General features: G+C 43.1%; 2 protein-coding genes across 2 annotated transcripts; both read left to right on the forward strand.

Annotated features, from left to right (window-relative positions):
* Positions 1–1,890: 1,890 nt before the first annotated feature.
* Positions 1,891–41,224, forward strand: LOC117350659 (alpha-2-macroglobulin-like protein 1). Its single transcript, XM_033925114.1, has 36 exons — positions 1,891–2,147; positions 4,982–5,165; positions 7,104–7,266; positions 8,827–8,879; positions 10,159–10,179; positions 11,063–11,222; positions 11,496–11,580; positions 12,173–12,281; positions 12,446–12,560; positions 12,705–12,814; positions 13,563–13,730; positions 15,407–15,634; positions 16,886–16,949; positions 17,114–17,259; positions 18,873–19,022; positions 19,646–19,837; positions 21,136–21,223; positions 22,722–22,839; positions 23,292–23,517; positions 25,706–25,832; positions 26,681–26,802; positions 26,893–26,944; positions 27,759–27,842; positions 28,792–28,968; positions 29,751–29,832; positions 30,401–30,557; positions 32,468–32,542; positions 33,124–33,286; positions 34,683–34,894; positions 35,150–35,365; positions 35,789–35,907; positions 37,323–37,413; positions 37,576–37,644; positions 37,967–38,069; positions 38,157–38,201; positions 39,807–41,224. Exons 1-35 carry the CDS (start codon positions 2,089–2,091, stop codon positions 38,192–38,194), a joined length of 4,326 nt encoding a protein of 1,441 aa, XP_033781005.1. The 5' UTR covers positions 1,891–2,088; the 3' UTR covers positions 38,195–38,201; positions 39,807–41,224.
* An 11,500-nt stretch (positions 41,225–52,724) lies between these two features.
* LOC117350653 (killer cell lectin-like receptor subfamily B member 1B allele C) lies at positions 52,725–71,654 on the forward strand. Its single transcript, XM_033925102.1, has 6 exons — positions 52,725–52,843; positions 57,647–57,736; positions 61,683–61,754; positions 64,834–65,027; positions 67,768–67,880; positions 70,849–71,654. The coding sequence occupies exons 1-6, from the start codon at positions 52,759–52,761 to the stop codon at positions 70,994–70,996; spliced, it is 702 nt and encodes a 233-aa protein (XP_033780993.1). The 5' UTR covers positions 52,725–52,758; the 3' UTR covers positions 70,997–71,654.
* The last annotated feature ends 85 nt before the right edge of the window (positions 71,655–71,739 follow it).

Consider the following 71,739-nt stretch of genomic DNA (forward strand, 5'->3'; position numbering starts at 1 on the left):
GCTAGTCGGGAGGGTGGAATCATAAATGTCCAACATGTTTCGCCCGTCTGTCTACCAGGGCTTTGTCAAGGCTCCCACTCCCGTTAAGTAACCACATTCACCAACCTGTGCGTCACCTGTGGGTGGCCCTCTGAGGATCTATAAATTACAAGAATATTGAACAAAGGATCTTGAAATGGAGTTTGGCAGACTTGTAAGATAACTTCTTGCAGGGACGGACTGATTATGCGAATAGCCTCCATTTAAGAAAATTAGGTGCTGAGATTCACATTGTATGATAAACTAAAATTTGATCATGTTACACCATTTTTAAAGAGTTCCATTGGCTCCCAGTAGAAATGTGGGTTGTATTTAAGACTTCGTATGAGATACTCCTGATATGTAGTTTCCCAGATGTACTGAATTACTATGTAGATTGTAACTCTGTTCATTTAATTTCATGTTTTCCTTCTCTGAATGGTGTAAAATTTTAGAACTCCCTGCAAATCATTTCAATATCAAACTACAAGTTTCAAGAGTTTGGCATTTACTTTCATATTAACTCCTAAGTGGGTTCTGTTTTGCAAAAATCTGAAAACACGGTTCTTTCAGAAGTCGGTTAGGAGCTTAGTTTAGTTTGACCTAAACTTTGCACTATATGGGGCTCATTTTCAAAAACACAGACACTCAAAGTACCATTGTAACCTATAGAATTTTGTGTGTCTAAGTGTTTTGAAAATATGCCTCCAAATGTTTAATTCTGGGTATTGAAAATGCTGTTTGAATCCGCTGTTTCAGAAGACTTTCCTCCCCTTTTACTAAACCGTGATATTGTTTTTTAGCACATGGAGCCACACTGAATGCCCCGCGCTGCTCCCGATGAGCGTTGGAAGCAGCACGGGGCATTCAGCGTGGCTCCCTGCCCTAATAACCGTTATCGCGGCTTAGTGAAAGGGGGGGGTTTGTTAGAAGTTTGTCTGATTTTCAGTTTGCATTGTAGCCGCTTCAAACTCCACATTGGGAGGATTTGGCTGGATGGGAAGATTGCACACATTGGCTAGAACAATGGCTGTTTCTATAGCAGGAGTTTGGTAGAACAATTAAGACTGATTGATAAATACAAAGATTAAACAAATTGTTGAAAACGTCTCTTTTTGTCGAAGCTTTTTATGTGTGAGTAACGAGCCATGACCATGAGAATGAAGCAGATGTAGGATATTTGCTGACTGTAATGTGTTGTTGTATTTTATATCTAGAATTTATTTAAGTTATAAATTTAGGTGTGTTTTCGAACCTGCTTAAGCAGGCTATATGTGTTGGGGTTGCTTTTGTTAAAAAAAATATATATATAACTTTTTTTTAAACTAGTTTTTGAATGCTTCTACTTTTCACTGATTAGATGTATGAAACTGGGTCTCCAAAGCTCAGAAAGAAAACAATCATGTGTTTATAAATTTAATTTGCAATGCATGTAAAATGTAATTTAAGGTATCTCTTCACTACAAGACCAGAAGACCTGCTCCTCAGTACTGCCCGTTGCCAGTGGTTTTAATGCCGACTGGCTATGAATGTGTTACTCGCACACTTGATAAATAAAATATGTTTTATGGTGCCTTGGAATGGTAGCTAATTGTTCACTGGTGTTCCCATAAAATCAAATAAAGCAATTGTTAACCTAATGTTTTTTGCTTTTCCTGTCTGGTCACAACATGGGTCACTGATTTGGGCTTCATCCATCCTAGAGAACAAAGGTAAAGAGCTGCCTAGAGCAGACAGGTGAGCAGGACCCGCAGAACTGGCAAGTGGCACTTGGGTGAAGGGCCAACTTTGCTCTCCGGCACTGACGTGTCATCGAGGGTTGGGCCCTAGCTTCTGGAGATTTGGCTGATGGCATTTTCCCGAACAGAAAAGGCCCTGCACTGGGTATAAAAATAGGGTATCTGACAGCTAGAGGAGAGAAGCAGAGAAGTGATGTTGAGGAAAGGAAGCCTAGTGTTTTCAGCATCTCCTCTCAACTTAAGGATAGGTACAGGAAGAGTTGAGCTCTTAAAGGCACTTGCAAGACTGGTAAAAACCATAGTGGTGAGGCAGATCCACTGAAGGAGAATCATGTGGAAACTGAGCATCCTTCTGAGCTGCCTCCCTTTCATCTCTGTCGGATACATGGGGTCAGTATGTGAATTTTAATTGCAGCCTTTTTCCTGCTATCATTTCTATTCTCTGTGTCCTCTGCCTCTTCTTATCTCACCCCTGAGGGGAGCGGGAACAGGAGTCACATTCTGTTTTTGGCACTGTTTATCCTTTTCTGTCTCTTTCCCCTTCCAACGTATGAACTGATAAAGTCCTTTTTTGAGAGATTCCTGCAGCATGTGCCTCTAATGAAAAGGAAGCTGGAGGGGGCAGCCGTCTTAATTCACCCAAAAGGGAAGCAAAGCCGAATTTTGGGACAGGAGGAAAGCAGCAGGAAGAAGTGTTAAAAGTGAATGGGAAGGGAAGAGGGGATGCCAAAAAATAAACCAAGAGACCCATTTTAAATTCTGCAGGGGGGCTGTAGAATGAGGAAATTCTCTTCAGTAACTAGCTCTAATTATTCCTGTGACTATTTGGCTGTTGCATCCTTTTTTGGGTCTTATTCCTGGATCTCCTCTCTTCTTTGCTCTAATGTACAGATATAAAATATGTTTTTCCACTTTTTGGTGTGGAAATCCAGAGGCATCTATCTGAATACAGCTAATGAGTACAGCGGTGTGTGTGACAATCAGTACAGCAGGCCCTGAACCCTCCCTCACGCTGTCGCCCCCTAGAAACCCATTCCCCACATATATAGATAATGGCAGGACCAATTAAGCAGGAAAAGTTTTACTAAATTTTACAAGCAGTGGTTGCTCCATGGAGATTAAACTTAAACCGGCTCTGACACTCACTTTCTCTCTTGGCCAACTGAAGGTACCTCCTATTAAAAGCCCCATTTATTAAGCTGGTTTTAAAAATATAAAGGCCAAATGGCCCATCCTCTCTGCCCATCTGCAGTTAATGTGGAGTGGACAGGGACTACCCCCCCCCCCCCCCCCCAAGTTACATATATGATGCCCAAAATTGGATTGTGAGATTTGGGTGCCAATCCAAGATGTGCTCTAAATTGGTTAATGAGCCACTTCGTGGCAATAATTGGGTGCTAATTGGTACCAGTTTTGATTTGGTTGCACACCTTGGTATACACTAGTCTCCAACAATTGGCACCTAGAGATCTCAGTGTGTAACCCATAAGGGGGCGTGGCCATGGAAGGTGCACACGCAGGTGAGGGGCATTCCTAAAATTTTGTGCGCACTGATATAGAATACCAGGATTATGTATCCAAATTGTGCATTGAGCACAGATTTATTTTTTATTTTTGCCCACCTTTTAAGGGCCATTTACTGAATCTGGCCCTAAATGGAGTGGAGGCATGGCCTAGTGGTTAGGGTTGCGGCCTTGGCACCCTGAGGTGGCAGGTTCAAGCCCAGCGCTGCTCCTTGTGACCCTGGCAAGTCACTAACACTCCATTGCACCAAGTACATTGGTCAGATTGTGAGCCCACCAGGACGGATATAACAGCCAATATGGAGCTCTTCAAGCCACTTATAGAGGTGTAGCTAACTACTTCCCTTATGGCACAGTAACAACATTATCTCGGCATTAAGGGGATGCACCCAAGAATTAACACGTGGGTTTTGTAGTAACTGCAGAAGCTGTGCATAGATAAATAAAGATGGGCCTGATGTTTTATGAATATGTAGACTATAAATAGTTCAAAGAAATACATTTTGTTCCAACACCTGGAATTTTCAAAATGCATTGCAAATTATTACACGGCAGAGGGATAGCAGTTGAAAGGGGTAAATGTTCTGCAGATTAAAAGTAGGGAGATGGTAACAAAAAAAAAAAAAATACCTCTTGAAATCATTAATGCAAAAGCAGCCATGTAGAAAGCCAAGTCCTTGGTCTATTGTTTTCAGCAAAGTCGCCAAGCTTCACCTGCTCCGTGTGACGGTTTGGATAGGTGTGTACTTCAGAGCTAGGAGAACACATCCAACCCAATTGTAAAAGAGACTCTCCTCTTAGACTGGGGGGCTCAGGGATGCAAACAGGGATATAGAACCCTTCACCTCTTGGACTGGAGGGCCAGGGGATGAACACAAGAAAACAGAGCCTTTCATCAGGAGGACTGGGGGCTCAGGGGATGGACACAGGGATACAGAGCCTGTCACTTCTAGGACTATAGGGTTCAAGGGGTGGACAGAGGGATATATGTAGAACCTGTCACTTCTAGGACTATAGGGCTCAGAGGATGGACACAGAGCCTGTCACTTCTAGGACTAGTGGGCTCAAGGGATGGACGAGGGATATACGTAGAGCCTGTCATCTCTAGGACTGGAGGGCTCAGAGGATGGATACAGAGATACAGAGCTTGTCACTTCTAGGCCTATAGGGCTCAAGGGATAGACAGAGGGATATATGTAGAGCCTGTCACTTCTAGGACTATAGGGCTCAAGGGATGGATGAGGGATATACGTAGAGCCTGTCATCTCTAGGACTGGAGGGCTCAAAGGATGGATACAGAGATACAGAGCCTGTCACTTCTAGGACTATAGGGTTCAAGGGGTGGACAGAGGGATATATGTAGAGCCTGTCACTTCTAGGACTATAGGGTTCAAGGGATAGACAGAGGGATATATGTAGAGCCTGTCACTTCTAGGACTATAGGGTTCAAGGGATAGACAGAGGGATATATGTAGAGCCTGTCACTTCTAGGACTATAGGGTTCAAGGGGTGGACAGAGGGATATATTTAGAGCCTGTCACTTCTAGGACTATAGGGCTCAAGGGATGGATGAGGGATATAAGTAGAGCCTGTCATCTCTAGGAGTGGTGGGCTCAAGGAATTGGTACAGGGATACAAAGCCTGTTACCTCTAGGTCTGGAGAGCTTGTATGAACATACGGGATGTTATTTTATTCTGCAGAGACTATGTGGTGCTGATCCCAGCAGAGCTTCACTACCCCTTCTCAGAGCGAGTCTGTTACATGCTCAGCGGTTCAACCAGGAACATTCGACTGACTGTCAAGTTGGAGCACCATGATGGAAATCTCTTCCTAGTCGAAGCAGATATGTATCCAGGGACTCCACTGGAATGTGCCTCCTTTAAAGTGAGTTTCTTCAGCTGGGCCTCCAACCAATTCCATTTCTTCTGGACAGACTAAAGCTAGGTTCCCTCCCATTCCTTCTCAAGTTCTCCAAGAGAGGCAAGACTGTCGAAAGCGCAAACTAACCTCAATTTTCTTTTTAGAAAACCATAAACTTGGAGGCTTTCTCCTTTTTTTTTTTTTTTTTAATAATTCTTTATTGATTTTCAAACATTAATAGTGCAATACAAATAATTTAAATATAAACACTAGAGAAAATGCACTTTAAATACACAAACAATTCAGAATACAATAATTTCCTTCCCCCCTTCCCCCATATCTAATACAAGAAGAAGTACATATTAATTTCAAAAATATAGATAATTAAATATAACACAATAATTGCAGTCACAAGAAAACCACACTATCCCTCCCCACTCCTATCTCTCCACCTTGAATGTGCATATTTAAGGGGAAAAATGATTTTCAATCTTTACAGTACCTTGTTAATGGCTCCCAAACATCCATAAATTTCTTAAAATACCCCTGCTGTATGGCTATTACTCTCTCCATTTTAAATATATGACACAATGAATTCTACCAAAAGCTATAGTTTAGCCTATCCCAATTTTTCCAATTATTCGTAATCTGTCATATGGCAACCCCTGTCATAATAAGTAGAAGCTTATTATTATTGGAGGAAATTTGGCTCTTAGCCCTCATTGACATGCCAAACAAACCGGTATCATAAGATAATGCCACTGGATTATCTAATAAATTATTTATTTGACCCCATATTGATTTCCAAAAAGCAAGAATCAATGGACAATAGAATAACAATTGATCTAATGTCCCAGCTTCAAGATGACAGTGCCAACATCTATTAGACTTAGATCTATCTAACTTCTATAAACGAACCGGGGTCCAGAATGCTCTATGTAACAGAAAAAAACAAGTTTGTCTCATAGATGCAGACACTATACATCTCATCCTCCAAGCCCAAATACGTGGCCATTGAGATGCAGTAATTTGATGCTTGATCTCAATGCTCCATATGTCCCGAAGACCAGTTTTTGGTTTCTTATTCAAAAATCCAAATATTAATTTATACCACTGAGCAGCCTGGTGTCCCAGGAAGTCCACCTGAAAACATAAGAGCGGCATACTATACTGATTACTAAGATTTTTCCATTTAGGGAACCCCACCTGAATGGCCTGCTTCAACTGCAACCATCTATAATTTTGTGATTTATTAAGACCAAATTTGTGTTGCAATTGTGAAAATAACATCATTCAAACTACGTATACCAGCCTTCATCCAATACTTCCAGATGACCTTAAATCCGCCAATTTGAATCTTGGAGTTCAGCCATAGAGTCTGATGAGTTGATTTATGAACCGAAATAGGTGCTAAGTTATTCACACATTTTAAGATTTTCCATGTATCTACTAGAATTCTATTCTTATATAATCTAGGCATCTTAATACTTAACACATGACTCAACCTCAATGGTGACATGAGTTGCCATTCCAACCTTAGCCAATCTGGGAGATGTTCCATGAGCTCTGGGAGGATCCAATACATACCCTGATGCATAATATAGGATTGATGATACCTATAAAAGTTAGGAAAATTTACCCCACCCTCCATAATTGGCTTTTGTAGAGATACTAGAGCAATTCTTGGAATTTTACCTAGCCAAATAATTTTGTAAGAATACTATTTCATTTTTTATAAAAGGACCCCAGGAAATAAACTGGCAACATACCCATTTGGTAACAAACCACAGGCAAAATCATCATTTTAATAGCACTCTTCCCCACCAAGACAGATGTAATGGATTCCAATGCTCACACATTTCTGTGACCTTCTGCAATAAAGATTTTTCATTTACTTTCATTGTCTCGTCCAGCCCCAACCTGGCTTTGCAAGCTCCGAGTTGACATTTTATATCTTTTCAGGTTCCGGCCCCTTTTGACAGTGCGGAAGAAGTGGCAAATGTCACTGTTCATGGCTCTGGGCCTGGCATTGAATTTAGAGACATGAAAAAAGTGCTTATTCGGGGGATTAAGAATGGAACTTTTATCCAGACAGACAAGCCCATCTACAAACCGGGACAAAAAGGTGCGTGTCCGTGTGCATCTCTGGTGCCAGTCAGACTATAACAGGCCCAGCTTGGAAGCTGGTGAGCTCTCTCTATGGGTGGGGCTGTTTAATACAGGTTAATGATTCTCCATCTGAAGTTACTATAAACTGACGTGTTTTAGTCAAGAGAATACTGAATTCGTCTATGGTACACTGTTGTTTTAATTATGTGATTTAAACCATTGACACTGATGACTGAAGAGGACATTTTAAGGCAGGGGTGTCAAAGACCCTCCTTGAGGGCCGCAATCCAGTCGGGTTTTCAGGATTTCCCCATTGCATATGCCTGAGATCTATTAGCATACAATGAAAGCAGTGCATGTAAATAGATCTCATGCACATTCATTGGGGAAATCCTGAAAACCCGACTGGATTGCGGCCCTCGAGGAGGGACTTTGACACTCCTGTTTTAAGGGTTTCTATCATTTAGGGACTATGTTATGCTTTATATTTTATTGTGTTGCTATTTGTAATGTTTTTATTAATTTTGTAATATTGTTTGTCCTTGGAAATAAGCTGTGGGAAATACGTAGATTACTGTTCAAAATCTACCAGGTACCTGTTGCCCTTCCTGGGCGCCATCAGAGACTGACTGCTGAGTTCAATGGTCCTTCGAATGACTTGGCATGACTTTTCTTTAGTTCTTCTGTCTCTTGTCTATTGATGATAGAACAGTGTAGCCAAAACACAATAGACCAACAACATTTTTTGGTGTTTGTTTTTTTAATTGTTTTGCACCGTTTCCTCTAGTTGGTATTTGTTTAATGCAGGGCTGCCCAAGTCCGGTCCTCGAGATCTACTGGCAGGCCAGGTTTTCTGGATATCCACAATGAATATGCATGAGAAAGATGTGCCTGCACTGCCTTCTTTCTATGCAAATCTCTCTCATGCATGTTCATTGTGGATATCCAGAAAACCTGGCCTGCCAGTAGATCTCGAGGACCAGACTTGGGCAGCCCCGGTTTAATGTTATTTCTCTTGTATCCTTTGACTGATGAGGTTATTGCTTTTGCTCAGAATTTACTTACAATTCCGTCCATACGGGAATTATTCTACAACCCGACCCACAAAACCATATTCTGCGTCCCAGCTCCCTCATTATGAAGCAAACTCCCATCAGATATCAGACTTTAAACATCTCTGGATAAATTCAAGTCCAAATTAAAAACCTTCCTACTTAGAGACGCCTACCGCACTTGAGAAGAGACCCTGTACTTAGCTAACCTGATCTGCACTGGCAAAGAATATGAACCACTTCCCTGAAGCGACCTCCCCCAATTATTCTCCCCTCTACCTCTTACCTCCCTTTTTTCTTTTTTTATCCTCCAGACCCCCAGCTCCCCCTATTTGTCAGTAAGTATCTCAGTTTCGTCTACATCCCTCTTATTTTAACTATGAAACCTTCCTCTCTTTTTTTTGTCTTCTAAACTAGTATTGTAAACCAAGTATACTTTGATAGACGGAATATCAAGTACAGAATAAACTTGGAAACTTGGGCATGAATCAAGTATTAAAGTTGATGTTTAATTCTTTTTCTAGTGCATTTACGGATTGTGACTTTGAGGGAGGATTTTGTGCCAGTGAATGACGTGGTAAGAGCCATTGGGGGGGGGGGGGAGGGAATGGTTTCTGATTATGGCCCTGCAATGATAGAATGAAATTCCTCTAAGATGAAGAGCAGAATGCAAAAATGTTTACGAAGTTAGACCTGGCTATTCCATACAGCGCCAATATCAGTTTAGAAATAAGGAAATAGCAGGGCAGTAAATTCGTAGCATGGAGAAGAGAAGTTGGACAGATACTGTATTTCTAAGACTGTTGGTGTTTTTCTTATATTCTGTCCATTTTATAAGCTTCGCTAAGGGTGGTACATGTTATTTAATTTTTTAAAAACCATCTTCAACCAGTTCTGCTATCAGCAGCCTAACCTGAACGGGATGGTGGTGCAAACTGGATTACACAAAAAGCAAGCAGTTTTAAAATAATTTGCTGGGCACTCACCACCAATCAGCTGAAGAACATCCCCCGGCTGAAAACTGCTGTTTCATCATTATTGGTGCTGGGGAGAAGGAGGAGAAGAACATAAGAACAGCCATACTGGGTCCCAAGGCAGAAACCCAAAGAGTAGCAACATTCCAGAGCTGAGATTGTGATGTCATAATGCCTCATTCCACCAATGCCTAAGAACCAACTTCATCAGTGATGTCACAATGGCTTCATTGTCCTAGACTTGGCTCACTTAATTGCCATACTGGGACAGACCAAAGGTCCATCAAGCAAAACAGCCTGTTTCCAATAGTGGCCAACCTAGGTCCTAACTACCTGGCAGAAACCCAAAGAGTAGCAACATTCCAGAGCTGAGATTGTGATGTCATAATGCCTCATTCCACCAGTGCCTAAGAGCCATCTTCATCAGTGATGTCACAATGCCTCGATTGTCCTATACTTGGCTCACATAAGATTATAAGAACAGTCATACTGGGTCAGACTAATGGTCCATCTAGCCCAGTCCCCTGTTTCCATAGTGGCCAAACCAGGTCACAAGTACTTGGGCAGGATTATAGTAGCCTGTACTTTGTTACTTGGGTAGAGAAAGTGATTTCCCAAGGTTCTTACATTGGGAGTCAGTGCTACAGCTGGGGATTAGAACTCAGAAGTTTAGTGAATCTCCTTGTCTCTAGTTTAGTTTATATCTTTCAATGTCAGAAGCATAGTTCATTTCTTTTCATGGTAAGATTCTAGAGCCACATTTCTCTTTCTCCATCCTGGTTTTTCTCCCTGCCTGACACTCATTTCATATCAATTCTGTTGTTTTGACAAATTAATAAACTTTATTAGACTTGTCTTCTCTCTTTTCTGCTTCTTTTGCAGTATGATGTAATTGAGCTGCAGGTAAGTGAGAGAACAAAGCCAGGTTTGGTTTTCTTTCCATCACAATGCTGGGCCGTATTGAGTAGAGAGGACTTTGCGAAGAGAACCTTTACCTTTCTCTGTCCCATCTAGTTTGTTTTATAATGTTAGTTATCATAAACTTCTGTGATGGTATATGAAGTTTCAAATTGTAAACTGTGGAAGGTTTCACTACACTTCTCTCTGCACATTGGACCTGGCAAGAAATACCATGCCCAGTTTTCTTTGTTGTGCCCTGTGTCCAGAACCAAAATACCGCTCCATTTTCCTAAGCAGAATCAGGAGTAGCTCTGGCATAACATGAGAGTTCTCTAGTCGCTCTTTGATGACATCATCAATCACTCTTCTGCTGCTGTCTGCACAAAATGGCTGCTTCTGGGCACAGAAGGAAAAAAAAAAGCTTACAATCCCTCATGTTAAATCTTCTTCCCCTGCCTCAGCTCCCTAGCGGTGAACTGGAGGGGAAGGTAAAAAAGAATCATTTTGCCTTCCTCTGGAGATGATAAAGTCTACATCGCAATCTCCTTTTACCTTGTCAACTACATGGTGGGTACAATCCTTTAGTGAATATGTGTTTTCATCATTAAACCATACTGAGTTTTGAGCTTGATAATTCTCTTCCTAGAATCCCTAACAAATACAGTGCTCTCCCCTTCCCCCGCAAAAAAAATTATCATTTGGCATTGTATAAAAATCTGGATCTCCACATTATTTTGATTCCCAAGAACTCCAGAAAGGATAAACACAAATAACATTTCAGCTTCCAAGACTAGAAACATGACCAAACCACCATGTCTAGAGCTGTTTGTAAGCAGGAGGCATCTGGGGATGCTAAGGTGAACATAAATTTCCATTCTGTGTCAAGGATCCCAATGGCAACCGGATTGGCCAGTGGCTGAACGTGGTTCCCCAACAGGGCATCGTGGATCTCTCCTATCCACTTGCATCTGAGCCTCCTCTGGGGACTTACATCATCAACGTAGACGCTGGAAAAGCCAAGCAGGGCTTTGATGTAGAAGAATACGGTAGGTCAAATCAACTTGCTCCTGTTTAGCTTCTTCTACTGCTGTTGGGTTGGAAGTGCTTGGGTACATTTCCCAATAAAGATGTCCAAAATCTGCTCCTTTGAGAAGCCTAGAAGTCTGTTTCTACATGGAGTTTTGGAAGTCCTGTTTTCAGATTGGATGAATGCTCATACGGTGGTATAATGGATTTTAAAGTGTGTTGTGAAAAGGGACCTGGGATGCCGATTTGTTTGAATTCTTTTCACTGGAATTCTCTCTTCCATTTTATTTCAGTCCTTCCTAAATTTGAAGTGAGGTTTGTAGCTCCTGTCCAGATCTATATTTTGGATGTGTCCTTTGAGGTGCAAGTCTGTGGCAGGTGAGCAGGAATGAAGAAAGAAAGTGGGTGAGATAGAATAAGGTGAATGGGATCCTGAGCTCTATGGGTAACTCTTTTATCACTTTACAACTCTAAATCTTCTCATTCACTTGGTTAAAAATTAGTAACTGTATGAGAAAAATGGATTACAATGACTGAGACATGATCTTCACAACATGTACCACAATAATTCATTTTTGGTTCCTGGAGGTTGACTGGCTCCCAGGAGCAATTTTTTGGGATCCTGTCAAGAGGACATCTATATCATGGGCTGGGCTCTGGCAGATAAAGTGCAAATTCCTAGTTGAAGATATTTCCTCTCACAAAAGAGCTGGTTTCATGGGAGCCCTCAGGTATCTCAGTATCTCCTGGTATTATATCACCTTGTGGGACTATGGTTTGAGAGGTTCCACGTGAACCCAGAAACTAAAACCACTTTTCCATAGCCCATGAAGCTCAGCCTGCTCTTCTTCCCTTCTTGTCATCACTTCCTCCCTCTCCATTTGCCTATGAACCTCCAGAAGCTACTATTCTCCTCACAAGGAGCTGATGCAAGTAACCCATGGATTCATTTTCACTTTTTCACCACCAGGTACACCTATGGGAAGCTGGTTGACGGCACCTTCACAGTCACTCTTTGCCGGAAAGCCTGGTACTGGCAGGAGGATACCCCTGATCTTTGTCAGACTTACAAGGGCTGGGTGAGTGGCCTGAGCTGATGGGAAATGTGTCTGTGTGTGGAAGGGGGAGGGGGACAAAGCTGCTAGCGGGGGGCGCTCTTGCTAAAACATCAGCAGGGACATGGTACTGCGCTGGGGCTAGTTTTTCATATCTGATTAATTTGAAATACGTTATTATTTCACAGACCGTTGCTGGATGTTTCTCCTTTATGGTTAACGCATCCACATTCCAGCTGAGTGCCACTAGATATTATTATGAAAGTATTGAAGCAACTGCTTCTCTGCTAGAGGAGGGCACAGGTAGGTGCTTCTGTTTTAGGGGAAGGGTTATCTTCCCTATGATGAGGGGTAGGGAAATGTGTCTTTCTGAAGTGTTCTGAGGTTGATTTTGTGAATGAAAGGCATAACCACTGACCCTGTGCCAACCTGCTCTTCTCTCTCAAGGTGTGAACCTGAATGGGAGCAGCACCTTTCACATGTCCAGTGTTGCTGGGACCGTAATCTTTGAGGACATCGAAGACTATTTCCACCCCAGACAGTCATTCCAGGGGGCGGTGAGTCCCAATCAATTAAGAACATACTGAATCAGACCAGTGGGCCATCTAACCCAGTATTCCGTCTTCACGGAGGCCAATCCAAGTCACAAGTACCTAGCAAAAGCCCTGAATCTCAAAGAACAACAAGATTCCAGAATCCCAAAGAGACGCAACATTCCAGAGCTGAGATTGTGATGTCATAATTCTTCCTTCCACCACTGCCTAAGAGTCAACCTCATCAGTGATGTCACAATAGCTTGATTATTTCTATATAGGCTAAGAATGAGTTACGTTTTTAAAGCTGTTCTTAAGTCGGATTTGTGAGTCAGAACTTGAAGATTTTAAGATTCTTGCTGCTTACATCTACTCCCAGTTGACAAAAGGGCCAACTATTCCCCAGTGTTCCCTCTAAGGTACAGCATGCACAACCACACACTGTTCTTAATGTGGCCTTGCATCATTCCTAAGTCTGCTAGAGGAGAAGTGTAGGAGTCTTTGCCGCTGGAAATACTGCTCAGTGAAATCAAATGAAGCTGCGACCACGTTCTTAAGTATGAGTCGTACTTAAGTCAGGTGTCTGTAACTCGGGGACTGCCTGTATATAAATATTTGGGTATTCCTCTTTTGCCTGTACTGTTCCAGCTCTAATCACAAGGGGGTTGTGTCGAGGTTGCAATTTGCGTTTGTACTGCTTGATATTGCCAGTGTTACTTTGACAGTGATGCCCAAAGCAAGGACTTGTTAAGAGCAGAACTTCTCCTTACAGATGAGGGCCCTGGACCGCAATGGTTTGCCCCTGAAGCTCCATCAAGTGTTCCTTGACATAACCGCTCAGTCTGGGCGCCTGGTCCGATACTACACCACTGATGAGAATGGGAAGGTTTCCTTCACTTTGGACACAAATGAGTGGGACGATGCGGAAGTTTTCCTCCAGGTAAAGCAGAAGGGATTCTCTGCTAGATCTAAGCTAAGCTATTGAATGTTAAATGTACAGCGCCGTATACGCTTTTCAGCGCTATAGAAATGATAAACAGTAGTAGCAGTAGTAAGTTGAACTTGTGGCATCTGTTGTGTGACCCAAGTCAGCCTGCAAAGGTCAAACTTTGGTAGCCATCAGCATCTTCCAGATTCTACACTGCATCATAGATTTGAATATTATTGAAGATGGGGAACAGGAGCGCTTTTCCATGTTCCCTTTAGGTGGAGCACCTGAGCAGTCGCTCCTACATTTTACAGGGCCACTCACAAAACTACTAACCTGACCTTTCCAAACAAAATTAAACTATAAAAAATGAATTAAACCAAACTAAATCGATTACCATATGTGTGATTTGTTTTTGTACTATAAACATGAAATGCAGTGCTAATACTGGGATCAAGAATGGTTGGTTTATAGAACTTGTTACTCGCACGCAAATAAAATTTGCACGCACCAGGTCACTCCTTAGAGTGAAAACCTACTTCTTTGAGAAATGGGCCTTGCTCAACATGTGATGCCTTATAATGCAGTCTTCAATTTCTAGGGGTTTTTTTTGTCCTTGTTCACTTTGGCCCATATTCTATAAACGGTGCCCTACTGGTGCCTAAGTTAAGAGGGAAACACCGTTTAAAAATGCTACCTTAAAAAAATTTCAAGGCTGGAGGCACTTACCAGCTCCCAAAGCCACTATAGGTGAGGCTAACGCCAGAGGTGGTGTTTAATTTACATCAAAGGTTGGCGCCGGAATGTAGGCCTTGAAAATCCTGGCCTACATATCCGATGCCTACCTTTTGCCAGAGGCGCAATTCTCTAAACAGTGCCGTCGCATGATTGATGTGTGGTCGGCGGCCACTTTTAAGGCAGTCACCGACAATAGCGCCATTTGTTCTTAATTTACTCTTTGCAAGCTTTTTGTAAACCGCTTTGAATCCAGTTGCAATATACCGATATATGATACCATTAGCATTACCCACTTTTTTTTCTCTCTCTTTCTTTCCTTGTCTTCTATTAATTACTTTTATGTACACACTCTCTGCTCTGTTCTATTTTTTGCCCTCTTGGTTCTCTTCCTTTTATTCTTTTTTTTTTTTTTCTTCATGAAATTTTTTTGAAAATTTTACAAAATACAAGGGGAATAACAAGTCATAACAATATCAAGTATCATATCCAGGATACAAGGAAAAACAGAGAAGGGTAAAAGATTCATTATAATAGGATAAGATCAAGTAAATACAACTGTATTACATTTCAGACTGGTATAGTAGGTATCCAAGTTACTATCAACAATATATAAGGGGGGGAGGGAAAGAGAAAAAGCAAAGAATAATAAGATTATGAAAAGAAAAGAGGAAGGGAGAGAATGAGAAAAAGAGACAGTACCCCTGGAGATTATTCTTACCATTTATATCTCTATGTATCTATCTTCTATCACCTTAATGCCACATCCTTCACTTTTAGTTATTCTTTCTCTTCATTCTCTCTCCATTGTTTTTTCTCCTTTCTTGACTTTCCGTTTTCATTGTTTTAATTCTTCTGCACTCGTTTCTATCTCCTGTTTTCTGCCTTACTCCTCTCTCCTTCTCATTGCCTCTCGGAGCTGCTGAAACACATTTGCCATCCAACTCTTCCAGGGGAGAGTCAACCTGGTGGATCCTCCATATATCCCCGATACGCCATTCGTGTACTATGAGAACGCCTACGCCACGGTGCAGCCTTTCTACTCCAACGTCGAGAGCTGCCTGAGAATCCGTCGTGTGTGGCGAAAACTGGCCTGCCACCTGAAGGACATTGAGGTGGAGTACATCATTAGCAGACAGGAAGTTCCGCACCACACCAGAAGCTTTGTGGTCAACTTAGTGGTGAGTTTCGAGGAACCGCCATTTTGTGAGATTAAAGAGGAAGGCAAAAAAAGAACAAAACTAACAGCTTTTGTTATATAGATTTTGTATTTTTTGTTATTTTGTCCTGTTTTTTGATTATGTATGTACTTTTGGAACCCGCTTAGGATTGTTGGATTTGTGGTATATAAATATTTTACATAAATCAATAACAAACACATCTAGAGCCAAGACTGATCCTGGCCCATATTTCTCTGATGCATAACCTGAATTTTTTTGAGAGCTATGATCAGTGGCACCCCTGCCCGCTCCTTCCTCGCCCCCTCCTGCCATATGCACCCCTTCCCTCGTACCTTTTAAACATTCACAGCAAGAGCAGGGACCCCAACCTGCTACTCACGCTAGCGTCGGCTCTTCCTCTGACATCACTTCCTAGGTGTAGGTCCAGGAAGTGACATAGGAAGAAGAGCCGACGCTGGCGTGAGCAGCAGACTGAGATTGTGGCTTGTGTCGCAAACGTTAAAAAGGTACGGGGAAGGGAAGCAGTGCGTGCGCATGATAGTAGGGGGTGAGGAGGAGAGGATGGGTGCTGGTGCTCCCACCAAGAGGGAGCCTGGGGCGGACAACCCCCCCCCACCCCTCCCCTTTCTACGCTACTGGCTATGATCCGTTCTATTGCAGCAACTAAAAATTATTGAAAGATGATGTTAAGGTGACTCTGTCCGGGATCCTGCATGCACTGTCTTTCAACAATTCCTAGTTGTTCCAGTAGCAGGGATCAGAGCCAGCAAGAATCCATGATGCCGCCAGAACCCTAAACTCCAAAGAAGTTGATCAGGAGAGGATCGGTCTTGTCTCTAGACTCTGTTGTTGCCCGCTGTGGATATTTGGAACCTAAGCCCAGCTGATTCTGCAACAGACAACTTGAGGTTTGCTTCCTGCAGATACTTTTTGCAATACAGCTGTCTGCCTCTCATTACCTGATGGGAAGGCCGTGTTTCTCTAAGGCCCCGCTCGTCCTCTCTGCCCACCAAAGTCAGTGGTGGAAAACTGGAACGCTCTCCCAGAGGTTGTCATAGGGGAAAACACCCTCCAGGGATTCAAGACAAAGTTAGACAAGTTCCTACTGACCAAGGACGCACGCTGGTAGGGCTAGTCTCAGCAAGGGCGCTGGTCTATGACCAAAAGGGCCGCCGTGTGAGCGGACTGCTGGGCATGATGGACCACTGGTCTGGCATCTCTTATGTTCTTGTTCTCTCCTCTGTCCCCTAGGTGACTGGGAAAGGAGGAATTGTGGCTTCAGCACATAGGAGGAGAGAAGTTCCCAGACTGGGCCGTAAGTTCATATGCACTCGCTTCTCGTTGAGGAATGGAAGGCTGTTGGATACAAGGGAGGAGCTTGCAATGATTTTTAGGGCATTGTGACTTTTTAGAGATGTCTGTCAACTTTTAGCAAAAAGTCTTTCAAAGGTGGAGCTGATCTCTCTCTCGTATCCCCAGCTGTCAGAGGGGTCATTAGATTCCCTGTCTCCATCTCCTCAAACTTTGGACCAACTCCCAGAGTGCTGGCATTCATCCTGCTGTCTCCGAGAAGAGTGGTCGCTGATGGCACTGTCCTTCATGTAAACATGTGCTTCAAAAACAAGGTAATACTAAAGTATAGCAACTCCCCGGAGATCAGAGCCGGTCAGTGACAGAGCAGGAGATTAGAACTGAGGTACTGAAAGAGAAGTTTTGTTCACAGAACTGCTGCAGGGAACTTTGAAATGAAAATACCAGGAAAAATGTGATGAGAGAGATACAGGAATAATCCCAATTGTCTTGCAAAGTTCCCTTCTTAAGATATTGGGAGTCTACCCACATTCCTACCACAAGGGGGTGGTACAGCACTATTAAATTTCAAGTTTATTCTGGATTTCTATCCCGCACAATGAACGAGCCTTCTAAGCGGAATACAATCTAATCAGGGAGAAGGCAGAGTGAGGTTGTACAAGCTGATGATAGACATGACCGTGATGTAAGGAGTTAGTACTACAAATGAGTGATAGGATGATTGGGTGGGGGTAAATACAGAAGGGAGCAATTTGGTCTTCATACGTTCATTTATGAAACTGAAGAAGAGTGTGGGACCCTTGATAGAGAGAGATGAGTAAGCATCGTTAAACAAATCTGATTTGAACCTGCCAAGTGGCGTCTGGAGTCTGAGGGCTATTGGCAGGGAATTCCAAAGCTCCGGTCCACGAACTGAGAAGATGGAGTCATGGATGCGTTCTTGTATTGCGTCCCGGTAAGTCGGGATCACAGGATGATTTCGGTGGGACAGACCTGAGATATCTAACCGGGACGTATGGTCTCAATTGTAAGGGGCAGACGAGTTCTGCAGGGCATTCAGGGGTCCTGCCTTTCCTCACGATTGAGACCACAACAGTGCTGCACCCCACCCCCACCCCCAGTTGGTAGGAACACAACTCCCTCGCACCTTAGAAAGAACTTTAATGCCATTGGCTTAACCAAAAAGAACCTTCGAGCACATTCAAGAAGATGCTTTCACATGTGATACTCTGCAAGTATTGACAGAAGGACTAGAGGTAAATCTGAGATCATTTGTAACTGCACTTCCTGGTTTCTGAGGGTGCTTCATTGTGATTGGGGAACAGAGTTCTTTTCCCAGTGTGGCTCCCTCTGATCCTGGGCAAGTCACTTAACCTTCAATTACTCCGGGTACAGGACTTAGACTGTGACCCCATTTGAGACAGAGAAAGAATCTGTCTATATATTTGTTGTACTACTGAAAGGCGATATATCAAATGCATGACCCACACCATTACCTAGGGTTCCCAGACTTCCAGGAAAACCTGGACATGTCCTCTTTTTAGAGGACTGCTTGGGTGCTGGGATGGATTTGTCCGGGTTTTGGAAAGCCCTGACCTCTCGGCTGCGTCTGGAGGGCCTCTGGGCATGGTGGATGATGTCACATGCATCTGCGCATACTCTGAGACCCTCCAGACGCGACCCGGAGGTCAGAAAACATAGACGAGGCACTGAAGGGGTGGAGCTAGAAGCGGAATGGGGTGGGGCTGGATGCAGAATGGGGCATGGCTAAAGGCAGAATGGTGCGGAACTATGTGTCCAGGTTTCTCCGAACAAATATCTGGTAATCCTACCCTAACCCATACCCATGACTCTCTCTGCTCAAGGTCAGGAGAATGGATGACATTTTGCTTTTCTCTCCCTTTCTATTTTTCCTGTCCTGTGGCAGGTCTCCCTGAGGTTTTCTGAGACAGAGGAGCTCCCAGGATCCAGTGTGGGCCTAGAGCTGACCGCGGCTCCTGGATCTCTCTGCGCAGTGCGTGCTGTTGATAAGAGTGTCCTGCTCATGAATCCGCAAGCTGAGCTGTCTAACCAGACAGTAAGCATCAGAGGTAGACTGAGGCTGTGAGGTTCCCAGGGATGGCTGAAGAAGAGAGAAGTGGATGAACAGAGGTAGAGGTTATATGGAGAGCACCGGCACAAGGAGAAGGGGGTGTGGTGGGGTCATAGGGAACACCAAGCAAGATAGGAGAGGAAGAGAGCGCAGCATGAGGAAATAAGAACATAAGAATAGCCTTACTGGGTCAGACCAATGGCCCATAAAGAGCAGTAGCCCATTCTCACAGTGGCCAATCCAGGTCACTATTACCTGGCCAAATGGAGAGAGGAAAAGGGAGTTGTAGTATAGTTTATAAAGAAGGGAAAAAATTACTGGAACAGGGAGAGAGAAAGAATGGAAATGGTTGATATGGGGCAGAAAAAGTATAGCGAAGGATATTGGACCCCTTGTGATTGGATACAAAACCCACTTGTTCTAGACTGAATGCTAACAAAATTTCTACTCCCTTTAGTAACGAAGGATAAGTCTCTAGAGCACTGCCCCAGCATATGGTGTCTAAGAGCGTCCAACACCCTAACTCCCAGCCGGGAGATTTGTGGGTGGCTCCAGGAGGCCCCCTACTCTTTTGTTCTCATGTCTAGCAGATTCATGGTCTCTTCCAGGTGTACAACTTATTCCCCTACTTATATCGGGTTGGGTACCCCTGGCAAGTCGAGGAGTATGATGACGATCCATGCTGGAACCCTTTCTTGAGGCATCGCCCGCCTTTCCCCATCATTTCAAAGGTGGATCAACGCTTCAGTATTTGGAGGCCGTGGTATTCCCCCGAGGTGGATATCTTCAGCCTATTTAAGGTAAAGGGAATTCATTTTAAAACTTTAAAGAGAACAAGAAACTGGTTGGACAGTTACCTGATCTCCTTACGAAGGGGTGACAATCTGGTGTACAAAGCGTTGCCAGAGTTTACTATAGTAAAATCTGGACCCCTCGACCCACCCCCAGGCTCATCCAGTTCCACCCATCTCTGCCCTGTTATGTCCCAGTCCCGTCCCCAATCCCACCCTAGCCCCACTCCAGTTCCCCCCCCCCATTCTTGTCAGGCAGGAGGAAGTCCGCATATGCCACATGATGATGTCACACATGCACGCACGCGTGACGTCACTGCATGACATCAGTGAATGCATGGATTTCCTCCTGCCCAATGTGATTTAGAGGAGGCCTTTGAAAACACGGACAAAGTGCCGGGTTTTGAAAAGCTGTCCGGACCCCCGGAAATGTCCTCGAAAAGGAGGACATGTCAGGGTAAGTCAAGATGTCTGGTAAGCCTAGGTGTACAACTCAAAGCATAAACCAGAGCGCAAACTTTCCTATCTCTTTGAGAAAGAGAAAAGAGGGAATTCTCCATTCACAAGGTGAAATGGTGTGGTGGCCATGTTACTCCACCTTCCAAGATAGTATTAAGAAATAGAACAAAAAACAAAGGAATTAACTCGATGCATTTTATGAGGAGCTTTCAAAGACCCACAAGAAGGCTGGAAAATATGAGAAACAGATCTGTTCTCTGTTTGAAGAAAGACAAGTAGCCTTCTCACTGAACAAAAATGGAAGAAGCTAGAGAGACCCTCTCTAGAGTGTAAAAAATCTTTTGGTCCCTACTAAATATTGATTCCCTCTGGAGTCACTTACGTAGACTAGAAGAAAACTGACAACCTACAATCCCTTGAGATTTCCCAAACTAGAAGGTTTTAAGCTCTGGTAAAAGTATAATTGTCTTTCTAGAAGTATCACTCTTCCCCCAAACTCCTACCCATGATGTGTTAAATTCTTGCTGTTCTGTCTTGCCTGCACCATCAGAGGTGACCTACATCAGGGGTGTCCAACCTTTTGGCTTCCCTGGGCTTTATTGGCTGAAAAAAATTTTCTGGGGCTGCGCAAACACGCAAACGCTGCAGCAAGACAGAGGAGGGAGCCAGCAAGACGGTAAACACCCAGGGGCAGCAGAGGAAAACACTGCATCGCCCTCAGGCCGCAGGTTGGACACCCATGACCTACATCTAAACTGCCCTCGACTGGCTACTGTAAATAACCCCCCACTGGTATAACAAGCTTTTCTGAAATTCTTCATGTACTGCTCCGTCTTTCTGAAACGCAGGAGAGCAGTTTGAAAATCATAACCAACAGCGACATTAAGAAGCCAAAGACAACTGTGACGTGTCCTTCCTGGATTAAATTCCCCAGTGGTTCGTATTTCGTGTTGATCTTTGCGTATTAATAAGGTAACTGGTTAAAGCTCAATTAGCATTTTCTGAATCAAAATACCAACGCCCTTCCTCACCCCGTTCTCTGGGGTTTCAAAGACACACTTTGAGCACACGCAAGGTAAGCCTTCACCACTGCTAGTGTCATGTTTTCCCTAATATCTATTTACAGTATCTGTCCACCCAAATTCAGATAACTGTGGGTGATGGGCAAAAAGTAAAGATGATTGCTGCATGCATAAGACAGGAATGCAGGTGACAGCGTGGAGAGACATAATCAAAAATGGGCCTAAGTCTGAATCAAAAATGGGCCTAAGTCTGAGGTTGGACGTTTTGTGCAAGACGTCCACAAATCCAGCAGGAAAAATGTCCATTTTCAAAGCTGCCAAACTTCTATCTTTTATTTTTGAAAATGAGCTAAGTTTTGAGCTTTAGGACGTCTACCTTTTTTACCCATTTTCAAAAATAAAAACATCCACAAGAAAAATGTACAAAAGTAAGTTTTGTAGAAGTAACCACCAACTATCTTCTCTGATCACAGCAGAGGAATCCCCATCAGCTGAGCCGGTTTCAGGATTCCTGGTAGCTCAGCTGATGGGGATTCCCCCTGCCAGGATCAGCTGAGCTGTGGAGCCCTACACCCATCCCCCCACATCCCCCTGACATCTCCACTCCCCCAACATCCCCCCAGCATTCCTGGGCCCCCTTCCACATTCCCCCTCCCCCTCCCGTACCTTTCGGAAGAGCATACGGCAAGAAGGAAGCTCACTCCCTCCTGCCTGCAAAGCCATGTGATGCAAATGACAGGGCTTCTCCCTCCTAATGCATCTTGGCGGAGATGTCAGGGGGATGTTGGAGATGTCAGCTGGAAGGGTGTAGGGCTCCGCAGATCAGCTGATCCTGGTAGGAGATGATCAGCTGATCCTGGTAGGAGGAATCTCCATCAGCTGAGCCACCAGGAATCCCCAAAACCAGCTCAGCTTATGGGGATTCCTCTGCCGCGATCAGCTGATGGGAAGCTTATGGGGTTTTTATTGGGGGGGGGGGCGGTCGCTCTGTGGGTGGTGGGAGAGGAGTCGTAACCACTGGGGGAGTAAGAGGGGGGTCATGCCTTAAATCCTTCAGTGGTCTTCTTGTCAGTTTGGGCACCTTTGTGGAACTTAGACGCAACTCAAACAGATCTAACTGCCGGTGTCTTAGTTCATTCTAGGAAAGCTTTAATTATGGCTGGGGTACGTCTAGGTTGAAGCCCACCCGATTCCCATGCCCCTTTGCTCTCTGGACGCACAGCAGCTTAGAAGTGCTGCTGCACGTCCAGAAAGTTGTTTTTGATTATCGGCAATTGAAAGTTTCTGCTATTAGAACTTAGGCTGGTTTTGGGGTGTTTTAAAGTTTTGATTATGAGCCCCATAGACTCTGGCAATGGAAACTGTACCATGAAGAGATTACGGCACTCTGCTTTCACCCATACATCTTTTAGCAATCCTTGAAGAAGTTGCTGAGCATCCTGCAATTGAGAATGCCCTCACCAGTACCGTGCAGGAAAGAGCCCGCACCTACTTCCCAGAGACCTGGATTTGGAGTCTGATTCCTGTGGGGTAAGAGCATTTGGGTTCTTCAACTTCTTAGCAGCGGGGAAGCAAATGGTAAATTGGAGACTGATTTAAGGTTTGTTGCATTGGAGAAAGAAAAGAGAATGAGTGGAGACCAGGTGAGGCTAGACATCTTAACGTGCCCTCCAATTTTGTTACTCCTTCAAGGACAGATTAATAAAATATCTGATATAATGGGAGAAATATGAATCTGTTTCATCTTGAATTCACTCTTTGCCTTTCTCTATCTCTCTCTTTTGTGTTTGTATGTGTAATTATAGAATTTTTTTTCTCCCTCTTAACAGAGTTGATGACAAGGCTTAGACTGAGGTGTATAGAGATAAAGTGACTTCCCTTGATGTGACATACAAAATCTCAGAGGCAGAGCCAGGGATTAGAACTCATGTATCTTGTATGGCTCCTGATTTTGCGCTTGCTGTGTTGCTTTGGGTTTCCAGGAGTTCTGGTAAATGTTCTTTGCCCGTCACGGTCCCAGATACCATCACAGAGTGGAATGCCATGGTGTTCTGTACTGAAAACCTTGGCTTTGGGATTTCACCAACTGTGAACCTCACTGCCTTCAAGCCCTTCTTCGTGGACCTCACTCTGCCATATTCCATCATCCGAGGGGAGAACTTCAACTTAAAAGCCACCGTCTTCAATTACCTGAGCGAGTGCATCAAGGTGAGGGATCGATTATGAGCCTAGGGACCTCCAACTCATATTTCACCAGTCTCTAGGGGCTCAACGCTTGCATGAAGCTGTGGTGAAAATCCGCTCTTCTGCTGTCCTTCCTATATTCCTTCTTTAAATGTATCTCGGGGGCACTGTGTCTGATGATCATCAGCACAGTGGCACCTTACTGCCCCCCTCTCAAACAAAAACATCCCAATTGATTTAGATACATGACTGCAAGAGCTTTCAAAACAGTGAAAACATCTCCACAAATAAATACAAATCAGAACAGAAATGGGATCCTAATGATTAAATAAATGCATTTGTTGCTAGTTCTGCTGGGTTAACCGTGCTGCTTGACTTGAGCATGTCATCTGCCTGTAGTGCCCCAGCCTTCTGCAGGTGTTCAGACACACGAGGGGGACTCCCTCCAGCTACTTCTCAGGTTTATTAGTGAGATTCATGTGATGAATGCAATGGCATAGCGAGGATAGGAGGCACCCGGAGTGGTGGTGCCCCCCGCTTTCCTCTCCCCCCCCCCCGCCTAAGTACCTCTTTAAATCTTCGCCAGCACAAGTGGCTTCTCCAGCGTGCTGCTCACGCCACTGTTGGATTTTTCTCTGACATCACTTCCTGACCCTGTAACCCAGAAGTGATTCAGAGGAGAAACAGGCCGGTACAAACAACAGACAGGTGAAGTTGATCACACTGGCGAAGCTCTAAGAACATAAGAATAGCCTCATTGGGTCAGACCAATGGTCCATCAAGCCCAGTAGCACGTTCCCACAGTGGCCAATCAAGGTTACCAGTACCTGGCCAAAACCCAAGGTGTAGCAATATTTCATTCTACCGATATAGGGTAAGCAGTGGCTTCCCCCCGTGTCTTTCTCAATAACAGACTATGGACTTTTCCTCCAGTAACTTGTCCAAACCTTTCTTAAAACCAGCTACGTTATCTGCTCTTACCATATCCATTCCCTGTAACTTCATCGAGTGTCCCCTAGTCTTTGTCATTTTTGACGGACTGAAAAATCGATCCCATGTACCCGTTCTACTCAACTCAGGATTTTGTAGACTTCAATCATATCTCCCCTCAGCCGTCTCTTTTCCAAGCTGAAAAGCCCTAACCGTTTTAGTCTTTCCTCATACAAGAGGAGTTCCATCCCCTTTACCATCTTGAACGCTCTTCTTTGAACCTTTTCTAGCGCCACTATATCTTTCTTGAGATAAGGAGACCACAACTGAACATAATACCCCAGATGAGGTTGCACCATGGAGTGATACAGAGACATTATAACATTTTTAGTCTTGTTAACCATCCTTTTTAAAATAATTCCTAGCATCCTATTTGCTTTTTGGGCCGCCGCCGCACATTGGGCAGAAGACACCCAGATCCTTTTCTTGGGTGCTAATCCCCAAGGTAGACCCTAGCATCTGGTAACTGTGATTCAGGTTATTCTTCCCAATGTGCATCACTTTGCATTTAACCACATTAAATTTCATCTGCCATTTGGACGCCCAGTCTTCCAATTTCCTAAAGTCTGCCTGCAATTTTTCACAATCCGCATGCGTTTTAACAACTTTGAACAGTTTAGTGTCATCTGCAAATTTAATCACCTCGCTCGTCGTTCCAATTTCCAGATCATTAATAAATAAGTTAAATAGCACCGATCCCAGTACAGACCCATGAGACACTCCACTGTTTACTCTCCTCCATTGAGAAAAATGACCATTTAATCCTACCCTCTGTTTTCTATCCGATAACCAATTCCTAATCCACAACTGAACTTTACCTCCTATCCCATGAGACTTTAATTTTCTCAGGAGCCTCTCATGAGGAACTTTATCAAAAGCTTTCTGAAAATCTAGATACACTATATCAACTGTCTCACCTTTATCCACATCAACAGAGGGGGGCAGGGCAGAGAGGTGCCGGCGCCTCCATTGAGAAGGCACTCGGGGCAGTCAACCCCCCTTTACTCCCACTGGGTGAGTGGTTGATTGGACTTGACAAGGCCTTGTCACACTGTCTCTGACTTAGCACTTGCAGTTCCTCTTTTCTTTTGGAGATGGTGAAACCACGAGTCCAGAGGCGCAATGGAAGGGGGGGGGGCAGTAATTTGCCAAGAGAAGGTCATCCTATTCCTAGTGACTGGACATTGCTGGATAAAACTGTGATTTTCCTCTTGATATGCAGATCAGGATTACCCTGGCAGAGTCTGAAGATTTCCTGGTGGCTCCGTGTGAAAACTGTGTGTACAGTACCTGTCTGTGCATGGACAGCTCCATCACCACCTCCTGGGATGTGACGGCTACCACCCTGGGTAAGAGGACCAGGAAAGAGCAGATTGAATTACAAAGGGGTGCTGTGTCATCAGAGAATAAACTGATCCCATCCTGTACAACAGAATGGCAAAATATGAAAATCTATAGAGAGAGCAGATATAAAAACCAGGACCATCACAGCCTGTCCTGGAGACATGGAGCTTTCCAGGACCCAACAGCACTTCCTAAATGTTAGGAGGAAAGCAAGGGGTACCTGTATGCAACATTTATATAAACATTGGCCAAGATGTGAATTCTTTCTACAAAAGGCTGAGCCGGTCCTGGTTTTGTGCTCGGCAGCTTGGCTGGAGGTCTTATTTCTTCTGTCCGACTGAGTTTGGCCTTACCTAGAAACATAGAAACTTGATGGCAGATAAAGGCCAAATGGCCCATCTGCAGCATCCACTGTCTCCTCCTCTCCCTATTGGCTAAGGCTTTTTACACCTGCATTATGAGGCCATAGAGCTTTATGGTTATAGGCTAAAGCTCTTAACACTTCTATTGTGATGTCATAGAAACATGATGGCAGATAAAGGCCAAATGGTCCCTCCAGTCTGCCCATCCGCAGTAACCATTATCTCTTCTTCTCTCTGAGAGATCCCACGTGCCTAACCCACGCTCTCCTGAATTCACAGTCTCTGTCTCCACCACCTCTTCCGGGAGATATACAAAGCGTGTTCTATGCTTGAAGCTGGGTGACATTACACGGCGTCCTCTTTAGGGGGCATTTAGTATCAAGCTAAACTCTTGTTTTCCAAGCACAAACCTTTAGGAATTCTTGCTTAGTATCTCAGTTTTGGTGGTTCATCTCGATACATTTTTGTAACTGCCTGGTTTCTAACCTCAGGGGAGGTGAACTTCACCGTGAGCACCGAGGCTCTGAACACGGAGGAGCTCTGTGCCGGGAAGCAGACAGTGGTGCCAGAGAAAGGCCGTACAGACACACTGATCAAACCCCTTTTGGTCCAGGTCAGTGCTGCTAATATAACGTCACATGCATGGTTTGGATTCTGGTGTTTATTTCTGACCTTGATTTTGTCATCTTGTTCCCTCTTCCAGCCAGAGGGTGTCCCGGGGGAGAACACTCGCAGCTCCCTGCTCTGCACCAATAGTAAGGATTGGAATTTAACGAAAAGGAAATGTCCGTAGTATTGTAATATCGGGCAATCAAACTCTTTGCTACACTCTTATAATTTCATATTTGATTAGTTAAAACTCTTCAATTCTTGTTGATCGCCCAAATAAGTAGCAAAATGAAATAGAAATAATTTAAGCAGGTATAATAATTGAGATTTGATTGTATATATATATATATATAATTTTTTAAAAATATCTTACAAAACACATATTTTGGCTGGTGGCAAATCTGATTCTTATATTGTTGCTTTAAAGAAATGTGTGTGTTTTATGGTGTGTGAGCGAAGGAGGGATGTGCATGTTGGTGAGATACTATATCCAACACCCTTCTTAACAAATAACACACTCCTTAGAATTGAGGGTAAGAAAGACCTTGATAAAACTGCCCCTGTCACTGCACAGACTAAATAGACATGTTAAATACCCAAAGCAAAGGAAAAAGCCTCAGAACCCTGACCACACCACCTTGAATAGAACAAAGTGTGGGAAATAACCTGAGGTGTTCCCTCATCGGCATAAAAAGTCTTCTGGATTGGGAAATGTCAAAGCCTTGAGCAATGTTAGTGAGATATACAGATGGGAAGAGTGCCCTGGATTTAATAAGTGAAGATCCCTGTAACGGGAAACAAGTAAAACAGGAATAGAAGAAATGTTCCCAGTTAGAACTCATGTCTACACATCTTCTGGTTATGTTCTGTGTGGTAGGGAGAGGGTCAGGACACTGGCAACATGTTCGGTATTTCTTGTGTTACTGAGGAGAGTCTTGCCTTCTGCTTTCTTTCCTGAAGGAAGCACCAGTTTTGAAGAAGTTTCCCTGGTTATCCCTCAAGACATTGTGGAAGGATCAGAGAGAGCTGTAATTTATGTACTGGGTAATGTATTCGGAGGTTGTGGGACAGACTGAAGGTCCATCAAGCCTAGTATCCTGTTTCCAACAGTGGCCAACCCAGGTCCCAAGTACCTGGCAGAAACCCAAAGAGTAGCAACATTCAAGAATCTCAGAGTAGAGAGGTTCTGGAACCCCAAATAGTAGCAACATTTCATGTGGAATCCCCAAAGGGTAGCAACATTCCAGAGCTGATATTGTGACATCATAATGCCTCATTCCACCAATGCCTAAGAGCCAACCTCATCAGTGATGTCATAATGGCTCGATTGTCCTAGACTTAGTTGACATAAGAATTGATATATTGGCCCAGACCGAAAGTCTATCAAGCCTAGTATCCTGTTTCCAACAGTGGCCAACCCAGAACCCATGTCCCAAATACCAGGCAGAAACCAAACGAGTAGCAACATACCAGAGCTGAGATTGTGATTCTATAAAGCCTCATTTCATCAATGCCTAAGAGCCAACCTCATCAGTTGTGTCACAATGGCTTGACTGTCCTACACTTGGCTCACATAAGAACACAAGAATTGTCATACTGGGACAGACCGAAGGTCCATCAAGCCCAGTATCCTGTTTCCAACAGTGGCCAACCCAGGTCCCAAATGCCTGGTAGAAACCCAAAGAGTAGCAACATTCCAGAGCTGAGATTGTGATGTCATAATGCCTCATTCCACCAATGCCTAAGAGCCAAACTCAGTGATGTCACAATTACTTGATTGTCCTCTACTTGACTCACATAAGAACATAAGAGTTGCCCAGTAACCTGTCTCCAACAGTGGCCAACCCAGGTCCCAAGCACTAGCTAGATTTGACGTAGTAAATAACTTGTATTTTACCCTTCATGTTCCATGAATCCCACTGCATTACCTCTTCTCACTTTGTACCTGCAGACAGTCAGTTGTTTAGAGCATTCCTGTTTCTTCTCCTCTCAGGTGACCTCATGGGGTCAGCACTGCAGAATCTGGACCAACTCATCCAGATGCCATATGGCTGTGGGGAGCAAAACATGGTGACCTTTGCCCCCATCATATATGTGCTGCAGTACCTGGAGAAGACGGGACAGCTGACCAATGAGATCAGGACACGGGCAAATGGCTTCCTTGTGAGCGGTCAGTAAATCAAGAAAACACCTCCAATGTTGAGTTCCAGTGTCTGAGATTTGAGTTGCCACCATAGCTGGGGGCATGCAATGAAGCTATTAAGTAGTAGATTTAAAACAAACCAGAGAAAATATTTCTTCACTCAACGTGTAATTAAACTCTGGAATTCACTGCCAAAGAATGTGGTGAAAGCAGTTAGCTTGGCAGAGTTTAAAAAAGGTTTGGATAACTTCCAAAAGAGAAGTCCCTAAGACATTATTAAGTTGGATTTGGGGAAATCCAGTGCTTAAACCTAGGATAAGCAGCACAAAATATGTTTTACTCTTAGACAGAGGATAGATGATCTCTGACTAAAATTTAAAGACAGAAAACAGGAGAAATGCTAGCTGTTCATTCTCTGTTGCTGACTGTGTATCTCTCAGGGAAACCTAAGTTATCTCCCGATTGTCAGTTTTATACCTGGCTCTGCAATTGATTTACTTATGTCACTTTGGCTATATTATGTTATGTTCAGTGCCTCCTATAATCCCACAGGATTTAGAGAGATTTCTTCCCTCTGTGCACTTCTTTCATGATCAGTTTATGTAGGGGAGTGGGGCGAGCTGTGGTTCAAGTGTAAGAGTTTGAGAATATACAGGTGGCCTAGATCTAAGGAGTAATGTACATTGAAACATGATGGAAGATGAGGAGTACGTGGGACAGTCTGCTCATTCTCTCTTCCCGGTGTAATGCCACAGGCTACTCAAACTCGAGGGTTGAGTGTTTGACGAGCCTCGTTTCCCTCTTTCTAGGATATCAGAGGGAACTGACTTACAAACACAGTGATGGATCCTACAGCGCCTTTGGGAGCAGCGATGGAGATGGAAACACTTGGTCAGTGTGGGTTATGCTATCACTACGCGTAACTCCTGCATGGTCATTAGTAGTGTGAAATCCCCCTTCATTATAGAAATGATGACCATGGAAAAGAGTTCAACTTTCTCTGGAGCATTTCCGGGGTTGCATTCTTTAAGAAACAAATTCATGGAACTCATAGTGAGACTTAATAGTCTCTTTTGTCTTAACTGCCCCTTCTGTTAGGAAATTCATTTTCACGGAGAAGGTGGTGGATGCCTGGAATGCCCTCCTGAGGCAGGTGATGGAGAGGAAAATGGTGATGGGATTCAAAAAATGCATGGGATGAAGAGATAGGATCTTTAATTAGAATATGAATGGGCAAACTTTCACAGTCTGAATCCAGCAAATGAGATGGTTTGGATGGGTTGGAGTGAGTTTCAATGGCAACTCCAGTAGGACTTCTAAGGTCTATGGCCCAGAAATAACAATGAAAAAAGACATTTTTAATTTAATCATGAAATTGTAGTACATGTAATTACAGGACAGACTGGACGGACCGTTCAAGTCTTTATCTGGTGTCATTACTATGTTTCTTCTTCTCCAGGCTTACTGCCTTTGTTGCCAAATGCTTTGGCCAGGCACGACACTACGTCTTCATCGACGAGAACAATGTGAATGATGCTATAACCTGGCTAGGGAGACACCAGTTATCCAACGGCTGTTTCGCCAACATAGGGCGACTCTTCCACACAGCAATGAAGGTCAGACGGGAACGACATCATCCCTTCAGTGTCGGGGCTTATAGTTGATGGTGACCAGGTCAATGATTTATTCTAATCACATTGTCAACACTGGAAGATACAAAGTAAAAGGAAAACTGGGAATGGGAGCCATGCTGTTTGTGAAACTAAGAAACGGTCCCAGAAACCTCCACAGGAAGACACACACCTCTTGCATCACTGTCACCTTTCCCAACAGAAAATAAGACCTTGGGGTCTAGTCTGAGACAGTATAGGGAATACGCGCTATGGGTTCACCTCACTAATTATGGTTATGTGTATCGACTTAATCCAAGTTTAATTAAAATTTGATAAAACGCTTATATAATAATTTCAAAGCAATATACACTGATAAAATGGGCAAATAGAAAGAAATAACAGACATGTTAAACCTCACTAACTATAAGCTGGGGTAGAACTACAATTTCATTAAAAAAGGAACGAATAAGGGAAAAAGCATTGACTGCCTTTCAATGTAATGCCCCCCAAAAAAAGAAATGGTAAGAGAGAAAGGAACAGAATTTATCAAAGGACAGATGAAAGGGGAAAAGTACCTATGCCAAAGACAGATGGGGGATTTTTCACAAGAAAATTAAAAATGACCCATGGCTTTCAGGTGCCACCTTCGTATGTCAGCCTTAGGAAACACCCTCCATCCCCTCACCTAGAAGAAGCAGGATCTGGGCTGTAGGTTTCCAAGTTTCTTTATTCTTTGATATATCTAAACGGTTTACAACAGAAAGAGTTAAAAAACTAAATTAAAAATAAAACATAACTCAAATTGGAAAGAAAAAAAGAGGCATAAACAAAACGGACGCACTGGAAATGAATGCACACACATGAGATTCAGGAGGCTCTTCCTCGGGTCCTGCAAGGTAGGGAGAACGAGAGGGCACTCTCTATAGTTAAAAGGGGATAGATTCTGTACAAACGTAAGGAAGTTCTTCACCCAGAGAGCGGTAGAAAACTGGAACGCTCTTCTGGAGGCTGTTATAGGGGAAAACACCCTCCAGGGATTCAAGACAAAGTTAGACAAGTTCCTGCCGAACAAGGACGTACGCTGATAGGGCTGGTCTCGGTCAGGGCGCTGGTCTTTGACCAGAGGGCTGCCGCGTGAACGGACTGCTGGGCATGATGGACCACTAGTCTGACCCAGCAGTGGAAGTTCTTATGTTCACAGAGAATGCATTTCCAGAGAGAGAGAGACCACTCCAGTCACTGTACTGCTTACATTTCAGAGATGGGTCTAGGATGTCTCTCTGAGATTCCACTGAGCTCCCTTCTCCTGTCTGGTGAAAGATCACAGGGGCATCTTTCACATGATTAGGAGATGATAATTCCAGCAGCAGCATTAAATTCCAATTGATAGAGGATCAAAATTCTCCCACAAGCCAACTCTGTATAATACAAGAAATAACTTGATTCAGAAAAATCCTTCCCTCTGCTGTTCATGTGTCCGTCCATCAGTTTAAATTAAAGTAATACGCAAATGGAAAAAAAAAAAAAAATCCACCTGGTCATGATGGCTAGAGAAGAAAAACTATTGAACAAATTAAAAAGTCTCCTAAAGAGTTGGCTATTTAAAGACGCTTTTTAATAGACCAATCTTATTATACTTTAGGTCAGGATGAGGAGGTCTTAGAAATATGTGGTTATTTGTTTCCTAACCCACGTGTCCTAAACCTATTCCCGATTTTATTTCTAGTTTATTTTTTTTTATTATTGTAATTAAGCAACCTCCCTCCCTAATGTTCTATTGTCAATTAGTAGTGTATATCATGTATGTGGATTTTATTATTTTATTCAATTTTTAACTGATGTAAATCGCATTGAAATTGGATTATGCGAACAAATCAAAGAATCTATTAAACTTGAAACTTTTTTTCCTCCAGGGAGGTGTGGATGATGAGATCTCTCTCACCGCTTACATCGTGGTGGCTCTGCTGGAGCAGGGTTCGCCCCCGGACGTAAGTACCGACAGTCTCCTGTGTTCACTGATGGGTGTGTTGACAGGGCTATGATAAAGGCAGGTGGCGGAGCACGAGGTGAAGGAAATGGGGGAGACGTGAGCCTTGGGCTAGATATTAGAGACTTATCTCCTCAATCACACAGAACTCTACAGGGCCAGAGAGGAGCAAAGAGTGGTGAGACGGTTGTAACTAGCTCCCGGGAAGAGGTTAGGTCAGTTGACATGCAGTGCCAAGAGAAAGACACAGAGGTGACAAAGCAGCTTAAATTTCTTTGTAGTGTGAAAGAAAGCCAAGGTCTGGTAGGTATGAAAATATTTCATCATTTTGATTTCAGAGGTCTTACCTTCTTGAATTGTCTTAAAATTTCCTTTTAGTATTCTCACCAAAAAATCATTGGTGCAGTAGTCAGTTTTCCCAAAGTTGGGAGAGTTGTATTGGTTCAATAAAGTTTCCACAACTCGCTGAGGCTCCCCAGGTTCTGCACTGTGCTTATTCTCAGAAGTCCTGCAGCTCACACGATTTCTCAGACCCCTGCTATACATATCTGAAAGGAAACTAAGCTGATCCTCTCTTCCCAGAACTCACTGGTGGTGAATGGCTTTGCGTGCCTGGAAGCAGCAGGGGAAACCGTGACCAGTATCTACACAAAGGCTCTGCTGGCCTATGCCTACACCTTGATAGGAAATGTCGGGGCTCGAGCAACAATCCTGGGCCAGCTGGACCAGCAAGCCATCGAGTCAGGTAACCATGAGAGCATTCGACATTGTGGTGGGGCCTTAAGTCTAGCTGGATGAATATTTCAGCTGGTTAGTGTTGGTTGAGTTTTTAGTTATCTTAAACTGAGCAAGTTTTAGAAAACTGACCCACTAATAACCAAATATGAAAACTGTCTCCATGTCGCCTTCCTTTTATCCCGTACCCTTGAGTGGATCGATTTATCACTCCATCAAAAATTACAAAGACTAGGAGACACTCAATGAAGTTGCAAGGAATTTTTTTTTCACTCAGAGAATAGTTAAGCTCTGGAATGCATTGCCAGAGGATGTGGTAAGAGCGGATAGCGTAGCTGGTTTTAAGAAAGGGTTTATAAAAAGCAACAAGCAAAAAACAAAAGGAATTGACCCCGAAATATCCACAAAGAAGAAAATCCAGAGAAAACCAAAAAAACTCTGTGGAGTGACGATGTTCCTAAATGGATTTTATTTGAAAGTGTCAAAGTTCCAAAGGTACACTGAAATCATCCACATAAAAGCCTTAAAGGACCTAGTCCACTAGGGATACAGGACCCAACACGGTCCGCGTTTTGACAGTCTTCTTCAAAGGTCCAATTGTGTGGCGAGCCGGAAGTGAGACGCTGCTTGCATTTGCACACCACACAATTGGACCCCTGAAGAAGACTTTTTGTCGAAATGCGAGTCCTGTATCCCTAGCGAACTAGGTCCTTTAAGGCTTTTATGTGGATGAATTTATTTTTATGTGGATGAATTTATTTTATTTGGATGATTTCAGTGTACCTTTGGAACTTTGACACTTTCAAATAAAGTCCATTTAAGAACATCATCACTCCACAGAGTTTTTTTGGTTTTTTTTTTAAGAAAGGGTTTGACAAGTTCCTGGGGGAAAAGTCCATAGCCTGTTATTAAGACATGGGAAAAGCCACTGCTTGCCCTGTTATCGGTAGCATGGAATATTGCTACACCTTGGGTTTTGGCCAGGTACTAGTGACCTAGAATGGCCACCGTGAGAATGGGCCACTGGGCTTGATGACCCAGTAAAGCTATTCTTATGTTCTTATGAGAGAGACAGACAGGTAGTTGATCTACAACAAGATGTATTTCTGCGTAAAAGCATGTCCTGCCTTTCCTGGGATCCTCAACAGTAGCACTCTAATTCTGCACCAGAGGTCGTAAGGTCAAATCCTGGCGCTGCCTCAAGTAAACCTGAGCACTTAATCCTCCAGTGCCCACCACTTTGAATGTCAGCGTTGAAATGCCAAAGTGACAAAAAGGCTGTATAGAAGTCCCCATTCCCTTTCTAATTCCTTCACGTGTATAAAACAAAGATTGTGTACCGATTGAGAAATGTTCAATTGGCCAGGGACTGGCCCTGACAAGACCTTTGTTTCTCACCCCCTCAGATGGGATGCTCCACTGGCGGTATAGCACCCATGTTGTGGAAAACGGATTCTGGGACCGGCCCCTATCTATGGACACTGAACTGAGTGCATACGTCCTCCTAAGCCTCCTTTCTGTCCAAGATACAGGTAGCATTGACATCGGAAGAGCGTCCTTAATAGTCAGGTGGCTCAGCAGAAAGCAGAATGCCTACGGAGGCTTCGCTTCCACCCAGGTAACGCCCACTTGTTAACGAAACAGAATTCTGGTGCCCATGCAATGAAAGAGGAAATCCTGGCACGACTGCGAGTCCCCCTGTGCTTTGAATTTAGGGGGTGAATCCCACAAAACTCTGGGTTTGAAAATTGGGGGTAAGGGGGTGAATCCTAGCACAATCGTGGATCCCCCCCTATGCTTGGAAACTGGGTCTTGAAGGCTTGTTTCCCTGGTGCCCCTTTTACTGAAACCCTGTCATCTTTCTCTCTCCCAGGACACAGTTGTGGCTCTTCAGGCCCTAGCTAAGTACGCTGCGCTGACCTTCCATGAGGGCGGAGAGGTGACCGTGACTGTGGATGTGACGGAAGCACTGCATTATACGTTCAGAGTGAATAAGATCAATCGGCTTCTACTGCAGCAGCAGCCTCTCGGTTTTATCCCCAGGCAGTACTCGGTTTCTGCAACTGGTGACGGATGCGTGCTCGTGCTGGTGAGAAGCATTCAGCAGGGAGGAAGGAGAGGTTCATGAGTCTAAAATCTTTGTTGCCCTTGTAATAAAGTGACTTTTAATGAATTCTCCCCATTATCTACACCACTGGGATTCTCGGGAGAATCTACACAGTGTTAATAAACTTTCTCTTTTTAGAATGCAAAGCTCAGGCTGTGTTCATTCTGTAGGTGAAGTTCTGATTGGACAGGGAGATAGCTTGTTCTGTAGTGCAGTGAATGAATATCTTACAATACAGATAGATGTATGAATGAAGTTACCTTAAGTATGTTTCTGTATCTGTCCGTCTACACATTTGTATAATAAGTAATTTGAAGAACTTAGCTGAGTGGGAGTCCAGACACACATGTTCTACTTGAATTATATTTATGTGAAAAATTATATATGTATTTCTCTTTATGGCAGGTGACAGGACGATACAATACCCCTCCCCAAACTATTCCGAGCTTTGCTCTTCGTGTGGTGACAGAGCCCCCTGCTTGCTCCGGTTACATTGGCACACTGCTTCTCAACATTCATGTCTGGTACGTGCTGGGGAGATCCAACGAAGAGGAGGCAAGCTAAGTGCTATAAAAATCACTCCTAGTCTTTAAAGAATTGCTGCCAAATTCTGGGTCATTGTGAGGCCTGCAGACAAAGGGAAGTATGTTTTTAGCACCTGGGATATACTGAGAAATCTTTAGCACTTGCTCTGGAGTATGATATTATGCTTATGACATGTTCCCAAGTATTTCTTAAACAAATCTTTAAGAGCACCCACCAGAACCTCTCTGAGCTTCGTCAATATCCTGAAATGGATCCTATCCAGTCCTGTGGCTTTGTCCACCTTCATTTCTTCAAGTTGTTCAAAACCACAAACTAATTTGATAACAATGAGAGACCATTCTTTCCAGACTGGACTATTTTAATTCCATCTATCTAAGTCTAACCAATAAAAATCTTCAAAGACTTCAGCAGATCCAGAACACTGCGGCTAGGTTGATCTTCGCAAAAAGTAAATTTGACCATGTTTCCCCGCTTCTGTCAAAACTTCACTGGCTTCCGGTGATTTTTAGGATTCACGTTAAATTTACCTGCCTAATTTTCAAGATCCTCCCCTAATCCCACTATCCTGGAATTCTTCGAGACCTGACATTACCAGATCCGCCCACAAACTCAAACTATCTTTCCCCTCATTAAAAGGCATCATGTATGCAGGTAAATTAGGGAAATCCCTTTTCTTCAAATTCACTGAGCTTTGGAACAACCTCCCTGCCCCGCTGCAGAACCTAGGCTCATTCCAGTTATTCCGAAAGCATCTGAAAACTTGGCTTTTCTCCAAAAAGTAAAGCTATCTATTTAAAATGTAAAGCTAGCTCTCCTCTTCATAACCTCTAATTCCTTATTATGTGCTTCCCTCATTGAATTTACCTGTAAACTGTGCCGAGCTCTAATTTTATGGAGATGATGCAGTATACAAACTTAAGGTTTAGTTTAGTTTAGACCAGAAAAAGCACAGTGAGAAGTGTTAGAAAAACTGCATAAATGGATTTTATTTCAAAAACGTTTGGCACAACCAAGTAAGGCTGTATACTTGGATAATCTCATTCACAGACAAGGAGGATAAAGTAATGTAATATCCCACTGAGAAATCAAACTAACAGATGTTTGAGCCCTTTGGATAAAGTGAGGCTTTTACCTAGAGAAGGCGAGGGTACACATTTTTCTCCAACCCTGCGGGATCTCATTTTCCCGTTGAGTTCTTTTCCTGTCCCTGCCCCATTCCTGCAAGCACTTTAAAATCAGAAGTGTTCGAGGCTTGTGCGGTTAAGGCAGAGCTTACATGAATGGGGCAGAGACAAGGACAGTGATAAAACTTGCAGGGACAGGGTCAAATTTGTCCCCTAGTCATTCTCTACTTTTAGCCACTCATCACCTCATGGCCTTTCCCTTTTTTCAGGTACAATGGGAGCCGGAGTGCATCCAACATGGCGATCATCGAGGTAGTGATGCTGTCTGGATATATCCCTGCAGATGATACAAAGGACATAGTAAGAATCCTCTCCCTCTGCTGTGAGATTGTAGTTCTGTCCTTGATGCCCCTTTTTGGTCCCTTGGCATCTATTTTGCACCTTTCTCACATGTCCCAAACCCAAAGGACCCTATCGCACCTCCAAAGCATAATTCTCTCTCCTGTGGTTCTGTCTCTGCAGCTGCTCCAATACCCTTTGGTGAGGAAGGTGGAAATTAAAAGCACAATCGTCTACATCTACCTAGATGAGGTAGGTTCAGTTGCATGGCAATATTAAGGTTGAGCAAAAAAGCAGCAAGAGAAGAATCTCCCACAGGAAGCACTAAGGCAAAAAAAAATAGCAGTGACTGGATGGACCATTCGGGTCTTTATCTGCCGTCATCTACTATGTTACTATCAAATGAGGAGGCAGATGTGACCAAGAAGTTTATTTCAGCATGTATAGCTTGCATCAGGAGTCTGTGACTTTTGTCATAGTCTCATAGTTGATCATTATTGATGTAAAGTTTTGGGCATTCATAAAAGGTGCACTGTGATTCCAGACTTCCTCTCTATTCTGTTCCTTCTCTCAGCTGAATCATAAGTACCGTGAATTCTCTTTTTCTGTGAGACGAGACATCATCGTGGGGAACCTGCAGCCAGCAACAGTGAAAGTGTACGACTATTACCAACCAGGTGAGTAACAACAAGAGTGGAAACCTCAACGGTCGTCTGCTCGGGATTTTCACTTGTCCTGATTCGTACTCATTTTGTCTTTTGCAGAGGAGAATGCTCTGATTCAGTACAATGCCCCTTGCTGACGAGGAGGTAGGTCTCAAACAAGCCTCTGTGGCTGGGAAACCAGCTGCATCTTCATTTCAGCAAGTTCACGAGCAGCACTGCAGCCTCAGCAAGGACTTCATCACCACCACTTCCAAACTCTCCCCACTTAGATCAACGTCTTGCAAACTTTTTCCAGCCGTGGCACACTAAACAGGGCCATGTCTAAAGGGCCTCTGAGCGTGCACGGATGTCGCCCACATGTGCGTGACATCATAACGTCGACGTCCACGCATGCTAAGAGGCCCTCCAGATGCGGCACCATGCTCGGGGACTTTCCAAAACCCAGACAAACTGTTGGGTTTTGAAAATCCCTACACTAAAATTCCAGTATGCCGGGAGGGCAGAGAGAAGGGGCGCGGCGCTGGCAGTGACACACATACACCCTCTTGTGGCACACCCGGAATCTCACCGCGGCACACAGTTTGCGATACACTGGCTTAGAAAAATTCAAGGCTTCACTAAAGACATTTTTCTTATAGATGCCTACAACTCAGGCACATCAATCCTTCAGAAAATCGGATCTGCCTAATAATTTATCAAGGGGCCCTTTTTTTTTTTTAACAGGCTATTCCTCAGACAGCAAGGGCAGCTGTGTGAGGACCCCTTTCCTATCCTACCCTACTTTTTCCCCATGAGCCCTCTACAACTCTCTATCTGTATACTTCTTACTCTCCTTCATCCCCCAATTGGAATTTATTGCAAATGTAAACTGCTCAGATAAACGAACTCCTGAGCGCAGAGCCCATCTTCCAGCCAATAGATCACAAAGCCAGCTTGACACACCAACCTTGGGTGACTGTGTGACTCGAAAGATTCCAGAATTTATTTTTAAAATTCCCTTCAGAAGAATTAATTCATAAAATAAATATACACTAGAATAGATGATATGTACGTTGTGTACGCAAGACTCCTCTCTCCCCAGTGTACCGCTCTAAATGTATGCCAGCACGAGCAGCATCTTCCACCGGCTGCTCGTGCCAGCCTCGGCTCCCTTCTGATGTCACTTCCTGTCACGGGACAACGATGTGACATCAGAAGGGAGCCAAGGGCAGCGTGAAGATGCTGCTCGCACCGACGAACATTTACAGAGGTATAATTTCAATTATAATGTTCTCATAAGAACACTTGCTCCATTTAGTGTGCTGGAGCTAAAAAAGTTTGCAAGACAATGTGCCAGTGCCTCTGTCCTTCCATAAACACTCAACTAGGAAAAGGAGAATGCACTGGACTAAAACAATTCTAAATGGACAGATTACTAGAGTCTGTGTTTGTAGGATCAGCCTTTTCTCAAAGACCCTGATTATTTCTTTATTCTGTTAATTTTTACACATTCAGTTGTTAGGAATGATAGAATAAAATAAACCTTTATGTTATAAAAATGCATAAATATCACGAAACCACCTAATTCATCTTAAGATGAGCCATTAATAAAAAGTACCTGTCGAAAGCCAAAAAACTGTGACGTTGTATTTCAAAGTTTATTCCGTAGTCAAGGGCCACTGGTCTTAAAAGCTCTTTGTTTTGTGATTGCCTTGAACCAGCTGAACTATTAAGGATTATGTTTATTCCCGTGTACCTTTTATCTTATAGGTATTTGTTTCAGAAAATGGATCTGCGTTTTACAAAATACTAGTGGCCATCACTAGAAGACTCCAGAGGAGTGAGCAAGATTCCTAATACCATGCAGTAACATTTACTGGAGTGACCTAAGAACCCGAGGAACGGGGTTTGATTCACAGTTACTGCAGCAACTCGTGACCCTGGGCAAGTCACTTAACCCTCCACTGCCTCAGGAGCAATAATTTAGATTGGGAGCCCTCTGGGGACAGGGAAAGTACCTGCAATTAATAAACGTAAACCGCTTTGACTGTTCCAGAAAAAGGCAGGATCTCAAATCCATGACTCCTTACCCTTCGAATCATCTAAGGAAACTGTTCTCTAGGCCAGATTTACTATGGCCTATTCTGGTTCCTCCTTCTTCTTTTTTTTATTTTAAGGCTTCCCAGCTTCACACAGCCATTCAAATTTCATTCTTTCTGTATCATGTGGATCTTCTGTTGTGACTGATGCTGTAGGGGCAGCTTCACTGCAGTTTGGCCTCAGAACTTTTCTTACTGGAGAGGTTCTGGTTCTGGCCAGCAGCTATGATGTTTGTAACACTTCTCCATAGAGTTGACTTTTCTACAGAACACATTAAGGACCAAAATTAAGTTCTAGGCAAAATGGTTGGACCGGATTTTTTTTTTTAAACCCAACAATGGTTATAAACATGCCAATCTGTTTGCTTGCATAATTTTAAACCAGTGCCTCTTAAGAACATAACAATTGTGTGCACTTCCAGGAAGGCAAAAAACAAACCCCTAAGTATCTCTTTTATGAGAATCACACTCAACAATCTTTGGAAGTGAGTCACAGCACCAGGCTCTCCTTTAGAGGTATCCTAACCCTACCTATTACATGCCTTGTGAGCTTATTTTCTAAATTGTTGTATGCTAAAGTGTCACTCCCCCTAAGTCAACTGTCAACAAATGTTATGCATTATCGGGACTGTCCTTTACAAAGGACGAAAGGGATGACATTGTAACTCTCTAATTTCCTGTCTGTGCATGGAAGCTTTCAGGGCCCTGTGGTCGTCTTCAGGATCTGATTGGTCTATATTGACTGTGACGTCATTACTCAATGAACCGTTTTGGCGTGAAGTAAGATAACACCATTCGGAGTCCAGAGATTCTGTGGAAATTCAAGGGAAGATTCTTAAAATAACTTAGCATAGTGGTATCATTAGTAAAATATTTGATTCATAACTATGTTCACAATCTGAATAACTGAGGCTTTTCTCCTCCATAGATACTAATTGAGAGAAAAGCCTCCATAAAATCAGCATGGACTTTAACAAATGTTATCCCCGAACACCACTTGTTGCCACTGATGGGTACTTGAAAAAGACGAAAAATGTTTACCTGCCTGTAAAGTTCTTGAAATAAATTACACAGTAATTGCAACTACAATAACAGTGGTCATAAAGAAAATATTTGGAAATTGGCAATCTCTATTGGTTGGAAATTATGAATTTAAACTTTAATACATATATTATAGGTTCCCAAAATAACTGACAAGTGGTATCTTCTTAATAAAGGAGGGGGTATCTAAAATGATTTAAAAAAACAAACAAGGAAACATATCCTCAGTATGCTTCTCAGAACATAAGAATAGCTTTACTGGGTCAGACCAGTGGTCCATCTAGCCTTGTATCCCATCTCCGTGGTGGCCAATACAGGTCCTCCCCCTAGTACCTGGCCAAAACCCAAAGAGAAGCAGCATTCCATGCTACCAATCCAGGGCAAGCAGTGGCTTCACCCATGTCTTTCTCAATGACAGACTATGGACTATTCCTCCAGGAAATTGTCCAAACCTTCCTTAAAACCACCTACGCTATCCACTCTTACTACATCCTCTGGCAATATGTTCCAGAACTTAACTATTCTCTGTGTGAAAAAAAATTTCCTCCTATTGGTTCCAGCTCTTTTCCTCTTTAGAGAAGTAATAACACTTTCCCCTGTGCAAGAGCCAGTTCAGGGGGCACCACTCAGTCTTAGGTCCTTCTCCAGAAAGAACAGGCAATTGGGGGTTGAAGGAGGGTTCTAGAAGACAATAAATACATTTTTTAAAAAAGTACATTCTTTTTTTTTTTTTAAGTTCAATCTGTTTATTAGGTATTTCAAATATGCAAAAACATTACAATTATCAGGAAATGTCAAAACCCCTCCTCAATGTAACTCATACAAATCATAAAAGAATTACCCCGGCCAGTCTGAAGAATCTGTCCCTCTCTACACCCTTTATGATCTTGTAAGTTTCTATCATGTCCCCTCTAAGTCTCCGTTTTTCCAGTTTCTCCAGCCTCTTGGCATATGGAAGGTTTTCCATGCCCCTTATCATTTTGTCGCTCTTCTTTAGACTCTCTCGAGTGTCGCCATATCCTTCTTAAGGTACGGCGACCAGTATTGAACGCAGTACTCCAGATGCGGGCGCAACATCGCCCGATATAACGGCAGAATAACTTCTTTGGTTCTGGTAGTGATTCCTTTTTTGATAATGCCCAACATTCTGTTCGCCTTCTTTGAGGCCGCTGCGCATTGCGCCCCTGGCTTCATTGTTTGATATACCAGAACCCCCAAGTCCCTTTCTAGGTTGCTTAAGTGACAGGTTCATGGCCTTGGTCATGACATCACACATGTGCATGACTTCATCGCTTCAACGACACCGCACTTCTGGGTGCCTTCTGGCCAGGACACTGGGTTTAGTGTGCCTTCCGGCCGAAAAGTTTGCAGGACACTGCTCTATGCTTTCACTCTTTCTTTATTTCTCCATGTGTCTCTTTTCTTCTCTGTAAATATTTCTATATTTTTTATTCTTTCTCTATTGTCTCATTTCACTTCTTTCTTTCTCCCTCTGTTCCACAGTTTGTCTTTCTATTGTTACTCAAACCCTAAGACCAAACCAGACCCATTTCTGTTGGGCGGATACTTACAGAGTCAGAGGAGAAGAATCACTATCAGTACCAGAACAGCTTGTGATAAGTCCAGGACCTTAGCCAGGGTTCTCCAGACTAGGAGCTCTTGGTGGGATGAGGAGAAATACAGGGCCTGCTATATTCCTTCACAGAAACAGAGGTTGATGGTTAGTATTTTAGGGAAATTGATCTGGTGGCAAAAGTTCAAGAGAGCTCTGAGATTATTCTGGCCTTTTCTGTGGCTTCCAGCTCATGTCTGCTCTGTTTACCAGTTAAAACACTTTGTATTCACTCATCTACAGCTGGTGTATCAGAGGCAACCGAGGAAATGGAACATGATTGGTGAAAGAAAAGGTTGGAGAGTGATAGAGGTATTTAGAGCTTTGGAAAACATATAGGGTAATGGTCCAGGAAGAGAGATGCCAGACTGCAGAAAGGCGAGGAGATAAGGAGAAATATGTTAGACCTCGGGAAGAGGGAGGGAAGGAGAGAGAGTTGCCAGACCATGGGAGAGGAGAGAGATTCCAGACTATGGGAAGGAGAGGAGAAATATGCCAGACCATATGAGGGGGAAGACAGAGTTGTCTGACCAAGGGAGAGGGATGAGATGGTGCACAGGGATGGAGGGAAAGGGGAGACAAGAGGGAGGAGATGGTGCACAGTAATAGGTGCGACAGGGAAGAGATAAGAAGAAATGCTTCTTATGGATAGGGGAGAAGAAAGAGGGAGAAGATGGTACACATGGATAGATAGATGGGAAGGGAAGACATGGAAAAGTAGATAGATTTTGAGAAGAAAGCAGAAAAAATGGAAGAAAGTTGAATGTTAAAAGTTATTGCATGGCAGAAAGTGAAGGAGAGAAAAACAAATGGATAAGGTGGCCCTGGATACACAGTTAAGAGCACAGACAAAAGAAAGTGCAGCCAGAGACTGGGAAATTGATTATAAAGCTCTGGATCTAATTTATTTTGGATCCAACAGTTTCCTTCTCTTTGGGCTTCCAATTCAATCAGAATTTGCCTCTATTGGGTTATGGCACCAACATCCTTTATTCTCCACTAGCTGGAATGTTTCCCCTGTTCGTATCTTTGACTTGACTCAGTCCACATTGGCAGTGCCTGGCCAGTGACTAGAAACCATGGATCTCTCCATAATCCAATGAACCTGCACCCTGGTTCTGGTCGTGAAGTGTTGTTTTGTCTGAACCTCCCTCCCTGTGATGGGTCTTTGGGCAGTACCTCTGCAGCCACCCCAGCCAGCCCTGAGAGCAGAAGCCAAGCCTAGGAATGAAACTCTGATCCCTTTGCATGTCAGAGCATATTAAAAACATATGTGTATGAGAAGGAGAGATAACACAAACATGTGGTACACGCCAAGAATCATTGACCCAAGAATGTTACCTATTCCACTGCCTGAACTCCTGGACTGATTCCCTTGACTAGAAAATAAAGTTGTTTCAATCACTATGGCCCACCTCTCTGTATTTCAGATCTTTTCTGTCTACTAGGACATAATTCTAATTTCCAGGATTGTGTCAGCCTCTGAAAAGACCCCAGTGATCATCCATGACCTCCATTCCCTGAATCATCCTGGTTCTGACTTGAGGAGTAACAGATCCTTATTTGTGGTCAGAGGCGAAAGAAGTGAAGGAACTGACACACAGACCCTCCTCTCCAGCCAGCCATGTCTCAACAAAGAACACCCACTGGCAGGGCGAGGAAGTAGCATGGGAGGTGTATAATGGACAAACTCAGGTTCTCTCAAGCAGAATATATGTAATTGCGGAGTATAACAGACTGCAATTCAAGCCTTCCAACAGCTTTTTCTCCATTCCTTCCCATCTTTTAGAAGTCCTGAGCATCTGCTCTGTGGTGGCTATTTTGGCTTTATTGGCATGCTGAGGCCTGGCTTCCTGTGGTGGGCAAGTGGCTGATTGTCATGGTGACCAAGGTGGAAACAGACCTGATGCGACTTTACTTACCACAAACACACAATGACTGGAACAAAGGAGATAGGAAATAGTGGTCAAGGGAGTATTTGAGAAATGTGTTTGCCACGCCATTTTCCTGTCTCTGTAGAACATTGGACAGCTGATGAGAAACCAAAAATATCTAGAAACCAAAAATATCACCTCTGCCTCATGTCTCTGAGATGAAAAAATGCAAAACTGATTAACTTGATTTTAAACCAGCAGTCTAGAGATGTTTTTGAATTTGCATTTTACTATATGACTGAAAAAAGTGGGTTTGTGATCATTTAAAATTAATTTTACAATTTTTGTAAGTTTTTCTTTTTTTCATTTTTCCCCACACATTGATTTCAAACACATGCCACAGAAGCACTCCAGGACTTTTTTGCCCAGACAAAGTGATTGAACCCATTGTAATCTGTATGTATCTGTTAAGAAAATCAAATGTTCTGCACCTAAATGTTTCACATGTCTGTTCCCAAATGTAGAACCCTAATAGCACATTTATCTGGGGCCAAAGACAAGTTACCAATCTAACAGATTAATTTCAGATTGATTTTTGGGAGAGGGGAGGTTTCCCCAGTTTGGTTGTGAAGAGGATTATTTCCCATGACAGGTCTCTGCTTCTATCAGGTTCTGAAAAGATTTCAAAATAATATGCCATAAATAGAAACCGAGTAAAGCATTAACCCCCCCCCCAAAAAAAAAAAAAAAATAATAATAATAATAATCACATCCTAAGACTGGGAAGGGTTAAAGTTTTTTGTATGTTTTTCACTTAAACTGTGATCTGTTACCCAGTGTAATTTGTTCTGAAATATAGAGATTCCTCCAACTCTCTATGCTCAGAGAGAAATGGAAGACATAGTTTTCAGTGGGTTGAGTTTGGTCATGAGTCCCCCATGTCTCTGCCGAAAACATGTATTACACACTTACCTAAAGTTAGATTCCCATTGGCACTCTGTATGCACTTAGAACTTGTTATAGTATTAGCGGTATACAAAAATAAAGTTATTATTATCATTTATTTATATTACTTCTATTTGGAGTGGTTTACATTTAGGTCCTCGAGTATTTCTGCCTATCTGTCCTAGTGGGCTCACAATCTCAGTTAACAAGAGGGCATTTGGAAAAGTTGAAAGGGGACAGCTTCAAAACAAATGCTAGGAAGTTTTTCTTCACCCCTGTGGTGGATACCTGGAATGTGCTTCCAGAGGGCGTGATAGGACAGAGTACGGTATTGGGGTTCAAGAAGGGATTGGACAATTTTCTGTTGGAAAAAGGGATAGAGGGGTATAGATAGAGGATAACTGCGCAGGTCTTGGACCTGTTGGGCCGCCGTGTGAGCAGACTGCTGGGCACGATGGACCTCAGGTCTGACCCGGCGGAGGCACTTCTTATGTTCTTATGGAATCTCTAATATTGGATGAAAAGTCAGGTGGTAATTCCTCCAAACAGCTCACCATCATTTCCATGGAAATGCCAGTAAATGCGACATCTGGCATGAAATAGGCCATCAGCCTCCACTCCATACTTTTCTCTAGCTAGTTGTCGTTCCATGCAGCTTTGGCTCACTCATCCCTTTACTGATTCCCACTTCTCTACAGGTGAGACTTCCTTTTCTTTGTAGATTTAACTCATCTTGAATTTGTAACTTCCCGTTGACCACAGGCTTGGATCATCTCCAGGCACATTGTTCTTTTCTTTGACTGGTTCCCCATCCCCTTTTGTAGCACTTACCCTGGCACTCACAGATTCCAGGCCAATGATCACCTTCTGCCTACAGAGTCCGCATTGGATTCTTTGCCACATGCTCACCCTGTGCTCTGGAAGCCCAGCAAGGATCACAGTTGGAAATCTCAAAGATGACATGCTGAGTGGGAAAGCATGTTCTATCTAGCAGATCAAGACATAGGAGCATGCAGTGGTGTGGGGGGGGGGGTGCAGTCTGTCCCAGGCGCATTCTTGGTGGAGGGTGCCGGCACCCATCCTCCTCTCCACCCCCGATCCTTCCTGCCCCCCCCCTGTCATGCGTGTGCGCCACTTCCCTTGTACCTCTTTAATTTTTCTGGAGTGAGCAGCATAACGAACTTGATGCCTGCATCGGGGTAGGCTCTCTCTGATGTCACTTCTGGGTCACCTAGGAAGTGACATCAGAAGGAGAGCCAACATGACATGGGCAGTCATTTATTTTTATTTATTTATTTAATTCCATTTCTAGCCCATCCTCCCAGTAGCTCAGAACGGGTTACAAGCCAACATTCACAGTGGAATGTATTAGGACAGTACAATGACAATACAGCAACTAAAATATAAGCTCAAAAGAACAGAGATTAGAGGACAGATTGGAAGGGGGGGATCACATTGGATAGAAAAGTTGACAATGTAGCAATTTGGGTCCAAGCCTGGAAGGGCAGTGACTTCTGGTCTGCTTGGGAGGGGGTATTCAGGGGAATCCTTGGGGAAGCGGGGAGTAGAGAAATGGTTCTAAGGAATAGTAATTCAAGGTAGATGGTAGGGAGGGGGGAGGGTTTGATTGTAGCTGGAATTTTTAGTTGAAGAGGAGGGCCTTCATCACTCTCCAGAAGGTCATCAATGAGTTCTGTAATTTGATTTGCGGGGTGGGGGGAGAGGGGGAGATGGTTCCAGAGTAGAGGGATGAAGTGCCGGTAGGAGCGTTTGCGGGCAGTTTCTGATAGGAGAGACCTTCCTGGGGAGATGCACAGGCGTTTCTCTGTTTCAGAGCGGAGGAGGTGGGTGGGGGGTATACAGGGATAGCTCATGCCTGGGAAAATTAAAGAGGTATGGGAAAGGGGAGCATGCACGGCAAGGAAGTTGGGCAGGAGGGGGGGTACCACTCACCCTCATTACGCCACTGGAAGCATGCATTCATTCTAAGCCACTGTGTTCTCCGCTGCCTGCAGGATATCGCTTCAATGGCCAAGGGACAAGCATCCAGTTCAAGGAGCTGTTGACACCTGGGATGTAGCAATGGCGTTTTACCAAGAGCAAAGAAGGGAACAGGAATTTAGGAATTATGCAAGAAGAAATCCAGGGTGCCAAACCAGGAGAGACATAGAATTTGTGAGATAGCATGTCCTTTCTCCCACTCATAACACTGCCAATGGTCTCCTGCTATCTCTTCCTGCTGCTGTGCTTTAGACTCACATAGCCATGTGTCCCCACCATTGTTACCTCCTGTGGCATGTGATGGGGAAAATATTTTTAATTTTTGTGAGGAGTATGATCAGTGCTACTCTCCATTCTCCCTCAGTTCAAGTCTCTGACCGTAGTCCTTCTGAGCTGCAAAGAGAAAATAAGTTTTAAAAGGGAGATTTTCAGTATTCCATGCTTCCACAACTTCCTCCCATTTTACATAAGAACATAAGAAGTTGCCTCCACTGGGTCAGACTAGAGGTCCATCCCGCCCAGTGGTCCGCTCCCGCGGTGGCCCACCAGGTCCTTTGACCTGTGAAGTGATTTTCTCATCCTTTTAATGAAATCCCTTATCTACCTCCAGTCACTGCAAGGTTGGAGGTTGGTAGCTGTGGAACTAAAGGGAAGATTATGTGCCTACCTTGTTAATTTTCTTTCTAGGAGATAGGAACGTCAACCTTGAACCAGTGGGTTTATGCGCCTTCAGCTGCGGGAGGTGTGTAGAGATCCTCATTTGCATTTCTCCACTCTGCCTCCCTTCTTCCTGCACTGTCCCGTATTGGTTTGTATCAAAGCAGGTGGTCAGCCCTAGAGGGAAAAAAAACATAGAAGGGAGGAGTATGGGTTCTCTTCCCAATAAATAAGTCTGATCTCCTCACAACACAACAAATAACATTAACATTAACAATGATGAACACTTTATAACTCATAACATGGAACTCATAAGATGGAACACAGGCCACCTACTTGAATACAGCCTGCACTAACAGTCACAGAGTTCTGTCAGATACCCTTGTTTGCTTCACATAGGTGAACCTCTCTTATCTCTGCTCTAGCTACAGGCCAATGGAAGAAGCAAACTGTCTGGTGCTTAGACAAGTCCAAGGCAAAGGCAGGCTAGAAGTCATTTGACAGGGCAGGCTTCAAGACTGACATTCCTATCTCCTAGAAAGAAGATTAAGGGATAAGGGATAGGGACTTGCCTTGGACTCCGCCCAGGAGGAAGTCATGCTCCAAGAGGGAGTGGACCTTCAGGGAAGTTGGAGGAATCTTACAGCTTCCAATAAAAGCTAACGGAATGGCTCTTCAAATCCATCTGGAAATAGTCACCTTTGAAGCTTGCTGTCCCTGACAACTAGTGCCTGCTAAGATGATCCGACAAGTCAGAACTCATTAGACACTTCTAGGTAATATAGCAATACCCTGCACACTTCTAGCAGTTTCATGATATTGTCCATGTTCTTGGATCCCAAAGGCGTACATACAGGTAGCCGAACCTTCTGGTTGACTTGAAAACTGGACACTACCTTCGGCAAGAAGGACCGGATTGTACAGAGTATTATTCCAGTCTCTGAAATTCTGAAAAAACGTTCTCTACAGGATAGAGCCTGCAGTTCCGATACTCATCATGCAGATGTGATAGCCATCAAAAATGCTGCTTCCATAGTGACGTCCATTATTGAGGTCTTGAGGGTAATTGAATTTGATGATCTTAAGGTGGCCAAACAGATAAAACACCACCTTGGGTGAATCTCTTCATAAAAGCAGTTAATAAATCCCAATAAATATATAAAAATAAATAAAAGACAACGGCGAAAGCCAGAAGGATGCTTGGGTGCATAGGGAAAAAAAGAGGTGATAATGCCTCTTTATAAGTATCAGAAAAAGTGACATTTAGAACATTGTGTACAATTCTGGAAACCAGACCTTCAAAAAGATATAAACAGGACTGAATCAGTTCAGAGGAAGGCTACAAAATGGTCAGTGGTCTTCGTCATAAGGCATATGGGGACAGATTTAAAGATCTCAATATGGAAGAAAGGTAGGAGAGGGGAGAAACAGAGATGTTTAAATACCTACTCCTGGTGTAATTCTGCACCAAAAAAATTTGAAAATTCTGTGCAAAATATTTCAAGATTCTGCAAAGTTTATTTGTAGTGTTTTGCACAGAATTCCACCATCCTAAGGCCTGAAATTCCTTCCTGCCTTTTCCTTTCTCAAGTTCCAGCCTCCACTGTCTCCCTCTCTCTCACTCACACCCTGAATCCTCTTCCTGGCCTCCATGGTGTAGCATCTCTCTCCTTCTCTTCACTGGCTAAAAATCTCTTTCTTCCTTCCCACCCCCTTTCTGGTTTGGGTCACAAGCTCTTCCTCTCTCTATCATCCCCAAATCCTCCTTGTGGGTCCACCATCCATATCATAAGAACATAAGAATTTGCCTCTGCTGGGTCAGATCAGAGGTCCATCGTGCCCAGCGGTCCGCTCCCGCAGCGGCCCATCAGGTCCATGACCTGTAAAGTGATCTTTTGTCTAGAACCTGTTCTTCCCTAATCCTTTATATCCTTCAAACCCCTTTTCTTTTTATCTATACCCTTTTTTTCTCCTTTATCTGTAATCTTCAGTCCCCTTATCCTTCAGGAATTTATCTAGTCCCTCTTTGAAACCCCATCATGTAGTCTGACCTATTACACCCTCCAGAAGCGCATTCCAGGTATCCACCACCCTCCCTTTATCCCACACCACCCAGCCAACCATCTCTTTCGCTTGCACACGGAATCCCTTCCCTGCTGCTCATGGTCTGGCACTCATAAGAATAACTACTGGATCAGACCAATGGTCCATCAAGCCCAGTAGCCCGTTCTCATGTTGGCCAATCCAGGTCACTAGTACTGGCCAAAACCCAAAGAGTAGCAACATTATGCTACCGATCCAGGGCTTCCCCTATGTCTTTCTCAATAACAGACTATGGACTTTCCTCCAGGAAATTGTCCAAACAATCTATGGATTTTTCCTCCAGGGTGGTGAATTCGTTGAATGCCCTCTCGCTGGAGGTGGTGGAAACAAGACTATTTAAATCCAAGAAAGCTTAGGACAAGTACATAGGATTATAGAGTTGAGCATTCAGTGTGGATGGGCCATATGTCTTTATCTGCCTTAATTTTTCTTTATTTCTGTCCAATTCTTCTGTCTCTTGTTTCACAAGATTCACGTCAATAGCCTTTGAGAGAATGGAAGACATGGGCTTGATTCCGGAAGGATGAAGAAAGAAGGGACCAGTGAATCAGGGTATCTCAGTCTCCCTTCCTCTACCTAGAGTTGACCAAAGTGGATCATTGAAGGAGTGTGTGGCGCAATGGTTGGATCTACAGCCTCAGCACCCTGGGGTTGTGGGTTCAAACCCCGCGCTGCTCCTTGTGACCCTGGGCAAGTCACTTAATCCTCCATAGCCCCAGGTACATTAGATAGATTGTGAGCCCACCGGGACAGAGAGTACCTGATTGTAAAAACCGCTTAGATAACCTTGATAAGTGGTATATCAAATCCTAATAAATTTGAACTTGTTCATCCCATGAAATCACTCCAAGACTCGACTACTCTTTAGGTCACCAAAGGTCCTCAAGGCCAGGCTGACCCAGCCCTAGTTTAGCCTCTGTTGCATTGACGTTTGGTCCTCATTTCCATAGAGGAGCTATAAATTTATAGATGCACTGGGGGCAAATTCAGGCCTAGTTGAGTCTGTTCTTGATACCTTGCAGTCATTGCTAATGTTACTTACATAACACAGTACCATCAGCTCAACATCTCCATTCATGTCATGGGTTTAAGCATCTCCCACTCACTACTAATGTCCCTAAATTGGGTTAATCCATTATCACTGCAGCCACCAAGTTCAGGTTCTCCCATCAGTTCCGATTTCAAACCCAGTTCCCCTCCACTTCCCCATATGTGACCAGCAGTTCCTTAAGAATGAAATGATTTTTAAGATAGCTATTGCTCAATATTACTTAATCTCTTCATTGCTAACCAGAATATCTTAAAACACTTTAAAATGAACCTTCAAAACTCCATGAAAGCAGAACTGATGAACGAGTGGGCAACGAGGGATGGACACAAGAAGAAGAAGTGAATGATAGCGTTAAGAAACCAGAGGAGACTTAGGACACCACAGAAGTCATTTTACATGGAAAATTATACATCAACTATATTTTAAGAAAGAGGGATGTGGTCAAAGTTGTGAACTGCTAGAAAACAAAAACTAACTAGTAAGGGAAAAGAAACTTTCTAAGAGAGTTATTCCAATGAAATCCACCAGTTCTGAACCCTCTAGGCCTGGAGGACTCAGGAGGTGGACAGAGGGATACAGAGCCTGTCACTTTTAGGACTATAGGGCTCAAGGGATGGACAGAGGGATATACGTAGAGCCTGTCATCTCTAGGATTGGAGGGCTCAGGGGATGGACACAGAGCCTGTCACTTTGTGGCTGCAAACTGTAATCTGACTTGGATCATTATCACCTTAAACCTATTTGATGTTTACATGTTATGAATAAGTGATTTGATATCTTTCTTGAGAACTAAATTCTGAATGAAATTTCTGTGCCCTTCTCTTCAACTGCCAACTTCAAACTCCGAACCTTCTACCTTGCTGCTTGGAACAAGATGCCCAAATCCCTATGGTGGGCTCCGTCTCTGGCAGTGTTCAAGGCCCAGTTAAAAGCCCACCTCTTCGAGAGTGCTTTCGACTCCTAACTCATCTCACCTTGGGCTCTGCTTCCCCAACCCTATATGTCATGTCTGTCTGTCCAAGTTAGATTGTAAGCTCTTCTGAGCAGGGACCATCTATTAAATGTCAAAATGTACAGCACTGCGTATGCCTTTCAGTGCTATATAGGTGATATATAGTAGCAGTAACTGGCCCTTATAAAGAACTTTTTAAAATGCACTTCTGCTATGCTAAGAAATAGCCAGTTGTTCCAGAGGTTGGTGGGTCTGAAGGAAGCAGAGTGCGCTGAAACAAATTTAGCACATCTGACATCACAGACTTCCTTCTCTGTTTATGTGTCAGGGACAGAATCTCTCATTCCTGGCACTGAAGCAGTCACCCCTGGTCTCCAGGCAGAGCAGATGGCCGGAGAAGTGCTTTACGCTGATTTAAAGCTCCCTGGATCATCTTTCTCCTCCCACCCTTCACCCCATGCCAGGAGTCAAAGTAAGTGACTTCCTCAACCTTCTACTTAAATAAAATATGATATGTGAACCTAGTGTGATTTACTCACTGGAGATTAAGACAAAAAAAAAAAATGAACGTCACATTGATTTGAAGTCATATATAGTTCAGGTACCTGCAGTTATCCTGGAAAAACATTATGTAGGAGATTTCTAACCATGTACAAGTCCCTTCTTGATTTTAATTAATGCCATTTCTCTCACCATGTATCCTATGTTCCAGTTCTAGACACCCTAGCATTGCTAGAAATCAGATTTGCGAGGTGGTATGTATCTACAAGGCGAGATGTACCAAAAGGTTTTTACTGTTTTGTATCTCTTAGGTATATGTGCAGAAACAAACTGTTTCTTTTGAAGTTTCAGGGGTTTTTTCACTTTGCTAAACAAATTCATTTTAATAACAAACAAAAATTAAAGTCCGCAGATTGAGTAAAGGCTACAGCTAAAGGCATAATCCATGCTTCCTCTTTAGTCCAACTTATAAGGAAAGACTAAAGTGGCTAGGACTCTTCAGCTTGGAGAAGAGACGGCTCAGGGGTGATAAGAGAGAGAACTATAAAATACTGAGTGGAGTGGAAAGGGCAGATGTGAATCGCTTGTTCACTCTTTCCAACAAACCGGAGAAAATATTTCTTCACTCAATGTATAATTAAACTCTGGAATATGAATTGAAATCACTTTAGCAGGGTTTAAAAAATGGTTAGAATAATTTCCTAAAGCAAAAGTCCATAAACAATTATTAAGATGGGCTTGGGGAAATCCATTGCTTATTCCTAAGATAAGCAGCATAAAATCTGTTTTTCTCCTTGGGATCTTGCCATGTAGTGTCTGAATTCAAGAGGGCCTGGGATAGGCACATGGGATTTCTTAGAGAGAGAAAGAGATGATAGTTACTGAGGTTGAGCAGATTGGTCGGGCCATCATGTTTCTATATTACAGTCTCAGCTCTGAAATGTTGCTACTCTTTGGGTACAATGTGAGTTGTTACCATCATACATATCTATAGATTGAATTTCTTCAATTTCTGCAAATATGAGGATGGTTTGAAAAGTTTGGTTAAAAAGCAAGTTAAACAAAAAAATTACAAAAAAAACTTACAATGGGATGGAAAAACTGGAAACTCTCTTGACTAAGTGAATAGCCTTCGATGGAGACTATGTTGAGAAACATAACTGTTTAAAAAAATGTTTAACTTGTTTTTTTACCAAACTTATCAAACCACCCTCATATCCATCACCAAACTCAACCCTATTCTCCCAGAAATAGCTGCTCATCTCCCCACGGGTATCTGCTGACAGGCTAATACCACCATCCACGGGATGAATACAACTGGTCTAAATCCTGAATGAGGGGCAGAACTTTATTTCCTTTCCATCCACGATTCTGCTGCGTCAGATGGTAGAAAGTAACATGAAGTGTCTTTTAGCCACAGGAATTCATTCTGCAGAATTTCAGGAAAGGGGAAAAAAAAATTAACTAAGCAGTCCGACCATTAAGTTTTTGCTGTGACAATTCTTTAGAGTCTGATCAACGACTAAACCGTGTTGTCAAAGCTTATTTGCAACTGCGATTAATATGGCAGATGATGTCTCTTCTGACCCGTGAAAATTTGAATCAGGTTGGTACATACTTTGGTAACAAGCTATACAGTATTGACTATTATAATTCTTTTATATTCTGGTCTTGCGATCAACAGTCAGAAGAGACTTCAGCTTCTCCAGAAGACAGCAGCACGTTTTATTGTTAATGGGAGAAAATATCAGTCCTGCATTGAAAGAGCTACATTGGTTGCCTATCTCTGTTCAAGTTTCAAGTTTATTAAAAAAAATTTAAAACCGCTTAATCAAATTTCTAAATAAAAAGTTAAATTACTAAACAGAACCAGGATAGGTTAGTAAACACATACCAAAACATATATATTAAGTATACACAATTAGGAAAGAAGGGCGAGAACTACAATCTTTGAGAAAAAGAGCACAATTAGGGGAAAAACAATAGGTAAGGGTAAAAAGCTATAAAACTTGTTTTAGTCCTTACAAGAAAGAAAAATGGGGAGACCACAGTGAAAACAATCCTCCGATGAAAACAAAAACAAAAAACTGGATACAGATGTTCTGGAGATAATTTATTATATAATGACATATAAAAACATGAAAATTCAATGAAAAAAGTACAATGATAAAAAATACAGTGGTAAAAATCCAACCGGACCCTACATGGTCCATGAACGCGCCTTCCTCAGAGGTCCAATGGTTTGCAAATTCACATATAAAGAATTGGACTGAAAACAGTCTATTGTCTTTAAACATGTGAGCAAAGAACACCGCAGACAAGCTGAAGTAGCAAAAAACAAAACAAAACGCTATAGGACAGTTGTTATCCAAAAGCATCTTGGAACAAGAATGTTTTTAATTTTGCTTTAAACTGCTTTAGCACGGATTCGATCCGTAAATGATTAGGCAGCGAATTCCAGAGAGAAGGTGCAGTGACAGCGAAACTGTTGGATCTCAGCGTGTTGATTCATTTTAATGATGGTACGACAAGGAGATTCTGTGACGTAGAATGAAGCGATTTAGAGGGACTATAAGGAATTAGGAGTCTATCAGTACCTTTAAAGTTTTGTGCTTGGTTTTCAAGGCTTTCCATTTAAATGTGCCTGAATACGTTTTGGGTTTTTTTGCTTATTGAATCTTCCCACACTCCAAATGTTTTCTGTTATTTTATTAGTTTGCACAAACTAACTCCTATGTTAGCTGTTTTTATACTTTGGAGAGGATATGCCACAGGTAGAAAATGGACATGGAAGAGTTAACCTGCTAGTGCTTTGGCTGATGCAGAGTTAATGTGGGAGCACTTACAGCTTCCTATATAGGACACAATAAGAGCTCCCACAGAAACTTTTTACAGGCTGCGTACTAACATGAGCATTAACACAGATCTGAAGGTTTTTTTTAATGGAAAAAGCCCAAAAAAAGCACCAGATTTTAGCACACTTTCCTAAAAGGACCCTAATTAACGAACCAAATATATCATACAAAGCAAAACACTATGCAGGGACATTTTTGCTTCTGAACGGTAAAACTGGTAAATCAAACCGGAAAGTGCAACCATTTTGGATAATTTTTTCTTTTTTTTAAATTTTCTTTTTTGTTAAATTTTATTTTTAATGAAAGTAAGCATATTTCAAATACAGGGTGATGCTGGTTATTTAATTACACCTATATTCTTATAATTATTAAACATACATGCTTTTCAGTGGAAGAATGCAAAAAAGGGGTTCACCGAATGGCATATAACCGTCTGTTGAATCCGTGACTTTGAGCAATACCAGGGGCCACTGAGAAGTTCTCAGCCCAGCCAACAAAGTTGGGGCTGTCTCCATCGAGGGCTAGATACTGAATCCAATGAGTTTCCTTTTTTTCCATATTTTTACCGACAGAACCGAAAAGGTGGCAACTCACTGGCCTCAGTGTCTAGCCCTCAATGGAGACAGCCCCAACTTTGTTGGCTGGGCCGACAACTTCTCAGTGGCCCCTTGTACTAGGTATAGTGGATTTTGGGAGGGGAGAGAATGGAAGGGGCCTTTCTTTGTGACTGTATGCCTCACTGCCGTGAAGAAACAACTCCAGAGATGATGCTCTGAGATGGTCCTTTTGGGGTATTGATATTGATATGTGGTATCCCGTGACCCGATAAGTGCGTTCAGGATAATGGCACCCCATCAATCGTGCTCCAATTTTGTCTTGTTGAGGGTTACAAAGTAACCCTCTTTTTTGATGGGGGAACCCTCCCCCCACTACACTTAAAATATTCACTTGGCATCTATTGTTAGGGTAAGGTTTAGATGAGGATTATGGGAACGGTTCCCATAATCCTCATCTAAACCTTACCCTAACACTAACGCGATTGACAGGGCGTAATACTCCTGCACGCATTTGTTGGTGTATCGGGGTGTCCATTGTTTATAAATGTCCACACTGTTTACTGGATTGCATTATTATATTGTACTTTGAAGATTTTATGATATGTATTTTGAGGCTTCAATGTTGATAACTGTTTTTCTTCTTCTTGGTATAGTTTAATAAAGATTATTAAAGCAATATATATACATGATTTTGAAAAAACAGTAATCACTAACATAGTATATGACAGCAGATAAAGTCCCGAGTGGTCCATCCAGCCTGCCCAATCATACATGCTCTGTAAATGAATTTAATTTAAATGGTCCTTTTTATTAGATATTTCTGGACCAGAAACCCAGAGCCCTGCTCGGTAGTGTGCTTATGTTCCATCTACTGGAGCCTCCATCAAAGCTCACTCCAGCCCATCTTAACCATCCCAGCCATCGAAACCCTCCCCAGCCCGTCCTCAACTGAATGTCCATATACGGGACACAGGCCGTGCAAGCCTGCCCAGTACTGGCCTTAGTTCCTTCAATGTAGACCCATTATTTTCTGATTTGAGATCCTCTTTGTTCATTCCACGCTCGTTTTCTTCTCCACCACCTCCCACTCTGACCCAGGTTCCACAGAGCCCTTCAGACTCTTTTTCTGTCTTAGAAGCTGAGATAAAAATTACTAGACTCTGATATTATGTAAAAAAGAAAAAAGAATCAACTCATACAATTAAGTCAGTATGATAATCTTTTAAATATTTGCTTTCAGCCTAAACCCTCATAATCAAACAGCATCACCAGTGGAACTGGGATTAGAACTCACTTGTAGCCACTATGTTAGAATCTACTCCAGGATTTAATGCCTTTAAACCGTGTTATTTTTTTTTCCAGCTGTGCCTGAATGGTATCATTTGGCTTTCAGAATAAGCGGAGTCCTTAACGTCATTCTGCTCCTGGCTGTGATCATTCTAAGTGTATTCAGTAAGTGCTATGTTCTGGATCTTATAAAACCCTGGGGCGAGTAATAAGATCTACTGAATTCAAAGAAAATTATCTGGATAACTTTACAATAGCTATTTGGGCCATCAGTGCAGACCAGCAAAAGATAAGTTTTGTTCCATGGATGCCCTTTGGGGCATTATTATCTGTTGTCCAAAAGTTTTTACAAAAACTATCCGCTCAGACAAAATTTAGAAGAGGGAGAGATATGAAATGCAAGAGTTTGACGACCTCCAAAAGTTAGCCAGTCGAACCCTTTGAATGTCAACTACAGAACAATGACTTCACACATATGGGACACATCTGCAAAATGATGTTTTCGTGTAAGCAAGCACCAGGTAGAAATGTTCTCTGAGGATGAGCAATGCTTTAACAAACCACTCTAGCTCTAGATTCCTTGCTTGAAAATTGCTCTGCCACTAAGTGACGTTTTATTAATTTGGAGCAAACAAAACAAAACTGCAGATCTGTACAAGACGTAGGCAAAATTTATTGTGACAAAATAATTATATGCAAACCCTTTTACCAATCAAGGGACCCGACACGGTCCGTGTTTCGGACAAACCTTCGTCAGGGGTCCATGGTAAAAAAGGGGGGAAAACAAAAAAGTCACAAAAAACTGTAGAGTAGCAGCAAAGTATGAGCGACGTCAAAATTCGCCACTGCAATGAGCCGTGCTCATCTTAATGGTTTCATGTTTGTGCTTCTTTTCCATTCTTTTTTTTTAAATTATTTTTACTTAGTAATTTGTTTGCACATTGTCAAAAGTGGGCCAAGCAAATATTTTAATAAACTAATTTATACTAATAGAGTTTGCAAACCACATTGAGTCACTATGATAAGACCTGATTCACAAATTGAATTAAATTAATACTTGAAATAAATAGAGCTCCATAGCTTTGTTCAATGTTCCCACTAACGTCTGCCCTGATTTCTGCCATCAGGGGAGGTGTTTGAATCGGGAGTGGCAGGGCAAGTTGTGCCGGATACCCAGAGAACATTCCTGCCCTTTGCAAATGAAACTGCCATATGCTGGGCTAAGAATCCATTTTTCCCAATCTCTTCATTGAATTATGAAAGCAACTGTAATTCTTTTTAATATTTGGTATGTTAAGAAAAAAGTTTAAAAAATAGTGATCTGCCCACACAACTGGCCTCCAGTCTAAGTGATTAACTAACAAATATCCTTCTTCTTTAGTGAGCAATTAAGTTGAACAAATGACCTTTGACATGAGTAGGAGACGCAGGGTTAATAGTAATCTTCAAAGAAACACAGAATTCCAAAACTTGATTTATATTGGGATCATTTCCATCCTCCAGATGGAGATTTTAATTACCCAATATAATCAGATCACAAAAAATAGTAGTAATGCAATGTGGAATTATTTCATAAAGTTTCTACTGCTTCTTAGCCCAAGGACCTGGAGGTAGAGAATGACATGGGGACAAAGTTTGTCCCTGTCCCCTCTCCATCTCTGTGAGCTCTGTCCCCGTGCCTTCCCCGCCAACTCTGATCCCATATTGAAATCATTTTATTAAAGTATAATAAGAAAGAATATTCTGTACAACTGTCATTTTATAAATCACAAATATAGAAGAAGAATCAACAAAACCCCTTTCTCTCCTCCCCTCCACTATTGAGACAACTGAACAAGACAAATTGCTACAAAATGCTGCATAGAAAAATCACGCTAACAGAATATCTCGGTCACACACACAGAACACAAATGCCAAACCCATAATAGCTGATCAAAAATGACAAACATAAATTAACCAAAATCCTAAGAAGCCACACCTTGCAAGTAGAACAACACCAAAGAAACAGAAATAGGCATTTCCTTCTATATTGCCTATGGATAGTGTTAGGGGAGTGCATCTACTGCAACAGCCCCCTGGCCAGAGAGAGCCCTAAGCCTGCTGGAACCCTTTGGACCCCAGCTATATCTAACACCAGCTCTGGCAGGATACACTGGGACTGGTTTTCAGTCAATGTGTCTTGGATGAACATAAGAATTGCCACTGCTGGGTCAGACCTGTGGTCCATCATGCCCAGCAGTCCGCTCATGCGGAGGCTCTCTGGTCAAAGACCAGCGTCCTGAGACTAACCCTACCTGAGTACGTTCCGGTTCAGCAGGAACTTGTCTTACTTTGTCTTGAATCCCTGGAGAGTGTTTTCCCCTATGACAGACTCTGGAAGAGCGTTCCAGTTTTCTACCACTCTCTGGGTGAAGAACTTCCTTACGTTGGTACGGAATCTATCCCCTTTCAACTTTAGAGAGTACCCTCTCGTTCTCCCTACCTTGGAGAGGGTGAACAATCAGTCCTTATCTACTAAATCTATTCCCTTCAGTACCTTGAATGTTTAGATCATGTCTCCTCTCAATCTCCTCTGTTTGAGGGAGAAAAGGCCCAGCTTCTCTAATCTTTCACTGTACAGCAACTCCTCTAGCCCCTTAACCATCTTAGTTGTTCTTCTCTGGACCCTTTCGAATAGTACCGTGCAGCGGGGGGAGGGAAGGGACGGATAGATGGCTTGGCTGAGAGTAATTCATTGATTGCCCTTCCCCAAGAGCAGTGGCCCTCATATCCTGGGTCCCAATGTAAGCTCTACCTCTCTGCCTGTTGGAGCACCAACATGGAGCAGGCCGCAGCCCTGACACTCACTAGCAAGTCCTGGGGTATCGCTCTTCTCATGGCCAGGGCCACTTCCTGAAGGCTGGACTGGCTCCCCGATGCACCATCCGTGAACAGAAGCAACAGACTCTTCTCAACCGGGGAGGCTAGGTCCACCATGGCACTGAGGGGATCCAGTGTCCGGCCCATCACATCCACCGCCTGCCAAATCCCTCCTTGATGTAACTTCCAGTTTGGTGAATCAAGGAGGGACTTGGCAGGAGGAAGGCACTGGCGCAGGCCTTTGATTCTTCTTTTACGTGGCATCGCTGGGGCTGCTTGGGGGGTAAAATAGGCACGGGGCAGAAAGGAGCTGAGGAGGAAGGCACAGAGATGCCGACTGAAGCGCAATTTTCTTTACCATGGGAGCAAGGCTTTTTTTACCACTCCTGTCGGCTGGTATAAGGCCTTGTGGTAAACCAGGTGATCATTTTCCCATTCCCGCAGATTTCCCATAGTTTGCCACGGTTTCCTGCAGAAACCCGTCCCTATGTAATTCTCTAATTGGAGGCCCTATAAAGTACCAAAAACAAACAAACCCAAAACAGCAACATCAGGAGATTCATGAAGCTTAAGAATCAATAACTCCAAACCAGTATCTATTTGTGTCAACCAATGAAATTGAGAAAAAAAATCATATAAATTAGAGCTAAGCCACGTGCAGGCAGGAACCTATGCAGAGGATTCCTGCACAGCTTACCGAAAAATCAACTCTATTGAGCTGTTCTAAATGTTGGCTTTCCTAGGACATAATTTAGCCAAGGAGAAATCAGTGTACATACCTTAAAAGTTTCAACCTTGCATTATCCAGCCTAACCCCCTTGACAGATACAGCGGCTATATGAACAACGTTTTATCCAGGTTTCAAAGAATTCTCAAGCAACGTAGGTACAAACATCCTTTCATACTTGTTCCCTTAGGATTTTCCCACAAACTTTTCATAAACTGGTATTTTCTTGGCTGGTTTCCTAACTCAGCATTGCAAGGGAGGAGGATTTATTTACTACTTATTTGAAGGAATTCATTCAAGGCGGTGCAATGTAGCTATTTGAAATAATCCCCTCCCCCAAACACACTACCTATATGTTTGGTAGTGGAGTTAGGGCATAGGTGTTATTTTCTTTTTTGAATAGCTGGGTCTAAGCCATGGTCTTCTGTAGAGGCAGCACAGTGAGGAAGGGTCCCAGCCTATCAGTGCTCACTCTTGTCTTCCTCTTCTTCTCCTCACTTCCCCTTTTCTTCTCTCTTCTACCAGGCATTATGTCCTTTTCGAAAGATGCTTGTTCAAAGAAAACATCTGATCCAACATCTACAAACTGCACATCAGGTGAGCTTCACTTATCCCCCTTGCCTCTTTCTGTTTTCCATCTCACTTGCTCCTTATCTTTCCTCGCTTCTCCCCCCCCCCCCCCGATACTCCTCCCCAGTACCCTTCTCCTCTATTATGTTCCTTCTCCCTTGCACCATACACCTGGACCAGACTGCCTGAGCCAATATGTCAAGTTCCATCCCTGGCAGTATTCAAGGCTGCTCCTCATCCCCACACCCTTGCATATTACCCATGCCCGAGAAACTCCCTGACCCTCCTGTTTGAATAGATTGTAAGGTCTACTGAGCAGGGACTGTCTCTTGAATGTTTTAATGTACAATGCTGCGTACGTCTAGCGTAGGATTACCAGACGTCTGGAGTTCCCTGGACATGTCCTCCTTTTGAGGACATGTTTGGGGGTCCGGACGGCTTTTCCAAACCTGGCACTTTGTCCTGGTTTTGAAAAGCTTTTCTTCGTGCAGTAGAGCATCCGCGCATGCGTGGATGTCCTGCCTGACGAGAGCAGGCAGCAGGGGGGCGGGGATTAGGTGGGTTTGGAGGCAGGGATTGTGGGTGGGACCAGGGCAAGACATGGTGGGGATGTGTGGAACTGGCGGGTCTAGGGGTCTGGATTTTCAAGGCAAAGCTGTTCACAGCTAGCTGGGTCTTTTGACACCTTCTTTGCTGCCTCTGTGACAAGGACAGAACTTATAATCAAAGTGAAGCAGAGAGACTTGGGAGAATGATGCAAGAGAAAGAAATAATTTACATATCCCCCCTCCCCCCCCCCCTGTTTGTGTTCTCTTATCTCTTCTTTTCTTACATTGTAGTTCCTTCCCCCTATCCCTCCTGTTTCATGTTGGCTGATTATTACCTGCCCTGTAACTGTTATTGTTTTTATTTTTTATATATATTTATCCAATTTTATTGTAAACTGTTTAGATCAGGGGTGTGGTCCAAGGGCGATGCAGTGTTTTCCTCTGATGCCCCCGGGTGTTTACCTTCTTGCCGGCTCCCTCCTATGTCTTGCTGCAGCGTTTGGGCGGCCCCAGAAAATTTTTTTTCGGCCAATGCGGCCCAGGGAAGCCAAAAAGTTGGACACCCCTGGTTTAGATGTTTCCAATAGACGATATATCAAAAATTAAATAAACTTGAAGAGGAGTGGTGGGGAGGGAGTGATACAAAGGAAATGTTGAGGAAAAGAGGTTAATGCCAAGGCCTGGGCCAGAGCATTGTAGAGAGGCAAGGTCCAAGCAGGTACAGACAGACAGACAGACAGACAATTCCAATCATGGAGGAAAGGTAGGCAGGAGAGCAAACAGAAGGAACTCTGACCAAAGGAAAACTAGACAGCAAGCAAGTAAACTATTACTTAGGAGATTTTATAACCTGTCCTCCCACAAGTGCTCAGAACAGGTTACAAATTGGGTCCTCAAGCATTTTTCCTCTCTGTCCTGGTGGCCTCACAATCTATCTAATGTACCCAGGGCAATGGAGGGATTAAGCGACTTGTCCAGGGTCACAAGGAGCAGCATGGGATTTGAACCCACAACCTCAGAATGCTGTAGCTGAAACTCTAACCACTAAGCCACACTCTCCTCAGTTAACAACAGGGAAAAATAGCACTGAATAAAAGCTAGGTACAGGACGGGCCCATCAGACTAGTTTTTATCATTAGCCTTCATTCTCATTCATTAGGGTGGAAAATCTCATCACCCTTGGCATCTCCCCTCCACTCCCAGTTACTTCCCCTTAAGTTTTTGCCTGTCCCAGTCACTCACTTCCATTCTCTCTTCCCTGCATCTCTTCCCCCTCCCCCTCCCCTTCCCCCCCCCCCATACTGCTACAGTAGATGTTATGTTAACTGGAACTCAACTAAGCAGAACTCTCAAGCAACCAGAAAAAAAAATCAAAGAAATACTGTAATACTTTAAATAAAATCAGTTTCTGGCAGAAATTAAAGTGTACACTTGGCACGCCTCACCCGTGTACGCCCATGCTTTGTCTACCACATATCCAGTAGTTTGTCTTGGACAGTTTATGGTATGGCATAGTATGGGGTATAGTATTAGTTAGGCCTATTTTTAATAGTAACTCTCAAGCAACCAGAAACTTCATTTAACCGGCATTTATTAACCCCCATGGGTTATGGTTAACTGAGAGTCTATTATACTAGTACTTATCATTTCTCTCTCCCTGACTATACAGCAAACAGTGCTGTATGCAGCCAAGAGGGCGAGGGAGGCTGTCCAGTCCTTTCCCTTGTGCTGTGTCCCCTCAGCTGCCTCTGGGCCTCCGTCTAGAACAAAGCTTATTTCAAACATTATGACAATGTCCAGGAGGTTCAGGGCACCAGCCCCTTGTGGTGATCGTCTGCTTCCCAAACTGTGCATCAGGACCCCAAAAGGGATTGCAGAATCTGGCCTGAGGGTCACAACCTGGGCAGGTTTTCCATTGGCACATCATAATTCTGAGGGTCATCATACAATTACTGCCTGCAACCTTTGCTTAGAGTCCGGACTAACAGATTTGCTTAAATTTTTGGATTCACAACCCTCCCATCTTCTACTCCTGGAGAAGGAAATGGAACTGAGAAGAGCAAAATAAAACAGAAAAAAAGGGTAGGGTGAAGGAGAGAAGATGGCAGAAAGAGGTGAGAAATGAGTGACAGGAAAAGAGCAACATATGAGCTGGAGTAGGATAAGGGAGGGAGTGAGAGAAAGGAAGAGGGAGAAGAGAAGAGTTTAGGTAGAATAAAGAAAAGGGGATGAGAAATATAAGCACAAGAAGAAAGACAAAGAGTGGAAGGAAAATTAGAAATTAAGGGGAGGAAAAGTTAATCTAGAAAAGCTAAAGAAATAGAATTAATAAATCTATATAAAAGAACAAAGAAAACATGAAAGAAATCGAAGAAGGGAAGATAAAAAATACCAAGATTTGAAATAAAGTGCGGCTGTTGTGTTAAGTCCACTTGTCTAGATTAAAATAAAAGTTAACAAATGAAAATACTAGAAAGAAACTGCAGTTCTGTGTTTATATAATTTGTGACTTTTGTAAGAGATTGTACTTTTTATTTGATGCATTTATTGTCTTCTAGAACCATCCATCAACCCCCAATGGGCTAATCTTTCTGGAGAAGGAAATGGGACTGAGCGGTGCCCCCTGAACTGGCTCTTGCACAGGGGAAAGTGTTATTACTTCTCTAAAGAGGAAAGGAACTGGAACCGCAGCCGTGAGGACTGCAGAGAGAAGGACTCTGACCTCCTAGTGATAAAGGACCAGGAGGAGAGGGTGAGTTCTCATATCTACCACAGTAACAGCCTCCCTGAGTGTCTTTGTCATTTTTGACGGAGTGAAAAATCGATCCACTTGTACCCGTTCTACTTCAATCCTATCTCCCCTCAGCCGTCTCTTTTCCAAGCTGAAGAGCCCTAACCGTTTTAGTCTTTCCTCATACGAGAGGAATTCCGTCCCCTTATCATCTTGATCTGAAAATTATCATACTCATCAAATACAAAATATTGAAATTCAGATTATTGTTTATAGAAGTCTACATCAGTAAACTTCAAATAATGATAACTTTATTTAAACATGTGAAAATCGCTTGGTGGTCTGCACTGAAAAGTCTGTAACTTTGCCATGTTTAAAGATAATCTCATTGCACTCAGCACATGGTAACATAGATACTAACATGAAATAAAGCTTAAAATTTCCCACTGAAATTTCAAGTGGTTGCTGAGAAAATGGCAAAAAAAATCCTCTATGGGGTTATATTTTTCCTTCATCCTGTATATCTATATTTCTTTCTTTTACATTGGCCAGTCACATTAAAAAAATGCATCAAAGTAGTTAGTGAGAAGTGCCATCAAAAGGAAGTGAAAGTAGAAATAGCTGGCAAGGAGAGTTCAGCTGCCAAGAGAAAGACAGTGAGCTTTTTTGTCTAGAAAGGTTCCTCTTCAGGGCTGAATGCGATTGATGTAAACAAGAGGAATGGGATGAACGTAGAGTTAGATATTTAACACTTCTCGGCATGCTCAGTGTTTCCTTAAGTAACTCCTGTCACTGTCTTCCATCTCCATTTACACCCTATGCCGCCTATCAAAATGTTTTCTCGTGTACTGTGTTAACTTTGTTTACAATACTAGATATATGTATCGTCATTTGAATATTTTACTGCTATAATTATTTCTTATGCCTAGATTTTTCTTGCCTGATATACTACAATAGCCCAATATTGTTCTTGATGCTGTCAATATAATATATATTGCAAATCCCACAGCGGCATTAAATAATTGTTGGAATTTAATGAGTTAATTGTTTATCATTTGCTTATTTTTTCTCTTTTTTCTACAGTCTTCAGATTGTGCCAACCACCAGCCAAATTATTCATAGGCTTATTTTATTTTATGGCTTTAATTCATCGTCAGATCTTAATTAGTATTTTTTTCTAAAGTGCTTTGTGCTTCATGCAATTCATATGTGCATATAATTATCATTTTTCAAAAACATTTTCTATAAAAATTAACAAGCTTTTGTACTTAGCTTTAGATTTGGTTAGATTTGGTTACTAGTTGTATGTATGAACCTCGGGTGGGACCTAAGGGTTCAACAAGTTTCGCCCAAAGGCTTTTTCAAGAACAGGATGTTGGGCATGATAAAGAAGGGCATCACGAGTAGATCGGCGGATGTCATAATGCCGCTTTATAGAGCAATGGTCAGACCACACTTGGAGTATTGTGTCCAACACTGGTCTCCATACCTTAAGAAAGATATAACCCTGCTGGAGAAGGTGCAGAGGCGAGCCACGAAACTAATCGAAGGTATGGAGAATTTGAGCTACAAAGAACGCCTCGGAAAACTGGGACTGTTCACCCTTGTAAAAAGAGGAGACTGCGAGGAGATATGATAAAGACTTTTAAAATATTAAAAGGATTTGACAAAATAGACCAAGAAACAGCATTATTCACTTTTTCAGATGTGACACGGACAAGAGGTCATACACTGAAACTGAGAGGTAGCAGGCCCAGGACAAATATCAGGAAGTTCTGTTTCGCACAGAGAGTGGTGGACGCTTGGAATGCTCTCCCGGAGGAGGTTGTGATGGAGACTACCGTTCTGGGATTCAAACGCAAGTTGGATGCACACCTTCTTGCAAATCACATCGAGGGATACGGGAAATCAGGGTCTCCAACAGGGAGCACCTAGCTTGGCCTCCGCGTGTGTGGGTCACCGGACTAGATGGACCTAGGGTCTGATCCGGTGAAGGCGTTTCTTATGTTCTTATAAGTCCCCCCTTTTACTTTGCTCCGCAACATCCTGATACTCAGGGGTCCTTTAACAAAGCCACGCTAGTGGGGTTAGCGCGTCGGACATTTAATTACTTGCTAACCCCCGTGGCAAGCAGAAAACCTAACGCATCGTCAATGGAGGCGTTAGGGACTAGCGCGGCAGGTGGTTTAACACACGGTATTCCGCGCTTTAAACCCCTACCGTGGCTTTGTAAAAGGACCCCTCAGTCTTCTATGCAAATGATAAACAATTAGCTCATTATTTATAAATTCCAACGATTATTTAATGCCGCTGTGGGATTTGCAATATAGATTTTTCTTGCTGCACACTTAGGGCTCCTTTTAGAAAGGTGCGCTAGGGCCTTAGCGCGTGTTAAATTCCCGAGCACGCTAGCCACTACTGCATCCTTTTTAGGAGGCGGTAGATTTTTGGATACCGCGCGCTATAGCACGCGGTAATTTTGTGCGTGCTCTAAAAACCCTTGCACACCTTTGAAAAGGAGCCCTTAGATGAATTTATTTCAAAAAGGCAGCAAATAAATAAATACTACTGCTTCTTTGATTTGTAGATCCAGGGGATGGGAGAGGCCGAGGATGTTTTGGGTTTACGAAATAATTCGTAATATTATAACTTTCATGATGAGTTCAGGTGCCACTTAACCTCTCCTCTATTTAGCCTTTTTCTTGTTTGGGTGTTTGTTACACTGAGACATACAGACAGTGTCTGCTTTCTGTTTGCAAAGGATTTTATAAAGAACAGGAAACAGAACAATCTCCACTGGATTGGACTTCACATCCTGGCACTGGGGAGCTCTTGGACCTGGGTGGATGGCTCCTCATTCATCAATGGAACACTGTAAGTTTCTCCTCATATGTTTTTCTAATTTTAAACCCTCAATCTGCAAATCTTATGTAGCATCATGAGATAATCCTTCCTTCCTTTATCTTTGGGCTGGGTTTGGAGCTTTCTGTTGTATTTGGGCAGGAAGCTGGAAGCTTAGGGCAATTATCCAGATTGCACCCCCTAATGTTACTTCTACCCTTTCCATTCCACTCAGTATTTTATAGACTTCTATCATATCAACCCTGAGCCATCTTCTCCAAGCTGAAGAGCTCTAGCTGCTTTACTCTTTCCTCATAGGGAAGTCGTCCCATTCCTTTTAGCATTTTTGTCGCCCTTCTCTCTACCTTTTTTAATTCCGCTATATCTTTTTTGAGGTCCAGCCGTACCATAGAGCGATACAAGGGCATTATAACATTTTCATCTTTGTTTTCCATTCAGACACAGTCTCTGTCTCCACCACCTCTTCCAGAAGACTGTTCACGCATCTACCACCCTTTCTGTAAAAAAGTATTTCCTCAGATTACTTAACTTCATCCTATGCCCTCTCATTGCAGAGTTTCCTTTCAAATGAAAGAGACTCGACTCATGCACATTTATATTAGGTAGGTATTTAAACGGTTCTATCATATCTCCCCTCTCCCGTCTTTCCTCCAAGTATACAGATTGTCTGTCCCCATACGCCTTATCACAAAGACCACACACCATTTTAGTAGCCTTTCTCTGGACCGACTCCATCCTTTTTATATCTTTTTGAAGGTGCAGCCTCCAAAATTGTGCACAATATTCTAAATGAAGTCTTACCAGAGTCTTATACAGGGGCATCAATACCACCTTTTTCCTACTGGCTATTCCTCTCCCTATGCATCTAAGCATCCTTATAGCTTTTGCCGTCATCTATTCAATCTGTTTGGCCACCTTAAGATCATCACATACTATCACATCCAAGTCCCACTCCTCTTTCATTTACAAAAACTCTTCACCTCCCTAAATTCTACCGTTCCCTCAGGTTTTAGCAGCCCAAATGAATGAAAATTAAATATATCTGTGTGTTTCACCTCTTCTAACCCAACCTAAAAAAAACCAGCAGTTTCTTGAAAGTGAAAAAAAAAGCTCCATCCTCACTAGCTTTCTAAACTGTATTAAATAAAAAGTAAAAATCAGAATATAAGATAACAGCTTTTTATTGGACTAAGGATACTGAGGGAGGAGCCTAAGGCCCTGATTGGCTTGACCAATTGGTTTGACTAATTAGGACTTTAGGCTCTTCCCTCAGTATCCTGGATTAACTCAGACGCCTATGACCCTAGCCCTTGGGAGGGTCCTTAGGTGTCTGAACCAATCAGGGCCTTTGGCCCCACTCCATGCATCACATGATGCACTGGCGAGGGGAAGGCCCATCATTTAGACAGGTGGGCCCAAAGCAGGAGCCTGAGAGCGGGCTTCCTTCTTCCAACATTTTAAAAAGGTATGGGGGAGGTTCGGGGAAGTGGCGGGGGGGGGGGCGTCTGGTGGCAGGAGTGAGTGGGCATCCCTCCTGCCATTTTGGAAGGGGGTTGGGCATCTCTCCTGCTGTTTTTTTAGGTTAGGGGTGAAGTGTCTCCGGGGTGCCTAGTACAGGAGAAGCCATGGTGGGGGTGTTCTGCATAGCAGGAGGAATTGGGCATCCTTACTACCATTTATTTTGGGTTTGGGGGGATGGGACAGTGGCTCGGGGATGCCTGGCTTGGGGGGGGGGGCCTTGTCAGGGGTGGTTGGGGAGGGCCGTCATCAGCGGTTGGGGACTTTTTTTCTTTTTACGGGACAGATATTTTGCATGTGTAATGCATGCAAAATATGTGCCATTAAAAAAAAAAGCCTCCCAACAGCTCTTCACCGACTCAATCGCTCATTGAGCGATTGAGTCAGGGAGTTTCTGTGCAAATGATTTGCACCTCCGTGTAAATCATTTCCATGCCAACTTGATAGTGAATCAATCGCTGTTTAAAATTCAGCCAGAGAATCAACCAACAGCAATTGAGTTGCCATCTTTAGTGAATCTGGGCCTTAGCTGGTTAAATTCATGCTGCCAAAAAACTCAGATATTCAATGCAGAGGCGTAGTAATGGGGGGGGGGATTGACCCGGGCACTGGCATCTCTCTGCTCCCCCTACTTGTCATGCTCATCCCCTTCCTTCCCCCCGGTACCTCTTTAAATCTTCGCCAGCACGAGCAACTTCTCGAGCCTGCTGCTCATACCAGCCTGGCTCCCCTCTGAAATCACTTCCTGGTCACAGGGCCAGGAAGTGACGTCAGAGGAAAAGCCAGCGCTGGCCTGAGCAGTAAGCCTGAGAAGCTGCTCATACTGGCAAAGATTTAAAGAGGTACGGGGGAAAGGGAGGGTACAATTGTGGCGCGGGGAGGCACGGGAGAAGCAGAGAGGAGGGGGCATGGAGGCGCTACGGCCCTGGGTGCCTCCTACTCTCGCAATGCCAGAGATTCAGTACTGTCACCAGAAACAACCCAGAACTGAATATCCATGGTCAGTACTCAAAATCTTAAAAGGTTATTCTATGCAAAATTTCCTTTCTTTGCATTATTCCTAAGTTCCGTTTCTTTTTACATTGCAGATATTAGTATTATTTCTATTTTCATGTAGAGTTGCTGAGTACAGGGGCGGCAGGTCCATATAGTGACATGTTCCTGCAGGTTTCATGTCATAGTAAGTGAAGAATCTCTCCTGCCGGGACATGGTCTTTATGTCAATGGAACAGGATGCTTGAATCCATTATTATATGGCTCAGTAATCTCATGTCCCTGAAATTTTATGCCTGTTGCTCATCTTTTGCCCCCTCCTCTTCACTGTTTCTCCCTCTCTTTAATCTGCTTCCTCACAGCTCCCACCTAATTTTGATTCCGCTCAAGAGTCACCGTTTTCTGACGCCCTGCTGTTTTCAGTGCTCTGCGTTCTGTAATAAATCCAAGCTCTTCTTTTCTGTTGCAGGTTCTCTGTATCCACGGGAAAGGGCAGGTGTGTGTCAGTAGTTAATGATCGCTATGATTCCGACTCCTGCAACAATGCCGCTAACTGGATTTGCCAGAAGAAAGCTGGGAAGGGTGGAAAGAGCCTCTCTGCTGAAGGAAAGTGTTAGGAAAAAAGACAAGAAGACTTCAACATTCAGACACAGATCATTTATCTCACAGAGACCAAGTGACCCAGACATTAATAACAGTTTGATTACAACAGACCCTTACATGTGGATTCTAAAGGAACATTAACAAACAGAAGATAAAAAAGATGGATTTTAAATCCCATTTATTGATCCTGTAGCTACTGTGAATGTAAACATGTCAGCTGTTGCCTGATACCTCGCATGCTGGGGTGCAAACTTGTCTTTTCAAATCACTGCAACAATGATACATAAAATATTCTGGGAGACAAAATCCTGGAGGCTTGTCTAGTCCTAAAGCAATGCTTCAGAGTAATAATGAGGGAACTCTTTGTGCCCTATTGCAGTACCACATCTGTACACAAGTAGTGTTTTGGCAGCTGTTCTTTGGACTCTGAACATTCCAGGCTAACATGAGATCTTAAGTCCAACCACTAGGTGTCACCACTGAATGATGGCTGAGACACTGCTGCATCCTCAAATGCAGCTGGCCAGAAGGAAGGGCTAGTACGGTAGACTGTGCAAACTATTTTGTAAATCTCGATGATTTCTCAAGGAACTGGACGATGTACCTGGATAGAATATATCACATCCTTTGTTACTATGGTGAAACAATAAAGAAAGTATGTGAGACCTTGTATATAGCCTGATTGTGTTTAATTGTGTTACAGGAATAGGGTTACCATTTGGCTCCAGAAATGGGAGCCCAAAAACACACCAGAAAA

Source organism: Geotrypetes seraphini, chromosome 16 (assembly GCF_902459505.1).
Source record: "Geotrypetes seraphini chromosome 16, aGeoSer1.1, whole genome shotgun sequence".
NCBI lineage: Eukaryota > Metazoa > Chordata > Amphibia > Gymnophiona > Dermophiidae > Geotrypetes > Geotrypetes seraphini.

What these genes read in the sequence shown, in the direction of transcription:
- LOC117350659 (XM_033925114.1), top strand. Translation starts at nt 2,089, where the DNA reads ATGTGGAAACTGAGCATCCTTCTGAGCTGCCTCCCTTTCATCTCTGTC. An exon ending in ATCTCTGTCGGATACATGGG is followed by an intron (nt 2,148 to 4,981) that starts GTCAGTATGTGA and finishes TTTATTCTGCAG; the next exon opens with AGACTATGTGGTGCTGATCC. An exon ending in AGCAGGGTTCGCCCCCGGAC is followed by an intron (nt 32,543 to 33,123) that starts GTAAGTACCGAC and finishes CTCTCTTCCCAG; the next exon opens with AACTCACTGGTGGTGAATGG.
- LOC117350653 (XM_033925102.1), top strand. Translation starts at nt 52,759, where the DNA reads ATGGCCGGAGAAGTGCTTTACGCTGATTTAAAGCTCCCTGGATCATCT. An exon ending in ACCCCATGCCAGGAGTCAAA is followed by an intron (nt 52,844 to 57,646) that starts GTAAGTGACTTC and finishes TTTTTTTTCCAG; the next exon opens with CTGTGCCTGAATGGTATCAT. An exon ending in TCATTCATCAATGGAACACT is followed by an intron (nt 67,881 to 70,848) that starts GTAAGTTTCTCC and finishes TTTCTGTTGCAG; the next exon opens with GTTCTCTGTATCCACGGGAA.